General features: G+C 37.7%; 1 protein-coding gene across 1 annotated transcript; it reads right to left on the reverse strand.

The window, feature by feature from the left end:
• Nucleotides 1-522: 522 nt before the first annotated feature.
• LOC108985280 (regulatory-associated protein of TOR 1-like) lies at nt 523-34599 on the reverse strand. The gene is made up of 23 exons (XM_018957513.2): nt 34297-34599; nt 31485-31587; nt 25279-25361; nt 25043-25201; nt 24833-24949; nt 24568-24716; nt 23021-23175; nt 22769-22913; nt 22609-22687; nt 22336-22437; nt 21766-21849; nt 21561-21671; nt 13356-13709; nt 13086-13272; nt 11609-12226; nt 11120-11449; nt 10871-11000; nt 10109-10233; nt 9853-9998; nt 9627-9728; nt 3239-3324; nt 1385-1469; nt 523-1220 (listed from the first exon to the last, which is right to left on the reverse strand). The coding sequence occupies exons 1-23, from the start codon at nt 34597-34599 to the stop codon at nt 879-881; spliced, it is 4095 nt and encodes a 1364-aa protein (XP_018813058.1). The 3' UTR covers nt 523-878.
• Nucleotides 34600-58738: the final 24139 nt, after the last annotated feature.

Consider the following 58738-nt stretch of genomic DNA (forward strand, 5'->3'; position numbering starts at 1 on the left):
TAAGCGCACACAATTAAAAATAAATGAAAAAATCCAGAGGATGAGGGTTTGGAGGATGTAGCTCGAGGATGGGTCCCGAGAAGGTCAAATCCTTTTCTTTCTTTTTTTCATAGACTTTTTTAACTCCTTCAAAACATTTAAAAAAAAAAATTCATAACATCTTTAAAACACATCCTTAATTACTAAGTGAAAAAAAAAAAAAAGTGTTGGGACCCATGTCGGGGGGACCCAACTCTCAGCAGCTCTATCATTTTCCAATAGCAAAACCCAAGAAATAGGACACGAGCTCAAAACAATCCAATAAATTAATTACAAGTTAAATGATCGTTAGTGAAAGAACCAAAGTGGCCACTGGCCATCATAAAGTCAATGAGAATGGGTGAGTTGAAAGCCCCAGCGTTTCAGGAGTCAAAACCACCCACAGCACTATCCATCCGGAACACAGAATTATGACAGAAAAGGATGCTGCATTTACGCATTTACAAATTTAAACAGACGGAAGAAACAATAAACACACCAAAATGGGGAACACGCGTGTACATATATATATATATATATAAAGAAGAAATTATTTACACGCATTTACCTATGTAACAGATTATTTGCCAAAGCCCCCAATAAGAATGCAGCATTTTCTTCCCCAAAGCCGCGACTCTACACCGGGGGCTAACAAATGTATGACACACACCATTGGTAGAAAGCACCTTACCAATATTCCAAGATACATCGACAGCAATGAGAAACTAGTGCAGCGGGGATGTGTGGCATGTGATAGGACAAATGCAACAGAATCTGCAGCCGTGACTCCAATGGAAGTCATGCACTTATGTTCCTCTGATCAGAAGACTATGAAACAGACATCAAGAAACAATTCGCATTCATCTTGCTTGAGCGTTGTCATCAGCATAGATTGTGACAGAACCATCTACAGCACCAGCAGCAAGCAATACTTGGTAGGGATGGAACGTAAGGCAACTCACAGAACTAATCTTCTGGCCCATGAATGTATGATGCAGGTTTCGAATGCTGCCTAGTGGTTTTCCCTCAAGGCTGAAGACTTTGATAAGCTGTTTGGCTGAACCACTGGCAATAACTGGGGCATGTCTATGAACAGCTAGAGCTGTAAGAGAGCCCCTATGAGCATTGATTGTGAGGTAAGGATCCCTGCGGCTTCTGATATCAAGGAATTGAATGTAACCAGCTTGAGATGCGCTGACAATCTGAAAGAAGATTTGCGGTTAAGCACACTTCACCTTCCCACAAGTGTCAAAATTAAAACCATCAAGATGAACTAGGGTTTCTAAGTTGAATACAATAAAAAACGTGAAGCAACCTAAGCCAGTTGTGGCCTATAGGCATGTAACATAACAAGTGCTCTATTTACCTTTGCTGGATCAAGTCCAGGTTGAAAGCCAATCCCCACAACTCTTTCGACTTTTTGTGAGTGCGGCCGTGTTTCACAGACAAGCCTAAGAATTAGAAGACACAACAAGTTAAGGTACCGAGGGCATTTTGCAGATGTCAAACATGGAAACAATATCAGGAACAGATAACATGCAAAGCAAAATCCTCTGTATTTGGGATTCGCCTAGATTGCTATTAATAAAAATTTCTCCTTAAAAAAATGGAAAACAATCTTTTTTTTTTTTTTTTTTTGGGGGGGGGGGGGGGGAACTAACTTTAACATCAAGCAATGGTTACACCATGACCTCCAACTCATATGTTCAATGTGTCAATGTCACCATGGCATCATGATCTTTCAGATACACATAATAAATTAAATTTCCACAAATTGACAAATGCATTGACCTACACTTAAAATCTGCATTTCGAACAATATATGGATAGAAGTTTTTAGAAGTCACATGTACATTGCCCTCACACATGGAAATATTAAAAACTAAAAAAAATAAAAATTTACAGGAAAATAATATAGCATCATGCTTGCAAGTTTTCTTTTTGTATTCGGTAGTGGTTGAACATGTTGGTCAATAGGAAATGAATCTTCTAAGGCAGAAAATGGCTTACACTTCTAAGGAGTTGTAAGCCATTTTCCTGAACCAATATAGAAATATTATGATAGGAAGAAAATCTAAATAAATGTAGAGCTAAATACGGAAGAGATTGTGGAAAAAATACAATGGAAGTAAATTGAATTCCTAACACAAAAATGGAGACAAAATTCAATAAGTAGCTATTTTGTGTTAAAAAAAAAGGATGATGATTTGTGTGACATAACGGACGGTTGGAAGAATATAATGTTCGCCGAAGGAAGATTTTCCACGTCATTTTCTCGGACCACCAATTAATGGAAAATAATTGTTTTGCCTGAATATTTTTTGACTTTTTCCCCCATTTTACACTGAAACATAGGCAACCTAAATTAAAATTTTGTACAACTAAACACATTGAGCCATCTAATTTTACAATGTTTAAACAGCAACAATGTTTTAGGAAAATGTAGGACATCTAAAATCTGGTATTTAGTGTGTGGGCTAGGTAATCATCAGTATAAAAGATGGTCAAAACAGCTAATCATGCAACTATAGGATATGAAACAAAACTGAGCGGGAACTCTTGTAGTCCTACACCATGACAACTGCGATCGCTAACAAAATTTTGAAACAATTGGAAACTCAGGACAGACTTTACTGCCACCACAACACTGGAGAACTAACCTAGATCTTGTCTCACAATAGATGAAAATCTCCAAATTGCACGCATTTTAAAGGGGCAAAATAGACCTAATGAGATTATGAGCTTCGTGAAATGCCTGAGATCAAGTGAAGGACATGGGTGTGAAGTAATTACAATGACATGTACTGCCCAAGTGTATTTTAAGAAGAGTGTTATGCTTGTTTCGTTTCATTAAAATGTAAATCTCTTTGCAAACTTTCAGATATTGTGTTAAAGTAATTGACACAAGAAAATAATAATTTTAGTAGAACACCAATTAAGAAAAAATTAGTATGTTTGGGTGCCTATGTGCTGATGTGTTGGCGCTAATAGATGTGTCACATGCTTATCAGAAATGTAAATGTCACTTTTTCTTCCCAAATTTTGCACTTCTTCCAAAAATGGAAAAAACACATCAGTGCAAAACTTCATCCCAAAATGCTAGGAAAATTACGATCTTGCTTATTAGTTTTACCCTGAACAGTGGAAAGTATGCCCAATAGCACAATGCCACAGCTAACTACTAGGTAAATATTTTCATTGAGCCAGAGCAAAAGCTTACATTTCAGGCATCCGAACATCGTAGAGTCTGACAGAACCATCCACAAAACCAGCTGCAAATTGACCCCCGTGAACTTGGGAAGCAGCCTAGACACATGGCATGCATTTAAAATTTAAAATATATAAAATCATAAAAGTTCAAATGTTTACGACAACATAAAGAGGCAAAATATGAAAATGAAAGGGAAACTGTCCCCCCCCCCCCCAAAAAAAAAAAAAAAAGCAGGGAAAAAAATAATAAAGATTCACTCTATTTTCCATGACACCTATAAACTACCAATTTGACACTTTGCACTCCAATTTAAAACATTCATGTCAATTTGCACCCACTATTCAAATTCTAGCCACATGACTTGCACATGCCAATTTGTTAACTGTCTGTTTGCTGCGGCGATTTCAGAACTTTGGTAACTGCATTGTGGGTTGGTGGCTTCTCTCAATTATGGTTTGTAGTTCTATTGCTGTGATTTGAGAGTCTGATTTCTTGTCTTCTCGTACAAGGTTAATACCTTCCTTGGGGTTGATTTGAGGATTATTTCATTTATGATGGAAGACGATTTGGCTGAGAAATGGCAGAGATTCTGTCAGAGGTTGAGAAGTCTGACGTTCTTTTACAAGATTCTTCACTGGACTCTATGGCGAATTATACAGATTATGGCCTCATTTTCGGTTTATTCACGCGCAAATTCTACAAGGATGCTTTTAAGTCCGTTAAAGGTGTAAAATTCTTTGACTTGGGTGACAATTTATTCTTGGCTCAATTTACTGAACGGGGTGATGAGGAGAAGGTTTTTCTCTGTAGTCCATGGTCTTTTGATAAGCATTTAGTGCTTTTAACGGATTATGTTGGTGATTTACAACCATCACGGATTACACTTAACTTTGCATCCTTTTGGATTAGATTGAACGATTTGCCTAAAGGGGATAAAAATTGATACAGTACATAGCATTGGAGAGACGATTGGTATTGTGGAAGATATTGACTTGTCTGAGCAATTCCCTGGTTGGGGAGTGTTCTTGAGGGTGCGAGTACGTCTTGATATTCGGAAACCATTGCCCCGTGTTAAGAGACTTTGCATGGAGAAAGGAGACGTGATTTGGGTTCGTTTGAAATATGAACTTCATAATTTCTGTTATTGTTGTGGGAAACTGGGGCATTCTGATCGAGATTGTGATTTGTGGGTGAATAAGAGGACGTTGTTTGAAAAGGAAGGTTTTCCCTATGGAGCATGGATGCGTGTGGAAGGTAGAAATAATTTATCTCGTCGGCGTAAAACTGTTTCAGGGGAGGAGTCACGTTCAGTTCCTAAGATGCCATCAGTGTTGGTGATGTTGATCTATTGCAGAAGAATATTGTTGAAGGGCCTAGAGTCATGGAGTCAACTGGACGAGATTTGACGCTGATGTTGAAGGAAGATGCAGTTATGGCTGAGGGTAACTGTTCGGAAAGGTTGAAGATGACTGATGGGGGCTTTTTTCATTGTGGATCTAGTGATATGGGCCTTAATGGGATTGGATCTATTACTAAATCTGATGCTGCTATTGAGCCATCGGGGTATTCAAGCTTGCTGGAACTTAATACTAAAGATGAAGCTGTTATGAAGACATTAGGGGCGTCGGGTTTGATTGGGCCATCTGAAGGCCCACATACTCTTATTCGGCCATATGTTATGAAGGAGCAGGCTTTGGGTTCTAAGCTGTTGGCTGGACTATCTGAAGGCCCACTTCCAGTCATTAGGCCACAAAACACAATCAGTATGGTACCGAAGCCTAGGGCTTCGTTGCGAAGAGGAAGGGAAAGGCACGATGGGGGGGCAGCAGTGGATCTCCTGCGAATTCAGGTATGTGCTCAACCATATTGCCTCATCAACGTAATGTTGATTCTGGGTTTAAAAATGGAAAATCAAATACTTGTGATCTCAAGAGGATTAAATCCTCGGTCGTGGACTGTGGGGGAAAGTTCTGAGGAATCGGCGGAGGCTGAAGTTCAGCCCCACCGACAACCATGAAGATACTCAGTTGGAACTCCCATGGGCTTGGGAACCAACAGGGAGTTTGCGTCCTTCATGAATTGGTCCGAAGGGAAGATCCCAATTTGGTTTTCATTATGGAGACCAAATCTGTTGCATGTTCAATGGAATGTTTACAATTTTCATTGGGTTTTTCTGGTGTGTTGACAGTGGATTGTGCTAGACATAGTGGAGAGTTGGTGTTATTCTGGAAGGGGGATATGGATTTGACTCTGTTATCTTACTCTAAGCATCATTTTGATGCTTGGGTAATGGAATGGGATACGGGATCAAAAAGTAGAATTACTGCAGTGTATGGTCACCCTGATGTTAGTCAAAGAAGCTCAGTGTGAAATTTAATGAAGATGCTGTCGGGTTGGGCTCATGGTCCTTGGTTGTGTTTCACTGACTTCAATGAGATCATTGCTAATTCTGAAAAAAGAGGGGGCAGGGTACATATGGGAAGTCAGATGCGTGGTTTTTGGGATGCAATAGATTTTTGCGGGCTGAAAGGGATTGATTCTGAGGGTCCTTTGTTTACTTCATCAAATTTCCAGGAGGGTGATGCACTGATTGAAGAACGTTTAGATCGTTTTCTTGCTACTCCAGATTGGCTTTCTATGTTCCCGCATGCTACAGTAGATAATTTTATTACATCGCATTCTGATCACCATTGCTTGATATTAAACACTGTTGGCTCTTTGGAAAGTACTCGAAGAGGGCGAAGACCATTTAGATTCGAGGCAATGTGGGTTGGAAGTAAGGGGTGTGCAGAAACTATTGCTTGTGCATGGCAGGAGGTTAATAGTGTAGACACTGTCAATGGTTTGCGTAATGCCATTTCATCGTGTCGACGGGATTTGAAAGTGTGGAATTCTGTTCAGTTTGGTGAGATTAAGACTCAGTTGAAAAATAAAAGATTGGAGTTATCTCGTGCTACTTGTGGTTCTCCATCAGGTTCTTCCATTTCTCTTATCAAGTCATTACGTTATGATATTAACATGTTACTGGAAAGGGAAGAATTAATGTGGAAGCAGAGATCTCGTGTATTATTGTTGGCTTCGGGTGATCAGAATTCAAAAAATTTTCATAGGAAAGCATCACAAATAAAGGCCAGAAATTTTATAAATAAGTTACGAGATGAGGAGGGTGTTTGGCATGAGGGGCAAGCTATGGAAAATGTTGTCAAAAATTATTTTGAGGTGCTGTTTGCTAGTTCTAATCCTTGTAATATGGCAGCTATTCTTGATGCTATACCATTGAAAGTAACTGATGCTATGAAAGAGGAGGTTATTGAAGTCATATACTGAAGATGAGGTAAAATTTGCATTATTTCAGATGCAACCTTTGAAAGCTCCGGGACCCGATGGTATGTCTCCTTTGTTTTTCCAGAAATATTGGTCTACAGTGGGGAGTTTGGTGACAAAATCTGTTTTATTTTGCTTGTGTCAGGGTATGTTCCTGTGGACCTTAATGAGACTTTTGAGGTGCTTCTTCCAAAAAAGAAGAAATCTGAAATTATGAAGGATTTTAGGCCTATTAGCTTATGTAATGTGGTCAATAAGATCATTGCCAAAGTCATAGTTAATAGGCTTAAATTTATATTACCACAAGTGGTTTCAGATTGTCAAAGTGCTTTTGTGTTGGTGGCTTATGAATCTGTCCATGCTATTAAAAATAGGAAAAGAGGTCACAGGGGTGTGATGTCTGTGAAACTTGACATGAGTAAGGCCTACGAGAGAGTAAAGTGGTGCTTTTTAGAGCAAGTTATGCTGAAACTTGGATTTCATCATCATTGGGTGGGGTTAGTTTTATCATGTATCAGTTCAGTTTCATACAGGGTTTTGTTGATTGGGGTGCCCACCTCTTCTTTTGTTCCATCCTGTGGTTTGCAACAAGGTGACCCTTTATCACCTTATTTATTTATTTTATGCACTTAAGGTTTATCATCTCTGCTGAGGTATGCTGAAAGTTGTCGGTTGATTAATGGTGTTAAGGTATGTTCTCGGGCTCCTGCTGTAAGTCATTTATTTTTCGCGGATGATAGCTTATTATTTTGTCAAGCCACTCGTTCTGAAAATGAAGTGTAGAGACAGCTTTTGGCTACTTATGAATCTGCTTTGGGACAACAGCGGAATTTAGATAAGACTGAGTTGCTTATCAGTCCTAATGTGAGAGAGGAAGAGATTAATGCTATAATGTCTATTGGGAATGTTTCTTCTCTACAGCATCATTCTCGGCATTTGGGTCTTCCCTCATTTGTTGGGAGGTCTAAAAGTTCTACTTTTCAAGATCTGAAGGAGAGGGTGTGGGGTAAACTTCAGGGGTGGAAGGAACAACTACTTCCTCAAGCTGGAAGGGAGATATTGATCAAAGCAGTTGTCCAAGCCTTACCAACCTATACAATGAGCTGTTTTTTGTATCCAAAGCGAGTATGTGGGGAGATAGAAGCACTGTTTGCTCGATTTTGGTGGGGCCAAAAAAATTCAGAACACAAGATGCATTAGATGAGTTGGAAGGAAATGTGTGTTTCTAAGTTTCGAGGAGGGAAGGGTTTTAAAAATCTGAAATTGTTTAATTTGGCGTTACTTGCTAAACAGGGGTGGAGGTTGTTAACAGAACCTCAATCTTTGTTATCTCGGGTCTTTAAAGCCAAGTATTTTCCTAATGAGGATTTTCTGCATGCACGTTTATCTCGTAAGCCATCATATGTTTGGAGGAGCATTTTTGCTTCTAAGGAGATTTTGTGTTCTGGTTGTATTTGGAAGATTGGGAAGGGTGATAAAGTTCGTATAATGCAAGATCGGTGGCTTCCTGTTGATTGTCAGTTACAATCTCTGACTCCTCAACATTTTATTCAATTTTCTTCAACTGCTGATTGTTTATTACTGCAGAATTTATCTTTGTGGAATAGGGAGTTGGTGTTTTCCATTTTTCCTCCACATATGGCTACTACTATTTGTTCTCTTCCTTTGCTATCCAGACAGGTGGATGATAGAGTAGCATGGCTGGGCAATAAGTATGGTTATTACTCTGTGAAGTCACGTTATCATACAGCTTTGATATTGTTTTCTCCAACTGATGTAGCTGAAAGTTCTCATGCAGATGATTCTAAGTGGTTTTGGAGAAATTTCTGGAATTTAAAGTTGCCTAATAAAGTCAAGAATTTTGGATGGAGGGCGTGCAAAGATAGCCTCCCTACAAGACATAATTTGTTGAGGAGAGGGATTATTCCATCAGCTTTATGTGATCATTGTAAGTTGTTTGACGAAGATGGTTTTCACTCTCTTTGCGGCTGTCCAGTAGTACAAGAGGCTTGGACAGTCCGTTGTCCACAGATTCTTGCTTATTTACGGCAGGTTGGGAGTTTTTCCGAGTTGGTATGGGTATTGCTGAAATCTGATCCTAAGTTAGTTCCTATGTTCCTTACCATTTCATGGGGTGTTTGGAAATATAGGAATCTTAAGATGTTCCAGAATTCTGATTGTTGTCTTCTAGAGTTAATTGATAACTGTATTGGGTATGTTGAGAGTTATCTTCATGTGAATAATCATCATGTGGTGGTGTATAAAAAAATTTGCTTTCTTGAAAAGCTCCTCCTCAAGGTAAGGTGAAGCTTAATTTTAATGGTACCTTGTTTCATTCTTCTGTGTCAGCTGGTATCGGTGTTATTCTACTAGATGATCATGGAGCTGTTTTGATGGCTGCAAGCCGTAAAGAGTATGGTATTTTTGAAGTTGACGATATAGAAGCTTTAGCAACTTTGAGGGGTTTACAGTTAATATTGCATATGGGTGTGTCTCATCTGATTTTGGAAGGAGATTCATTCACTATTGTTGAAGCTATTCGTTCAAGAGACATTAATCTATCTAACCAAGGGCCTGTGATAGCTGAAATTCAAAGTCCTCTTCGTTGTTTTAACTCATATGATGTACTTCACATTGGTCGACAAGGGAATGAAGTTGCTCATCTTCTTGCTAGACATGCTTATTTTATTGATGATACGTTACAATGGTGGTATTCATGTCCAGAATTTATTCATTCTATAGTCTCTATAGATGCAGCCATGTAATTGTCCTGTGATACTTTTTTTTTTTTTTTGATAAGTTGTCCTGTGATACTTATAAAAAAAAAAAAAAGTAATTGTCCTGTGATGGATTATGTACTTCTCTTCTTTATGAATGAAGGTCTACTGTTATATTCAAAAAAAAAAAATCACTACAACAGATCTCATAACAAATTCACTTATTTGTTACGTTATTTGGTGATCTAAAAAAATATTGGAGATAAATTGACTTACAAAACAAACCAGCATAAGTTTCTTTAGGCCAACTACAGCATAATTTAACTAAACAAGAATGATGAACAGGAAAAACTCACCAATGCAGAGATGCTGCAATCCGATGTTGAAGGGATTGAATTGACAAGCTGCTCTCTATCTAGATCCCAAAGCATAATGGATGATATCTCGCCAGAAGCATACTAATGATACAACGGTGGGAAATTCGATCAACACATATCCATAGAACATAAGCACCAAAAATTAGCAGCAGCAGAAGAATAAGGTTCTAAAGTCTGGATTTCAGAACTTAAACAAGGCATTTACCAGATATCCAGACTGCTGTTGCCAATCAACAACAGCATTCAAACTTCTCACACCAGGTTTATGACCTTGAATTGAAGAAAATGCAGTTACAAGCTTTTGTTTATTCTTCAGATCATAGTCTTTCCAAATTCGAATATTTCCATTACCTACAACATATGCATTCAGAAATTAGATTGACTCCAAATTTCAGATATTTCAACATAAAAGTCTCTGTAACCCTCGTGATACTAATTAGGACAGCAGTAAAGAGCATTACATGAAGCAGTGAGAAGCAAGCTATCATCAAGCTCATTTACAAGGCAGAGCTTCGCAATTCCTTTGTCAAAAAAATCATGATTATCAAAAGAGTTGAGCAGGATACCTTCCTCATAATTCCATATCCTGAAAAGAAACAAAAATCGTTAATAACTAGGCAATATAAAGATTTAGATACAACAAGACAACAAAGGACTCATGAAAATTTATTCACTAAAGCGACCGAAATTAAATGAATTGAAAACCATGTAATCATACAGTATAAGATGCAAAATAAAACTCAATAGAGAAAAAAAGGTGAAACAATTCAAGGTTATTTGACTAAAAACCAATGATAAAGATCCTTGCCTGTCACATGGAATTTATGAAAGATACAAAATAACCAATTTCCAGGATTGCCCCAAATATTGAAGTATTTTTTTTCCCTTTCCATGTTTCCTAGTTTTTGGAATATCTTTTTTTTTTAAAAAAAAAACAAGAGTTTCATTAAGTGATCATGGAAAGAAACAAAGGCATTATCAACTCTAATGGGATGCGTAATTGATAATCTAAAAGACATTATCAAATCCAGAGCACAGATGAGAGAGAGAGAAAGAAAGAGAGAGAGAGAGTCCTGAATTCCTGTAAATATTAACTCCTACTCAGATATGAACCTTCTGTAATTTTCAAATCATCCAAACATGCAACTTAGTATAATCAGGCCATCCAAGCAAGTCCACAGCATAGCTCAAATAAAAAGTATGATAAATGAAAGGCTGCATACCTGATCCGTTCATTCTCATCTGCAGCAATAACAATAGGAGAGAAAGGTTGCAGCAGTATTGTTTTTGTACCAGTTTCAAACTTTGTATCCCAGCTAGCAATTTGATTATTACTATAAAGCTTGCTAGCAGCTGACCAAGAAATAAAAAACCACAAAGGTTCCAAATCAAAGACTATAACACTTTCTTCTAAGCCTATCACAGAAGCATATAATAAGGAACAGAAAACTAATCAAAAAAAAAAAACCCACATGAGTGTTGGCATTTCACTATGTGCTCCAATGCAAATTTCTCCCTCTCTTCTCTTCTAGCTGGTATTTCTTCGCTATCGTCCGACAAAGCAAGAAGTGGCTTGGAGAAATACCCACAACTCCAATTGTAGATTGTTGATTGTGGCAGCAAACTGCGTTCTGAAGCCCCAGATGATCCGCCAGAACCAAGAAGTGGGTCAGCTAATCCTGAGTCTGGAGAATTTATTAAATGAGGTCTGAACTCCAAAGAATAAACTCTTCGCATTCCAGTTAAAAAATTAGATCGAGGGGGGCTGACAGGAGGAGTAAGGAAGGATAGAGGCAAATGACCTGCCGATAACAGCACAAGTAAATTAAGATTTAAAGCATAAATAGAAGGGAATATTATGATGGGAATAAAAGTAATATATAGAAGATTCCAATAACAAATAACCTATATCAGATTTTATAGTAAAAGAGACACCACATTATTCACAGGCAAACATTTACCTCCATTCATGTCAAGCCACGAAGATGAACGAGCTAACCCAGAAAAATTATGACTTGGATATGATGTTGAAGGTTCCCCAGGCCGAACACCGCTACCGGTCTTTAAAGGTTTTGCCACCACTTGCTCTATCCCTACAATGGACAGTATCCGCCTTCCAAGACTTGCTATGCGTGGAGATGGATCCTTGGCAAATGTACACATAGCCAATACACTTTGTGAATACATTGCATTGTCCATTGGTTTTGAGCTGGAATGGTTAACAACCCCATTGCTGACACCACCATTCAATATTCCAGAATCAGAATGTTGAGATGAATCATCAGACAAAGGAGAACCATGCATAATTCCAGAGTTAGCAAGTGGACTGCTGGTGGAGACACTTCCATCTTGAACCACTGATGGATTGTCATTTCCAACTCTCAACAGAGAACCAATCTGGGATGTAACAATATTTCCATGCGGCATGTACTGATTTGAGCTGCTAAATCCACTACCAGTACCTTTAATATTAGCCAAAGAAGGTAAGGAATTCAGCAGAGAATTAGACTGAGGTTTCCAATATGCAGCAGCAATTGACTTGAGATGCTTGTTGTGGCCAAAGGCAAAGCGTCCCAGTGCTGCCAAGAAACGAGGAAAACCAGACCTAGTTACTTTCGAAGTTGATATCAACGGAAGTTATAATCCAAGGCCATTATAATAATGATAACATAAGAAGCAGGACAAAACAGGCAAATAGGAACTTCCCAAAATAAAATGTACAATGGTTAAGAGAATAGTGAGAGAGGAGTGGGGTGCAAGCATGGCCAAATCTAATTTCATGCTTGTGAAAGGAAAGAGGATAGGTAAAGTTCTAAGAGATTACTGGTCAAACATCTGGCTTTTGATGGTATCCAAAAACTATCAATTGAAGGTTTTCGGAACTCAATGTATCTTCAACTAATTTGACTAACACAATATAACAGTGTGAAAATTGATACAGTTAAAATATTAGGGAAGTAACATCATTTTGTCAATTTATCAGCAAATCCAACCAGGCATACTTGAGCGTCTGAAAATAAATCCTTTCAAAATCAATGGGGAAGTAGCTTTAGCAACCTCAATAATAACACTTTTTCATGTTCCACCCCAAACAACCACCTCTTGGCAATAGGCACCATCAATTTAGATTTGGCTGATGATAGTGATAAAAAAAGTAGGACATGTGGCACAATCTTGATGGTCAGATCATGAGTGAGGGTGTAAATTGTCAAAAAGTGATAGTTTGGAGTGCAAATTGACAGTTTTGGTAGCTTGAGCCTTTGAGCTGCAAGTAGAAAAATAGTAAATTTATAGGTGAAAATTATACTTTCCTCAAAGTCAGTTTGAAGTGTACAAACCAATAACTTTTATCTAAACAAAATAATAGATATATAGCTAAAAGATACAGACACAGAAAACAACACAACTGGATGAATAGGGAAAATTAGATTCACATACCCACAGCAACCTCGGCCCTGACCAGTGGGCTGCCATCTGAAACAACACTTAAAAGGCTACTAACAATACTAATCTCAGCCCTAATCTTTTCATCATCATCACATTCATCATCTCCTCCAACACCATCTCTAGAGCCAGCCCCCATGTCAAGTAGGGTACCAAGTGCAAAAACGGCACAAGCTCTGACCTGGAAAGAATTAGAAACTCTGCAACATTAAAATCATCATTCAATTAAAGGAAAAACACAGTACACAAGGTGTGATGGAAAACCTCTGGTTGGGGCTCAGACAGTAGGGGAACATATATTGCAGGGGCATCTGCCTGCAAACCAATTATTTGGGCCTCTGGGAAATCCTCCCACAGCTTTCCCATACAGAGGCAAAGCCACTGAAGTAATAAGGCATCAACTTGTAAATCATTTGGTGTTGAACCCTGAAGATGCTTCAAGCACACATGAATTAAACCAGCTTTAATACAAACTTCCTGGCCCCTTCTGTGCCCATCCACAATTACTGCCAAAACGAATGCAGCCATTGCCCGTTGCTCTGGATATGCTTCCATGCTATCAAGAAATCTAATGAAATATGTATGCCCCCCATCCTTTACTAGATCAACCTGACATGACTATCATCCCACAAGATGGAACAACACAATCAATATTGATTGATGTATGCTAAAAAGTGTAAACTGGTAGTGAAAAGAAAGAAGAAAAAAAAAAACAGAAAGAACAGGAATAAAGAATCAATGGCACACAGAATTTATCTAACTGCGGTGGATCTTTATCCTAAAATAGTGTCAAAAGTTTGAACAAGAATCACATACATAACCAGAACTTAAAGTATAACATCCAGACAGTTGCCAGAATCTTGTGACCTGATAGTCTTGGGGTAGAGAGATCAATTGGACAGGGAACAGATTGGAAATCTGGCTTCTTCATTTTCCTTATCTGTTAATCATGCTTTTCGGGAGGTGAGTCAAGTGGCAACTTGGTTGGCGAAACAAGGGGCATGAGGCCAGAAGGAAACATTTTATGATTTAAATAACATCCCTAAGGAGGTGAAAGGATGATGAGGTTAGACAATCAGGTTTACCAGTTATATGTTGTAAATGAGTTTGCTTTCCTTTAGATTGAACATACAATTATGTAAGGGCTCATATAATTTGTTTGCACCTAGGTATTCACCGAGGTGTTTTAATCAATGTGAGGTGGCAAGGGCAATTTGGGATGAGATTTCAATAGATTGGGAATTGCATGGGCGATGCCTCACAGGGTGGTGGATCTCCTTGCATGTTGAAATGGTCTTCAAGGTAGTCCCTGGGTGACTGGTTTGGAGAATCATTCCTTTCTACCTTATGTGGTGTATCTGGCTGGAAAGGAACGACAGACGCTTTGATGACAAGGAGCACACTTTGGAGGAACTTCAAATTCTTTTTATGCACACTATATTGCTTTGGTTTTCAGCTATTGTACCTAATGGGAACTAGCGCTCACGATTTCCTTGTTTCTTTTTCAGGTTCCTAGAATGTATCTAGGTGTTTTCTTTTGTATACTCATTGTGTACTTGGGCAATGCCTATTTCATTCACATTAATAAAGATCTTTGTACCTGTACTTCTCATGTATACATCCTATGTACTTTGGCTATGCCTCCTTTTCCTATGAATAAAATTTCTTGATTACCTATAAAAAAAAATTAAAAGATATTTCTACCTATTAAAAAAAACTACGGTATTCATCCGCCACAAATGTGGGTTATTAATCAAATTATTGGTCCTAATGTTTGCTTTATCTCGGCTTGAAATGAACCTGCAAATTCAAGTAATTTAAAGCCATATAACTGAATTTCAATCCAAGTTGTACTAAATAAATAGCAAACACGTTGCACTATTTGCTCACTGAACTGAATTTCACTTCACCATAACCAATTAGGAAATTATTTGAATTATGTTAATGGCTGTAATTTCAGATTTCATCATATATTTCTTTTGATCGGTAAAGAAGAATTTTATAGATGAGAGAAGTATGCAGAGCCCAAGTACACGGGACATGTACAAGAGCAACACCTTTTTTTATAAGTACTAAGAAGTTTTATTTAGGCAAGTAAATAGGTATAGCCCAAGTACACAAGGAGTATACAAGCGGAAACACCTAAATACAAGCTAGGAACTAAGAGCTAGGAAAAGCTAAAAGAAAATCATGTAGATTATCCCCATTTAATACAAGAACATTCGCCCAAAGACAGTTCAAAAGGAAAACTCTCTAAATTCTCCTGATGAACGTTCTCTATCAGCAAAACACTGTCCATTCCTTTTCAGCCATAGGCACCACATCAAACATAAAGGAATCATCTTCCAAAGAGCAGCAATGCGGTAACAACCAATAAATCCTTTCCAACAAGCCAAGAGATCCACCACCCTCTTAGGCATCACCAAAGCAATACTCGACCTGCTGAAAATCTTGTCCCAAAAAATCTTGGCCACCTCACAATGCAGAAGCAAATGATCAATTGATTCACCATCTTTCTTACACAACTAGCACCAGTCTAAACAAATTATACCATGCTTTCTCAAATATCCGTTGTCAAAATCTTCTCAAGAGTGACACCTATGCATGATTGTCCGGAGATACAAGAAAGTTAGGAATATTTATGCCATTAAAATCTATTACAATCAACCAATGGAATACAGTACTAAAAAAAAAATCCCAAGCTCGTCCATTGTTTGTTCCCGATCCTCAAAGCTCCATCTATTCTTCTCCCTCCATATACACCATCATAAGCGCACCATCTTCCATATTGTCGCAATGTGACAATCACCTTGGAGGCCTCTCCAACTTGCTAGTAAATCAACCAACCTTCTCGGCAATACCCAAGCTAACCCCACACTAGCAAAGATATCATTCCATACGGTCGTGGAAACGTCACAATGAAGTAATAAGTGGTCAAAGGACTCCCCACTCTTTTTGCACATACAACACTTATCTATCACAACTATTCAGTGTTCCTTAAGATTGTCTAAGGTGAGGATTTTACTTGAAGGAGGCCATCCATACGAAAAAAGTTTTTAGGGGAGCCTTCCATATGTTCTTCCATGGGAATGGGCTTGTGTATTGCATAATGCGGGACTTGTAGAATAAAAGGATGGTGAGTTTTCCCTTCTTAGATGGATGCCAAAGGATTTTGTCCACCTCACCCCCATTCACTCTGCTAGTATATACAAGATTGTAGACCTCCATGAATGCATCAGCTTCCCAATCTTGTGCGGGCTTGGAGAAGGTGACATTCCACTGAGGGAAGCCACTAAAGAAATCCGAAAGGTCTGCAATTGAGGCCTCCTGTCTCCAAGCGATTTCATATATCCCAAGGTAGGCTTTCTTTAGGATTCTATCACCACACCATAAATCATGCCAAAATTTACTTCCTCTAGGGATCTATCAACACAACATAAATCATGCAACAATTTAATTATGGACCCATCACCCACTGGAAAGGTATGTCTAGAGATAGTTGCCCATCCTCATATGCTTTTAGAGCCCCACCACATGTGGCCCATTCACCTCGTTCAAGCATCATCCTTCCCAATTCCCACCATATTTTGATTCTAAGGCCTTATTGGTATCTCCGCAAAGCCTCCCCTCTCTTTTTGGTATCTCCGTTCCCCACAACCACTTACCTAATAAGGCCTTATTGAAAACCAAAAAATTATGAATTCCCAACCCTCCCACATATGTCAATGTACAAACCATGGACCATTTCATCAAGTGAAATTTGAACTCCTCGCCCATCCCTTGCCATAAGAAGTCTCGTAATTTCTTTGTGGTGGGCCACCTTGTTGGAAAGTAAAAATAATGATAAGAAATAGGTGGGCAGGCTGGAAAAAGTGCTTTTTTTATCAACGTGACTCTATCACCTTTGGACAAGTACATCTTCCAGCTAGCCAATTGTAGCTCCATTTTTTTCTAATACCTCATCCCAAATAGACTTTGACTTGAATGAAACCCCCAAGGGAAGACCGAGATATTTCATTGGCAAGGTTGATACTTTGCACCCCAAAATGAAGGCCAAGCTCTCCACATTTGGAACATTTCCCATAGGAACTAGTTTTAACTTGGCTAAATTCACTTTCAATCCAGATGCCACTTCAAAACAAAGTAAGAGTGCTCTCAAAGCTCGAATGTGATCTTCGTTGGCTCCACAGAATGAGTATCATCTACAAATAGGAGATGGGGCATCTCGAGTGTGCCGATTCTTGCTCCCCCAACTACAAATCGAGATAGAAATCAAACCTACATGAGACTTGAGATCATTTTGTTAAGAGCTTCCATTATGGAAACAAAAAGTAATGGAGATAGAGGTTCACCTTGTCACAAACTCCCTAGAGCTTTTGAAGAAGCCCACTCGAGTGCATTCACCAAAATAGAGGAGTTTTTTTTTTTATAAGTAATCAATAAGTTTTATTCATAGTAATAAACAAAGCCCAAGTACACAGGAAGTATACATGTGAAATACCTCTATAATGTACAACAGAAAGAAGAAAGTCATGAACATTGAGTCCATACCAAAATAGAGAAGAGTACAGTGGAGATACAAAATTTAATCCAAGAGCACCATCTCTTACCGAGACCACATATTGCGAGCATGTATAGCAAGAATTTCCAATTGACTCAATCATAGGGCTTCTACACATCAACTTTGCATAGCAGCCCCAGCTCACCCAACATAATTCTACTATCCAAGTTGACACAATAATCTTTTACCTCCACCACTCCTTTTTTGGTACGAGGTAATGAAAGTTGCATTGCGACCTTTTCCAGAGCTTCCCCTTTCATGGAACTCATGAAAGAATCTCATAATGTCGTCTTTAACAACTTCCCAGCAAACCTGAACGAAAAGCATAGTGAACCCATCTAAACATGAAGCTTTGTCACCCACAATCCTTTTCACTATCTTCCATATCTCCAAACTCTTCAAAAGGCCTCTCTCGCCAACTTGTTTCTTGATAATCTAGTGACTCAAAAACAAGTCCATCAAGACTCAATCTCCAAGTGTATTGTTTTGAAAGTAGCTGCTTGTAATACTTTATAATGTGGTCCGTGATCACAGGAAGATTTGAAGTGGACCTCCCATCCATCATCAACCTCCCAATAACATTGAATCTCCTATGCAAGTTAGCTACACAATGAAAGAAATTTGAGCATTTGTCCCCCTCCCTTAACCATAAGGCCCTTGATTTTTGTCTCCAAGAAACTTCTTCCATTAAGGACACCCATTCAAGATCCGCAATCACTCAATTTCTACAAGCCCTTTCTTCTTTTGAAAGATCCCTATCCTTCTCCATACCATCTAGACCTTGAGTTCATCCAAGAGTGAATTCTATCAACATTCCAAATTGCCAAACACCTGCTCATTCCAAGTCTTCGAGTCTTTCGCCAATGCCTTCAACTTGCATGCCAACACATAGCTAGGATTTCAAGGAATATGTAGGAAGACGACTATTGTCTAACTTTGTCAATGAAGCCTTCCAATTTCAACAACATATTTTCAAACTTAAATCTTTGCCCCCCATGACTACATCCAGGATCAATGATTTTTGGAAAGTGATCTAAACACAACTTTGGAAGCCGTTTTAGGATTAGTTCTCGATAATGTGCTTCCCACTTAGGGGATATTAGCAATCTATCAATCCTTGACCAAGATGGATGCTCTCAGATGATAGACCATGTGAAGGTGGTCACCAACTGGAGGAATGTCACGAAGATCTTCCTCATAAATGAAATCAGAAAAACCCACCATTGCAAAGCTAGAACTAGAGCCTCTTGATCATCCACTCGGGAACTGAGTGACACTGATATCTCCCCCAATGCACCAAGATAAACTCAATAGACTACAAAGTCCTACCTATTCCTCTCACAATAGCCTTCTCACAATATCTAAATTAGGACCACTTGAAGACAACTCCCCAATCTCCTTATTCAGCTTGGGGAATGAACACCAACTTCATCTCTTGTGATTTCTAACTTAGGTGCACTTCTCTAGTTCCTTCACCCCCATTACATTGCACGTGACGATTTTGAGCTTCATAAAACCACCAACATTGCCTTTCGCTTTGTTCTTCCACGACTTGCAATCCCTCCATAATTCACCAACTAAGTAAGGTCTAGTTTGGTTACACAAACTAAACCATCTCATCTCATCTCATATAATCATTACAACTTTCCCAAACTCTCACACAAAATATAATAAACAATTCAACTTGTTCAAAATCTCAAAACAAAAAATTATATTAAAAAATTATATTCTAAAAATATTTTATTCAACTTTCAACTTTTATCTCATCTCATCTGTATAACCAACGAGGCCTAAGTCTCTTTAGATCCCTTTCTCTTTCCTTGGCTGAATTACACTTTGAAGTCAAGTTTGAGTTGGTCTGTTCAGCTTCAAAAGCAGTAAGTAGGGCCATGAATAGGTCTTCGAAACTGGCACAAGAGTCCTACACAAAGTTGGATGTCCTTAGCTTTGAGTAAAACCCAATCTGACACATGCATCTTGTCATTCATGTTCAGATAAAATGATTTCAAAGGAGGAGGCTCGTCCCAAGGTTCATCATTGTTTAACAAAGCATTTGCCACCTCCAAAGCCTCAACCACCACCAACAAGAGATCCCTTATAATCAGAGGTAAAAATCATCATAGCACTAGTAGTTGCTTGAACACCCCCTGCACCCAAGACTTCATTGTTGCAACTATAGTGCGTCCATTTGTCACAAGAGAGCTCTTGCTCTCTCTCTTTCTAGTTCAGCTGCCCGAGAGTCGATCCCTCCTTCAAAAGACTTTTTCCACTTCTTTCTCCATCAATGGTGTCCACTTCAAAAACCCATCAACCAGAACCCCCCCCCCCCCAACCCCAAGCCGCTTTCCGCCGGTGAAGGTTTCTATGCAGCTACAAGTAGGTGAATTGATGATACAAGATGCAAAAACCCATTTCAAACAAAGATCCCGATATCGCAATTACGAGGACAAGTGAAAGGTTGATTCGGATCACAGAGTAGGAAGATCACAAAGACCTTGGGGGCTTCCACTATAAACTAGCTAGGAAAAACCTTGGAAGAGAGTACCATTGGTGACTAGAAAGACTTCTTGGCAACATCCCATGACGGAAGCAAAGCCTACATTGCCAAAAATGCTTGAATACTCACAAAAGATATATGGCTCTAGTGGAGTATGGAGGTGGTGGGGGACGAGGATTCATCTTTGTACCTAAAGAAGTGGAGGGGATGGGATGGGATGGAAGAAAATCATGCACTCTGAGAAGGTTACAGCAGCTCAGAGAATTGCATAAAAGTTGGCTCACATGTGACTCAAATTTCCAAGCAGCAGTTGCCGGTATTGAAAAACTGAACTTCTTAGTAACATGCAGAGGCAGTCCGTGCATCGTGTCTCCATTCCAGCACTAACAGAGGAGATGAGTCGCTGAAGGAGAGCTTAGGACGTGCAGAAACATCGGCGCTACGGAAGAGGGCAATACCTGAAATTCAAACGAGTAGGAAGTAGCCGTTGCAGAGACAGGCTAATTCAAGGAGAATTGCCACCGAGTAGGATGTGCGCTGCCTGCTCAAACCTGCAAGGTTACGTAGAAAAGGGAAGGGGCTCACTTTTCAAGGAGAAAATTGCAGAGAAGGCAAACAGTGCCTTAGTATCTATTAAAAAGGAATTGATGAGTTTGAGGCAGTCAGTCAATGACTTAATAATGAAGGTAGAAGTGGATTTGGGCTCGGGTATGTCTTCAAGCATGGGCAAAAGTGGATTGAGTCAATTAGTGGGGTGAAATGGAAGGTCAACCCAAGAGAGGAGATTCACTTGGGTCAAGATAGAGGCCCAGACCAATGTAATTCTATTTGAATAAATAGCAAGTTAAATTTCCGCAAAAAACTTCTTCTGGCTAGCTGGTTGTTTCCTTTGGTATGCTTCCAACATATTTGAGTTGCGCCCCTCTACAATGAAATTGCATTATCAAAAATTCTGTAACAGAATGAATTTTCTAAATCACCTTCTATTTTATAAGTAATCTTTTTTTATAAGAGGTCAATTTTATTGATACGAATGAAATAGGCATAGCCCATGTACACATGAGGTATTCTTTTTTATAAGTAATTAAAGGTTTTATTAAAAAAACCAGAAGGCATAACTAGGTAGGTACATAGGAAGCATACAAGAGAAGAACACCTAACTAGAAATAGGAAAAGAGACAAAAAACAATGAAAATTCAGTCCATCGAAGTCCATAAAGTTGCCCACCGAAATGAAGTACTTATAACAATAAAAGAAAGTTTTCAAGTCCTTTACTGCTGCTGGCAATTCTCAAAACTTCTATCATTTATTTCTCTCCAAACACGTACACCATACAAGACAAATAGGGACCATCTTGCACACTGCTGCAATTTGTGGGCTAAATAACATTATAATGCAGATTTAAGAATACCTTGTCAAGTGCAAGAATCTTCGTCCATATGAATACAAGAATTTGCCGAAGTTCTGGTGTGATCGTTTGCAACAGCTTCAGAACATATGGAAATATCCCAACAGACAGAGCCTGCAAAAACAAAAAAGTAACTCACTGAAGCAATTGTTGTATTAATCACTAAAAGATGGAAGAGAGAAGCAACAACAAAGCTACCAGTAAGTACCAGATCTACTGCCCAGGGTCCCATATCAAGGAATCTCCCAAGAAGAAACAGTGCCCGAAATCGATGACTTTGACTAAGTAAAACCTGAAACCAAGATAGTTTGTAGACGTTTTATTATAAGCAAAGATGAGCAAAACAGCCAAGACTCTGATCCTTTAAAAGAACAAAAATCTATTTCGCGTGGAGGGCAAAAAAGGAAAGAACAAATACCAGAAGGCTTTACAGTATTACCATCTCCACTTAAAGAAACAGTATACCAAGAGTAATGAAGCCCAAGGTCACTGTTCTTAGTTACTTCTAGAATCAACATTGGTAAAACAGTTTGTTCACAACTCTTAATACAATTATACTGTAAAGGCTAAGCCACGAAAAAATAAATATAGTTAAGTCAGATGCGCATCAGAGCAATATTTTCGACCAAACATACCCACTACTAAAGAAAACAAGACTTGGGAAATTTGGGCAAAAAGTCATGCAAGTGTCCTACATCCCAGAAAACCAATCCACCATGATATGGGAAGGATGACCAACTGATGGCCCCAAAACTAAAGAGCAAGTAAAGTGCTGCACCTGAAGAACAATAGGCAACTGCTCTGGCGGTTTCTTATGTTCGGATCCATGGTCAAGCCATACCTCAAAAGCAGTCAATTGCTCGGTGAAAAATGGACTAGCCTGAAACAACATAAACACGTGCTATTTAGAGGACAAAAATAAAAGGAATATAATTCAAGTAAACAAAAGCAACATTCTTCTTAATTCATTTAACATTGAAGCTGAATTCTAAAATCATGCAAGCCCAGAGTAAGAGATACAAATAGGTATGGTAAAACCCAATGAACATACCACAAACTCTGCATTCGGGTCCTCAATCAATGATGGAAGCTGAGCAAGGCAGATCTCAGCAGCCATGTCCCATGCATCCCTGCATTGTGCAAACATGACAGTGACACACTGGAATCTCATAAACACAACCAAATAAAATTTACAAGTATCGCCTGCGTACCACATGTGATGCTGATGGGTTGGTGGCAACATTGGGTGAGAGATGGGGGAACAATTAGCAGAACGCATAATTCGCTCCGCAAGTAAAAAATTTCGAAATAAACTGGCAACTAACAAATCTTGTCTGAACAGTCTCTGAAAAAGATCTGAAGTGCAAAACTAAGTATTGGCTGTGTGTACCACTAACAACAAGCATGAATGAAAAGGGCAATATCATGCTATGAAGCATTAAATCAGTAAAATGATAATTTACCATGAGGAAGAACATTCCAGGCAATCGTGTCGGTAACAGCTGTAAAAATCCAGTTCAATTCACCCAGAAGTGTTTTACGGTCATTCTGGCGGCCCGGAATTTTATCTATGAGGGAATCATCAAGGGACTCACGAAGCAAGGAACGCTTGCAGAACCTATGACAAATATGACTCAATTAATGCAAGGATATAACCAGTCAATCTCTTAAGTTCAAATATTGCCAAAAATATGCAGGTCCAAAGAATACAAGGAAAACTACTAAACAGATACCTTATACAAGCAAAAATTAAGGTCACCAAGCAAGCATTTGTCACTTGCAAATGGTTTACACATACAGCACAGACAGTTCACAATCAACCCAACTAAAAAAACCACTAAACAGCTGAACCAGCAACAAATTTGTTTTTCTCTTTGAAATAAGAGAGATGAATATTGCATTATGGCTTTTTACAAATCTGCCCTTCACATCGAAATATGGGGAAAAAACCCATCATCATGTCTTCCCTCACGACGGCCAATTTAAGGACAAGACATGTAGTCATATTCAGTTGGTGTTGCATATGTAAGAGAAATGGGGAGTCCGTTGATCATCTCTTTCATTGTAATATTGCAAGCCCAATGTGGCATGACTTCTTCGGGCAGGTTGGATTGGTTTGGGTCACACCTAGAAGAATTGAGCAGGTTTTTAATTTTTTTAGAAGATGGGCATCTCGCATATTGCAGCAATTTGAAAGATGGTTCCAATTTGCCTCATTTGGTGTATTTGGAATGAGAGATTTAATAAAGCCTTAGAGGACCATGAGCAAATGATGGAAGTACTCAAGAACTTTTTGTTTTGTGATAAGTAAAAAAAAAAAAAGTTCTTGACTATCAGCAGTCTTTTCCCCTTGGACTGTATCTGTAGGCTTTAATGGTCTCCACTTGCATGAATTTTTAGCACTCTTCCCCGGCTGTACCTATAGAACTCTTTTCCCTGTATACTCCTTGTATGCTTGAGTTGTGCCTTTTGCGCTTATGAATAAAAATTTATTACTTATAAAAAAGGAACTGCCAGTAGTAAGTCATTTAGTGCACTAATTTAAAATGTGAGAAAGCATTTAATGCACTATCCTTAATATTGTGCCTTCTTAAAGAAATATATATTAAGGATGGCAGGAGTAAATCCTATCGGAGTTAACCAACTAACAAGTAATAGCCATCTATAGCAGATTTTATGCAAACTCTTTCAAGATCTTGCAAGAGAAAATACTACAATGACATGCTTAATATCTTTAATGCACCAATTCTTTTTTAGCCTAAAAATGAGTACAAACAGATCAAACCAAAACATAAAAGTTTGTTAAATTTAATAAGGAAAATAATATAAATTTTTCTTATCAGCAAACAGACAAATAATATTTCAAATCCGGTATTCAGAAGGCAATATTATTTACAATGAAACATGACATTGATGGGTAGCATCCATACAAAAAGTTGGTTTTTCCAAAAGGAGAACAAAGTTTCAACTAGTAGTAAAATTGAACAAACAACAGGGAGATATATTTTACCATCTTAATGCCATCTTTATGGGAGTTGTAAGGCAAGAAGTAAACACATCAGCAGGAAATTCAGCACTTTGTGGAAGAGTCTCATGTGCTTCACAGGCTGCAAGCAGAATGCAATCCCTTGAGGATCCAGAAGCACCCCAATCATTAAGCTATCAAAAACAACCAAAAGTTACCTTAACAGTCTAAATAACAATAATATATTCCTACATCATGGCTACCAAATCAGCATGTAAAATAAACTATAGCAAAGACACTTTTTAAATACCTCATGGAAGGCATTGACAATCAACCCAGCAGCAGAGCAGTCAAAAACATATATCGATGGTGTCTTCAACCAGGAATCAAGGTCACTGATTGGCAAGGGTATATATTGTGTATAGCTCTGCTACAATAACATGAATCAGATCGCAATAACAAGGTATTTAATAGTGAAAATAAAACAGTACAAACATAAGTTTAGAAAGTAGTCACAAACCATATTAAAGAGCCAAATTTCACCATTAGCAGTTGGTTTTGGCACACCATGTCCATTATAATGGAACAAAACCCTCTCAGACTTGGCATATTTACGACATGTATTACAAAGTTTCTTCACTTCCTCCACAGGAGGATCAAGTTGATATCTACAACGAGCCTGCTAAAGTGTCAGCAAATTAAAAACGAACTGGATACCCTAACGTGTCACAGGAATACGTGATAAAATGTTCATACCTTTGGTTGCCACCTTTCATACTGACTACTCAAGGTTTTCCCAATTGTTTCCATTGCTTTACGAGATGCCATAGAAAAAGGATCTGCACAAATGCGAGCATATATAAAGAGTCAAAAACAAAAAGATTTACTTTTTTAAAGGTAAAAACAAAAACAATTCTAGCCATGAAAAATTTTGAAACAAAAATTCCACCAATTATAGACCATGTTTCATTTGATAGCCAAAAAAATAAATAAATGAAAATGAAGACTAAAACTTGTTTGGATTGCTATTCTGATGTTAACTTACGAGTCCCAAATCTAGCATTTTTTTCACTTTCATGGAAATCAAACAATACACCATGCTAGAACATAAGTAAATAAAACACATAAATAGTAACAACAATATAGATAAGTACAGAATAAGATTAAAAAATCAAAGAATAAGTCAATAATTTAAACTTGAAACATAATGAATAAAATTAGAATCAAAAGATACGGCAACTGAGCAAGGACACTGAATCCCTTTTAACACATTTTACAAATTACTTTCACAAGCATGTGCACAAAAAGTTCCTTCTAAACACTCTTGAGAATTAGTTACTTTAAAGACACTTGCTTCACCTAAAATTATAGAATTTTTTTATAACTAAAAAGTAAGTTTCATTGATATGAATGAAAAATAGACATAACCCATGTATACAGGGAGTATACAGAAGAAAACGCCTAAATACATTCTAAAGGCGCTAATTTAAAGATAAAAAATCATGCACATTGTTTCCATTAAGGACAATGGCTGAAAACCAAAAGAGTAAAGTGTGTAGAAAAAAATTCTGAAGCTCCGCCATTGTTCGCTCCCTATCTTCAAAGCACCACGCATTCCTTTCCGTCCAAATACACCACATAATGAACAGTGATATCATCTTCCATGCTGCTGCCACCTGGGGACAGCCTTGTATACCCTTCCAACAAGCAAGCAAGTCAGCTACCTTTGATGACATAACCCAAGCAACATCCACTCTACTAAATATCCCATTCCACAACTCTCTTGTCACCTCGCAATGCAGTAATAGATGGTCTACTGATTCTCCATTTTTTTGCACATATAACACAAATCCATCACAATGAGACCTCTCTTCCTTAAGTTGTCCATGGTTAGAATATTCCCAAGAGCACTAGTCCACACAAATAAAGCCACTTTGAAAGGTACGCGAGACCTCCAAATGCTTTTCCATGGGAAAGATACATTACCTTGTGAAGCCAATGTTTTATAATATGCCTTAACTGTGAACTTCTTGCTGCCACTGGACCTCCATTGTATCCTATCACCCTGTGTCGTTGTACTTCCTGAGGAGTATATCAAGCTGAAAAATTTTGAAACGGTAGACAATTCCCAATCATGGTTATCCCGAGTGAATAGGATATTCCACTGATGGGAACCATGGGCAAACACAAGCAAATCCGCCAACACAGCCTCCCTATTGGCTGCAATACTATAGAGAGCTGGGAAGGCTCTCTCCAAAAAGCGCTCTCCACACCAAACATCCTGGCAAAACCCGATTCTAGTACCCTATCCAACCACAAAACGGATGTTGTTTTCGAAACACTGCCAGCCCCCCTAATATATCTCCACAAACCCACACTATACCCCCCTCACTACATTGGTACACCAACCACCCCAAGCACCTCCGTGTCTAGAGTCAACAACTTCCTTCCACAATGACTCCCCCTCCAAGTGATACCTCCATAGCCATTTCCCCATTAACGTTTTATTGAAGGTCCTCAAATTGCACACATCCAAACCTCCACTCGAGATTGGGGAGTAAACTTTATTCCAATTAACAAGATGGAATTTGTTTTCCTCCCCTAGACCACCCCACAGGAAAGCCCAAAATAACTTCTCGATCCTATTCACTACCCCAGCAGGCAATGGAAATTGAGATAAGAAATAGGTCGGGAGATTAGATAAAGTGCTTCAGTGTGCCCCCCCCCCCCCCAACCCCTTCCCAAATAGCTCTAGTTTTAAAAGTTGCCCCCAAAGGGAGGCCCAAATATTTCATAGGCAGAGAAAACACTTTACACCCCAAGAGATCTGCTAGGCTACTGTTTCAAGGCACCACACCCACCACCATCTCAAATTTACCAAGGTTTACCTTAAGCCCTGACACGGCTTCGAAGCACAACAAAAGTGGTTGTAAAGCTTGAATTCGGCCCATCTCCGCTTCACAAAAGAGGAGTGTATCATCTGCAAATAAAATATGTGAGATCATGATATAGAGCCATTAGTACCATTACCCACCGAAAATCCAGCTACAAAACCACCCTCAACAATTGCCTTCACCATCTGGCCAAGTGCCTCCATGACAATAACGAAAAGAAAAGGAGACAACGGATCCCCTTGCAGCAATCCGCAAGAATTGTTAAAGAAAGCCGCAGGGGTACCATTAACTAACATTGAGAAGCGAGCAGTAGTAACACAATGTCAAATACATGAAATCCACTTATCACCAAAGCCACACCTCCCAAGTAAGTAAAGGAGGAAATCCCAATTTACAAGATCATATGTTTTTTCCATATCAAGCTTGCATAGAATGCCTGGTGTGCCCTCCTTCAACCTATGATCCAAGCACTCATTGGCAATAAGAACTAAATCAAGTATTTGCCTCCCCCAAACAAAAGGCATTTTGGGGTTTTGAAATAATTTTGTAAACCCGAGTCAGCAGGCTTATAGGGCGGAAATCCTCAACTTCCATCGCCCCATGTTTCTTCGGTATGAGGGCTATGAACATCGTATTGAGGTATTTCTCAAACTTTTTGAAGGCATGGAATTCAAGAAAGACCTACATTACATCACATTTCACAATCTCCCAACAATGTTGGAAAAACCCCATTGAAAACTCATCCGGCCCAGGTGCTTTGTCTTTAGCAATACTGCTAATGACCTTATGCACCTCATCTTCTTCAAAAGGTATTTCCAGTTAGTTCGCACTCTACATAACAATAGACTCAAAAGGCAAATCATCAAGCTTCAGCCTCCAATAGGTCAGCTCCGTGAGCAAGTTCTCATAATAATTCACAATATGATCCTCTAGTTCAAGGGGGAAGTGAGAACTTGATTACCTGTCTTGAGTGTCTCAATAGTGTTGTTGCGCCTATATGAATTAGTCACTCTATGGAAAAACTTCATGAATTTATCCTCTTCTTTTAACCAAAGAGCCTTGGATTTTTGTCGCCACGAGGTCTCCTACATCAACAATACCCTCTCCAGTTCAGTCACCACCACACTCTTCCTCAACAATACCTCTTCGGAAGTGTCTCCCATCAATACCTGCCCATCCAACTCCTGTAAAGTCTTCTTGTTATCAATACTACCAAAAACTTCCAAGTTCCACCTCTTTAAATCTTGCTTTAAAGCTTTAAGCTTACCTGCAAGAATGAAGCTAGGGGTACTCGTGAGCTGATAAGAAGACCACCAAGAACAAACTTTCTCAGCAAAACCGTCCACTGCTAACCACATTTTCAAACTTGAATAACTGGCAACCCCTCTGCATGCAACCACAATCTAACAAAATAGGAAAATGATCCGACTAAACCCGAGTCAGCCTCTTCAAACACAGATCCGGAAAGTGGGCTTCCCAAGAAGGAGAAACAAGAAACCTATCCAATCTCGATCAACTCTTGCTATTGGACCATGTGAACTCGCCCCCAACAAGAGGAAGATCCATAAGGTCCAAATCAAACATAAACTCAGAGAACTCCATAGTTGTAGAGGTGCGAAAGTTCCCTGATCGCTCGCTAGGAAAGCGAATGACGTTGAAATCGCCACCCACACACCACGACACGTCCCATAAACAATATAAGCTCGCCAACTCCTCCCAAAGCCTTCTCCTCTCGCTATCCAAATTAGGAGGCCCATAAATGCCTACATAAGCCCACTCCCACCCATCTACTACATTTTTAAAAAGATTAGCAACCGAAAAAAGTCCCAACACACTCCTCAACCTCCTCCACCACTCTTTTATCCCACATTAAGAGGACACCCCCAGACGCTCCTATCAAAGCCAAGTAAGACCAACCTACATACGAACACCCCCACAAACTGCAAATAAGTCTTCTATCAACGACCCCCAATTTTGTTTCTTGAAAACACACCACATCAACCTTCCACATTTGCAATAAAGATTTTATGCAAAGGCGCTTATTGCGATCATAAGTCCCCACACGTTCCAAGAGAGGATTTTAGGTTTCATGGACAATGGTAACTCCCTTCCCTTTCATTCTATCCCTTCAATCGACCATCTTCAATGGCCACAAGAAGAGCCTTGAACTGTTCCTCAAAGCCTATACAAGACACACCAACACAGGCTTACATCTCCTCTACTTTCTTGAACACTTAATCCGAAATAAGCCGCTCTGAGTTAGGACTAGGAGGGAGCATGCATATGGGTTCAGCATATCCCCCATCAATGCACTCCCCTTCACAGATAACCAACTGCATATCCACCCCTTCTGACCCCATCTCAGGAAGCTCCAATATTTTCTTGTCATGGCTTGCTTCTCCAAATCCCATTAAAGTTAATGGTGCTAAAACACCACTGTTTGGAGCAAAGAGTTCTCAAGATGCCGACTGCGTCTGCCTAGCCGAGAGTTATCTGTCGACTGTCGTCTGCATCTGCCCAACAAATACTTCTCCAGACACGATTGTCGTCGGAGAAACAGCAACAGCCACCGTCGACCTGTTCTGTGAAGGTCCCGAGGCAATGGGGACTAAAGAGGCGACAGAGCTGCTCAACTCCACACCTCTAAGCTCCGATACGACTTCTGCCAATAGTTGCCCGTGTCCACACGCCGATGGGCCTCCTACATGTTGCGGCTTTTTCCTCTAGGAAAGGCATGTCTGAGACATAGACCTCCCCGTGGGCTGAAGCCCATTTCCCCAACCCATAATTTTTTCCTTACCTTTGGACTAGCCCATATCTTGAGCTCTACCTTCAAGCCCACTCAGCTAGCACTTACCCATACCCTTTGTTTGTTCTACACACGGGTCACAACCCGAGCCCATGCCCAGTTCCCCTTCCACTTTTCCTTCAACGCACCGTATCCAGTTGTGTATTTTATCAGACATATCCCTCAACTTCCACTACATTTCGTGCAACTCCCTCAGCACCATTTCCTCTTTCTGCCACCCCACGCTCTGCCATCTCCCTCACGGTACTGAGCACTTGCCGAAAGTGGTTCGCCACCTAACCTTAGTAGATCTGTCGTCTCTTATCTTCGCAAGTCTCGAAGTGCCTCCAAGGCCTCCCTGTACGATTGAGGCAGCGGTGGAAGAAAGTTTTAACTGACTTCTCCACCAGCATCCTGTAGCGCCGCCCGCAAGCTTTCTCCACCCCACTCCATCCCTATCCGCAGGGATAAAAATGAAACTACAACGACCTCCCCCACCATACTCCACCAGAGCCATGTAAAAGCCACAAAAGTTTGAACACCGTTGTGCGATAAAGCCTCTGCCTCCTTCACAGTGAGCAATGTAGAACTCCTTACGTCCAGTCTTCAAACTTCCCTCCAAAGCTCTAGAAAACCATCGGGCAATGTCTAAACCCAAACTCAAGCTTTTCACAACCTTCCAACATCTCTGTGATGAGCACTTCACGCCCACCTCTTCTCACTTTGAATACCTTCGATTCAATGGCTACACGTTTCATGGGAGGCATTTGCCTTCCAATGATACTCCACCAGGGAACGCCGTCAAGTGGCCACAACCACCATTTTGGACGTGGGATTACTATCAGGGATTTTCACATACAAAGAGAAAAAAAGGACAAATAATATTATCTTTAGTACGTATATTAGGTAACTAAATAAGTGCCTGGAAGGAGTGCAACGACCTAAAGATTATAGATGAATCAATAAAGATTTTAATCTTCTCAAAAAATACCCAAGATTATTTTACTCTGTTGGAAACCTACGTACAATCTCTGCAGAACATCCAACCAAAAGAAGTTTCATGAAAGAAAAATATTTGCCACATTATAAGTACTCACTAATAACATAAAAAATTGATAGCAAATAGCATCAAGTATTTGAGGTCTATCGTTGATCTCTCGGACTTGAAAGATTCCTTAAAATGTCAACCAAAGAAAAGAAAAAGCAACAAATGGCAATACATTTAACAAACAAATCATAAAACCAAAAGGAATATAAGGGAATTGGCAACTTATATGAACCTATCCAGCACTCCATTCTAGCACAAGGAGATATCTTGATTACATCAGGTGGATCCACACCAATGTTTAAACATAAAACTAGAGCAACGCATCCTGTCTTCATCTGCATAAAAAATGAGAGTTAATAAAACAAAGAATTTTCTCAAGATCCATTTATCAGAATAGACTAAAACAAAGAAGCAATTAGAGAGAGAGACTCACTACTATATATTAAACAAAGGCTAGATTGTCAAAACAAAAATCTCCTAAGCATGAGAAGAATCAAAAAAAGATTCAAGCAATTAGAGGCAGCTTAGCGCATAAAGACAATTGAAGGCCGGTTTTTCCCCTAGAGAAAACCTCATCCTTACTCCCCAATATACTCTTTTCCATTTAAGTAACAAAGGGAAAAGCTTTATTTCCTCATGGCAAATCAACAGCATTGTATAGTTAGAGATTGGGATAGATTCCCATTAAAAAATAACCGACTCGTCCTAAACGAGCAAACCTCAACCAGCCTAGACAGTGTCTTCAAAGCTAGGGCTTACTTTAAAAGGTTGACCCAAGCAATAGAAGTAGAAGTTGCAATGTAGTTTTTGTGAGTAAGATTGTGCCCTATTCAGCCCCTATGGATGAATTATAAATTTGGATGTCATTTTGAAAACTCAGTAATTCTTCGAAAAATTGTAGCCTCGCCACTCAGTTAAGTACACCCAAAACTCTAGCCGTCATGATGCCTAGGCAACCAATAAGGGGCTTTCAGTGGGGGAAACAAGGATTTACATTTTCCTATGATAGTGTTATTGGCGGGAGAGAAACGATAGAAGCTTTGAAGATCGCAAGCGATCGATGGACGAGTTTAAATTTGTCTTATTTAACACTTTACTCCATTGGTTGATTGTACTACACTTTACGATCTGAATATCCATGAGTTCCTTGTATCCCTAGTCAACCATGCCTAAGTGTTGCTCTTCCATATGTCCCACGTACCTGAGCTATGCCTAGTTCTCATCAATAAAATTTTTATTTATTGATTAAAAAATAATAGTCACATACAAACCATACAAGCCATGACGAGGACCAGATTAAACCACGACCTGCAATGAATGGACATATCACGATTTGATCAAGCATACACTTTCTACTTTTCCTATGTATTTCATGTCCTTATTTCCACTTCCAACTAGTGTAGTTAATCTCACCTGGTAAGCTGGCCAATGTATGTTCTCCTGTTATTGAGGGTGAGTAAGATAGGACTTGCTATTCTATAATCGTGCACTCTTGAGGAAGTGGCTTTGGCATTATCGAAATGAAAGAGAGAGAGGCATTATGCAGAATAATTGTAGACGCTGAGTAAGGATGCTTGTGGGATGGGTGCTATTCTAATGAGCCTATGGGCCCTTGTTAGGTGGGACCATGGAAGAACATAAAGGTGGGGAAAGTTCACTAAGCATATTAGATTTGAAGTGGGGATGGTGCTAAGATCATGTTCTAACACAATTGGTGTTGTGCTAATAGGGCTATCAAAGAAGCTTGCCCAAAGCAATATAGTGAGATACGTGCTAAAGATGCTTCGATGGCCAACCTTTTGGAGATAAATAGTGAACTCCCTAGAGGAATTTTATCTTTATCAAAGTGGCTCATGATTGAGAGGTTGAGGCCTCTACTGCATTTTTTAATCTTTAGTACTCCACTAGTTTGAGAAGAAGATGTGAAGAATAAGCTATCTTGGTCTCCCTCCAAGAAAGGGAGATTCAGGCCCGGTTTGGATTCAAAAATCACTTCATCTCATCTCATCTCATTTTATCATTACAACTTTCTCAAATTTCCACACAAAATATAATAAAAAATTCAATTTTTTCAAATACCAAAACAATAATAATATTAAAAAATAATATTCTAACAATATTTTATTCAACTTTTAACTTTCATCTAAAACTATCTCATCTCATCTCATCTCAATATCCAAACCCCACCTCAATGTTCATTCTTTCTACAACGTCCTTATTTCACATAATAACAACCCTTTCCTTGGAAGAGAATACGGCAAACTAAGGTACCTCCAAGAACTATGCTTTTTGTTTGGTCAGCAACCCTAGAGAAGATTGTTACCATGGATAACCTGAGCAAAGGACGCATTGATGTCTTTGAGTAGTATTTCATGTGTAAGAGGAGAGGGAAGTCTGTGGATTAAATTAGATGGATTGCCAGGTGGATAGTGCGTTGTAAAATGATTTCTCTAGCAGCATTGGTTTGGCATGGGTCACGCCCAAAAGCATGGCAAACCTTTTTAATTCATGGAGAGGATTAGTTGGTACCCCAGGTAGCCCACACATCTCAGCAGCTTCAAAATGATTCCTAATTCTTCATATGGTGTATTTGGAGGAAAAGAAATGATAGAAACTCTTTCTCAACGCTCTCTTCTTTTGAACAGCTTATAGACTTTCATGGTCTTAATCTCGATGACTTTGCATTTTTTATCGATATTCTTATTACTTCGTCATCAAAATGATATTCCTATTGCCTTCTTAAAAAAAATTGCTTAACCAACGAACGTTAACACTGAAACAGGCAAAATTAGAAAGGCAAAATTCAGCTTCCGTAATCAAGAAATGCCACGCCTATCCTCAATTAATAGATTCAAACTAAAACTAGCCCATAGTTTACGGCATTAGGTACTTCAGATAAGGTTTTCATTGAGATCTTATAGTTGTGACAGAGATGAACAATAAGATCAATTTCTGCCAAATTATCGAACAAAAGTTGCCATGAGAGCAACTTCAGCATCCACGAAAACAAAAGTAGTAGTAGCAAGAGAGACTTGGGGGCTTACTCGGTCCTTAGGCCGCCATTTCGAGACCAACCCGTTATCAGAAGGGCCGGTGGGCACACACCCTTCGAAGGCCTCGTGACGAAGCTCATACAACACCTTGTTCTGTGGCAAGTATGCCATGCTGGTCGTGGTGGAAGCCGAGGCATTGCCATGACTACTGCTGGCAGTCTCCGAATCCTGTCTATGCGAGCCGAAATCCGCGTCGTCGTGGCTCGAAGCGCACTCGTCGAAGTGGTTCGAGACCACTGCCGTCATAACCGAAGATTGCGAATACCTAGACGCCATCAAATCACCCAATGCCATTCAAATCCCCAAACCCCCTCAAAGCGCAAACCAAACCAAATGCCCTAACCGGAAAACCATACTAGTTAGATATGGACCAACCAAACCCAGGGCTTTTGGGGAGGAGCGAATTAGGATCGGGAGGATTGAGAGAGATGGATATGGATAGAAGGAGAGAAAAAGAAACTAAGCCAATCTAATCAACGAAGCCGCTGAACCAGCGGCGCATGGAGATTCGTCTGAGAAAAGCGAGAGAATCCAGCTCGGAAGACCCTAGGAAAAGAAATAAAGGTTTCTGAAAGCTCCAGAAACCCTAAGCCCCGAAGAGGATGATGGAAGCGCATACGGCAGTGGCGGCGACCAAAAACAAGAAATATCTCTCAAAATTAGGACTTTTCAGAAAGAAAACTGATGAGACTGTCTCTGCGTGTTTATGTGCGCGCTCGTGTTGGTGTATAGTGTGGTGTCTTTCCCCTTTTTCCCCCAAATGATTTTTATACCTTCAAGTTTCAACCTCATTAGTTTTTTCCTTTTTTTTTTTTTTCTTCTTTTAAAGTCACAATCCCCCGTCTCATTTTCCTTTTTCAAAATTAGATGGTGTTTATTAGGGGTGTGGAAAATTCTAAAAATTCCGACTCCGTCCGACTTCCGCTCCGACTCCGACTTCGATTTCGTCAGAGTCATCGGAATTCGGAGTCGGAATTCGGAATCGCTCCGAATATCTATTCGAAGTCGGAGTCGGAGCTTCAAGAAGCTCCGATTCCGACTCCGAAATTTTTTTTACTGAACACTTGCGCTCGAGCGAGGTGTCGAGCGCAAGTCGAGCACACGTTGTATTGAACATTGGCTCGAGCGACATGTCGAGCGGAAGTCGAGCGAACCTCTCTGGAAGAGTTCTGCTCGAGCGACAGGTCGAGCGGAAGTCGAGCGAACCTCTCTGAAAGAGTTCCGCTCGAGCGCTACGTCGAGCGCACGTCGAGCTCCGATCTTATGTCGGAGCTCCTATAGGAGGTCGGAGTCGGAGCTCCAATTTGGCTCCGACTCTTGTCGGAGTCGGAGGTCGGAAACGAGCACTCCGACTCTGTCGGAGTCAGAGCCCAGCCCTAGTGTTTATATATTAAATTTAGTTAAATTGAATTGAGATAAAAGTTAAAAATTAAATAAAATATTATTATTTTAAAATTTAAAAAATTAAATTATTTATTATATTTTATATTAAAATTTAAAAAAATTATAATGATTAGATAAGATGAGTTTGGAATCCAAACGTACTTATCTCTCTATTTTAAATAAATAAATAAAACTCTTACGTTAGGTTTGTATAGCGAATTGAGATGAAATGAATTGAAATTAAAGTTAAAAATTGAATAAAATATTGTTAAAATATTTTTTTTAATATTATTATTATTTTAAAATTTGAAAAAATTAAATTGTTTATTATATTTTATGTGAAAATTTATAAAAATTGTAATGACAAATTGAGAGTATTTCTCAAACCAAACTGAGCCTCAGCTGCTGCTCATTGCCCCTGGCCCTGTAATTTTTCAAATAGATTATTCTTTCTTTCCTCTCATGTGAAGAAGAGGATTTCGTTTGGATAGTAAGATGGTATCATCTCATTTTATCTTATTACATCTTATCTCAACATTAAAATATCACAAATATAAATATTTTTTAATTTTTAATTTTTTTATCTAATCATTACAATTTTTCAAACTTCTAAACAAAATACAAAAAAAAATTAATTTTTTTAAATTTCAAAACAAAATTTATATTATAACTTTATAATGTGTTTATTCAATTTTTTCTCTCTTTTTTTTTTTTCAAAATCTCATAAAATATTTTAATTCAAATCATTTCACTATTATTTATAAATTTTTTTATTATTATTTATAAAAAATTTTATCTTATTTTATTTCATCTCAATATTCAAACCAGCACTACCCAAAGGACTCTAGCCGGTTCAAAACCCCCAACTACTAAGATTGTTGTCCTTTAAGATTTGTCACGCCATCCAAAGTAAGGCATCCATCACATGCAACGCCTATCATTGGAGTTCTGAGCGCCATATGTCGGTCGCATGGATCCAGCACATCGATATTTTTGGGCCTTAGATTTTTAAAATGTAATCATCTACGCCCCCTCCACGGCCGGCGCATGGATCCCGCGCGCACATTGATACAAACATGCATGTTTCTCAGACGCTTGTGAAACTGCATTTCTCTAAAATCTAGAGTTGACATACTCTTCTATCCAAATTTGTCGAGAGAATAGGAAGACCTTCTTCAATCACAACAACTAATTCATATTTTTTAACACCTTTTCTGCCACAAAGTCACTTGTTGGATTCATGGCATGACCAGAAAAGATTTATAATGAAAATACATTTTGGCTTGAAATAAAAGTAATAATATTATATTATATTATATTATAGGTAGAAGCCACTGATACATCATTGTCGTTTTGGTAATAAACAGCTCAGCAATGGTACATTTGTACATGCGTACGATGGAGGTGTCAATAAAGTTGCTTACATTTGAAGGGGAATGATGTTGGAGCCAGCTGCCTTCTTTATTTTTTTGGCTAAGGGGACACAACCATCACGATAAAATGAATAATCTCTCTCCTTCTCACTTATTTGCAAAAGTTTTTGCTTGTTCCATCAAAGAAGTCTATATTTTTTTTTTAAGCAAGTAAATTTTATTGAAATAAAAAAAAATGATATATGAGTAAAAAGTGAGGTTTTCAAAAAACACTCTAGTACAATAATCACAATATAAAAGTAATGAAAAGAAAAAAAGAAAATTAAACAGATATTGGGACCAATTTCTTGGTTCTCACCATGCCTTACAAAGAGAGTATCATCTTAAAAGATGATTTTTAAGTAAGCCATCACTGGAAGAGGTGTAAGTTGAGAGTGCACTGCAATTTGTTATCTTGAGATATTTTTTTAAGAGATTTATAGTCCATTTTTCAAGTTTATCAGTTAGGAAAAGCGATAACATAGTAGAAAGACTAGTATCAAATGGACAAATCTGTGGCAAATCATCTGTCTTTCCATACCTCTGTGATGGTGCGTGGTGGCCACGCGCCGATAGTTGGAAGGTGAGGTGAGGCAGATCTAAAAGATCATGAAGTGGGGAATCTGTTGGTATGGCGTGTGTAGCCGGCAGAGTCGTCGGGGCGCGGCGGTGCATGAAGTCCACGCGCAGAATCAAGCCCAACGTGAGGGTCACGCGCCAAGATTTTTGGTGCTATTCTGTGTCGTCCCAATAGATCAGCAGCAGAATCAAGCCTCGCGTGGGAGGTGAGTTACTCCCAACTTGCCTTTTGTATTCCCAGCACTTTCTCTTACTAGTGGGAGCAAGGTTTCGATCCCTTCTCCTCCCTTTAGTATTTCTCTTAGGGGAGAGGGCGAGCCATCCCTGATTGTTCTTGAGGAGGACCTTCAAGTTAATCAGGCACCACCTCATTGGGATGAAGCTGAAGTGTGTTCGGGTCCTCGTGTTGATGCACTTGCTGACATTCCTTCTATCATTCATCATGGATAGGTCGAGGGAGCTCCTCCTCGGAGACTTTTTGCCAACACTTCTTTTCAAGCCTTTAATCTGAGAGGATATTCTAGTCCTCATCTTTGGGGCTCTTCGTCGTCCTCACATGCTCGCCGTGAATAGGCTTTTAACGCCGCCGTTCAATATCTCCAAAATATTGTTGCACCGATAATCTTTTGTACCCATTTTTCTTTCCTGTATACTTTTTTATCAGTTCTGAAAAAAGATTTTTTTTAGGGGGTTGATCACCTTGCTGCCGAATTGGTAGAAGATAGGTTACGTCTAGAGGAGGAAATGGATCAAATGGCCAATGCGTTGACACAACTGGAAACTCGTTCCCGCACGTCTGATGACGAATTGGCTGCTCTCCATGCACAAGTTGATTCACTTTAAGAAACGTTAGCAAGTTCTGCTACGAACGTTGATTACTATAATCAAGAAGTGACTATACTTGGGAGGGAGCGATATGATCTTGCTACTTGCCTAAACTGAGCGAAGACGGCTGAGCAGGAGTGAGATGACTTTGCTACTCGTCTTCGAAAGATAGAAAAGGCTGTGCGAGAATGGGATGATTTGGTTGTTCACCTTCATCAAGTAGAAGTGGTCGTGCAGGAGTAGGATGACTTGGCCGCGCAGGTGGAGGGCTTTAAAAAAGAACAAGATGAACTGATCATTCGAGTGGAGCTCGCTTTGAAAGAGCGAGATGACTTGGCTGCCAACTATGATTTGGAAAAAGCAGAGCATGAAGAAGTAAAGGTGGCCAAGTCTGACTACGCTTCTCACCTGGTTTCTCTCGAAAATGAGCGGCGAGAACTAACCATAAAGTTGGGTGTAAGGGAAGGCGTGAAAGCTGAGGCTGAGAAGACTCTGACTGAGGTGAAGAAACATCTTAAAAATAGTGACCATGAGTATCTTCAACTTAGTGCAGTTGTTGATTCTGCCAAAAAGAAAATCTCCATTTTAGAGAAAAATGTGTCTAAGCTGACTCTTGCTTTGGAGAATTCCTAACAAGACCTCAATTGGGTTCTTCCCCAACTGGCAACCACTCCCAAAGTTTGGTCGCGAACCTGGGGTATAGGTTTCAAACTTGGAGTAAAATAGCTTCGTGAGCTTCTCCTTTGCAAACCAGAGACAAACCTGCACACTTTGGACTTGAAATCTATTTGTGCCAGTGAGGTTGCTCTTCATGTTTGTGACTCATTTGGTCAAGTTGAGATGCTAGATGCTTTCTCTCACTCATCCTAAGACTTTTGTATTTTGAAGGCTTTGCGTGAAATGACATTGTGTTGTTATTTTTAAAGCTTTGTAACCCGTAAAGGAACAACTAAACTTTTCTGATGCCTTGTACATCCTGAAATTTTGTTTATTGGATATTAACCATCATTCTCAACCACGTCGCTACTAGGTGAGAAGGTTTTTAACGGAAGATTCATCGACCGTTTTACCTTTAAGTATTAGGCTAGTAGGAGAGTCATTTGACCATGTCACCTTTTGGCGAGAAGGTGTTAACGGGAGATCTTTCGACCGTTTTACCTTTAAGTATTAGGCTAGTGGGAAAGTCCCTCGACCACGTTACCTTTTAGCAAGAAGGTGCTAACGGGAGATTCTTCGACCATTTTACTTTTAAGTATTAGGATAGTGGGAGATTCCCTCTGCATCACCTTTTAGGGAGAATGTGTTAATGTGAAATCTATCAACTGTTTTACCTTTAAGTATTAGGCTAGTGGGAGAGTCCCTCAACCACGTCACCTTTTGGGGAGAAGGTATTAACGGGAGATCTCTCAACCATTTTACCTTTAAGTATTAGGCTAGTGGGAGAGTCCCTCGACCACGTCACCTTTTGGCGAGAAGGTGTTAACGGGAGATCCCTCCACTGTTTTACCTTTAAGTATTAGGCTAGTGGGAGAGTCTCTCGACCACGTCACCTTTTGGAAAAAATATGTTAACGGAAAATCCCTCGACCATTTTACCTTTAAGTATTAGGCTAGTGGGAGAGTCCCTCGACCACATCACCTTTCGGCAAGAATGTGTTAACGGAAGATCCATCAACCATTTTACCTTTAACCTTTAGGTCTTGACCACGTTATTTGAATTTGTTAAAAAGTCGAGAAAAATTTGGGAAACATGTGCAAGTATTTATTATTGAAAATGATATCAATAAGTAAATCAACAAATGAAAATTTTACATATCTTTCCCTTAGACGTGGTACTTTCGTAAATGTTTTGCATTCCATGAGTGGGGTAGCTCACGACTCGCAGCATCTTTGAGATGGCAAGCTCCCGATCTGTGGCTTGCTACTACAACATAAGGGCATTCCCATCGTGGGCCTAATTTTCCTTCTTCTCCCGTGGTGACATAATTTCCTTTAGCACTAAATAGCCAATTTTGAAAGATTTAGGCCTCACTCGCTTGTTGAAGTATTGCTCTGTTTTCTTTTTAGAAGCTGCAACTTTGGCCTCTGCATCCGTCCTTATCTCTTCCGACAAATTTAGGTTTTCTTCCAACCTTGCCATGTTCGTTTACAGATCAAAGCTTTTTCTTCTGTAGCTTGTTAACTCAACCTCCACTGGTATCATAGCCTCACTTCCATATGTTAGGGCGAATGGTGTTTCGCCCATTGAGGCATTTGGTATTGTTCTGTAAGCCCATAAAGTCTTCGGGAGCTCATCGGCCCACAACCCATTTTTGTTGTCCATCTTCTTTTTCAATATCCCCATGATGGATTTATTGGTTGCTTGAACTTGCTCGTTCGCCTAAGGGTGGCCTGGGGAAGAATACTTGACTTTGATTTCTAGATCTGCACACCATTGGCGATAATGTTCGGAATCGAATTGTCATCCATTATAAAAAATGATACACTGAGGTATTCTGAATCTACACACTACTACCTTCCACAGGAACTTCATCACACTTTAGACTGTTATTGTTGCCATTGCCTCAGCCTCTACCCTCTTCGTAAAGTAGTCGACGGCTACGATTATGAACTTGGTTGCTCCTTTGTTGTGGGGCATAGGGCCTACTAGGTCTACTCCCCCATTGGGCGAACGACCACGGTGAAGTTATAGATCGTAACTCCTTGAGGGCTGCGTTTGGAATTGGTGCATGAATCTGGCACTGGACACACTTTTTCACGAACTCCTTTGCATCTTTGAGTGTGTTTGGCCAATAATATACTGCATTTACAATCTTTGCCGCGAGTGATTGTCCTCCCAAATGGCTCTCGCATATCCCCTCGTGTATTTCCTTCATCACGTATTCTACCTTCTCATTTGTTACACATCTTAATAATGAGTTTGAAAAATCCCGTCTATAAAGCACCCCGCCTACCATAATAAACTGGGTCGCCCTGTTTTTTAACTTCCTTGCATTTTCTAGAGATAGGGGAAGATCATCCGTCTCCAAATACTTTCTTATATCATCAGTCCATCCCAGTGTATTCTCTCCAATCTTCAAACTTTCCTATCCTGCCGCCAGACTGGCTACAGTTCTTAGATCAACCTTCCATGACAACACCTCTTCATGTTTTGCTGAGGCTGCTCGTGCTAACCAATCAGCTTTGAAATTATCTCCTCAAGGTATTTTCTCAATTCGAAAGTATTTGAGGCATTTGCATTGGTCCTGAACTTGGTAGAGATCTCTTATGAGTTTGACCCCCCTCATCAAATATTCCCAAGTGATTTACTCGACTACTACCTGCGAATTGACTTTCATTTCAATCTCCTCGCCCCCTAACACCCCTATTATTGCTAAACCGACGAGCATTGCTTCGAATTCAGCTTCGTTGCTTGTCACCACATATACACCAATTCCTCCCTCTGCTCGGCAGGATGACCAATCCACATATACTTGTCATGGCTACTTCACGAGGGATTTAAGGATTTCTTCTCGAAAATTTGAAAACTCTGCCACAAAGTCCGCCAAGTTCTGCCCTTTAACAGCGCTTTTAGGCATGTAACTGATGTCGTACTCGCTTAGCTCGATAGACCACTTGACCAATCATCCTGAAGTATCTGGCTTCTGTGATACCTTTTGTAAAGATGATGAGGTAATTGCTTTTATCGGACGAGCTTGGAAATAAGGTCGTAATTGCCTTGCTGCTACTACCACGACGAAGGCGACTAACTCAACCTTCGGATGCCTAGCCTCGGCTCCTCTCAGGACCCTGCTTAGTAATATACTGGCTTCTGTTCCTTCCCCTCTTCTCGTACCAATACTGCTAATATAGCGTCTGGGGTTATTACCGGGTACAACGACAATGGCTTTTCTTACTTGGTGTAGCTGAGCAATGGCGGGTTAGCCAAATATTCTTTCAGCTATGTAAACGCCTCCTCGCACCTGACATCCCAATCTTTTACTTTTTTAAGTACCTGAAAGAAAGGAAGACATTTATCTGTTGATCAGGATACAAACCTGTTAAGAGCTGCTATCTTTCCCACTAGCTTCTGTACTTCATTCAGATTCGTTGGCGACTTCATCTCTATTGTTGCTCTGAGTTTCTCAGGATTTGCTTCGATTCCTCTTTCTGGAACCATAAATCTGAGGAATTTTCTCGATTGCACTCCAAATGCACACTTGGTTTGGGTTGAACTTCATCCGATATCGTCGCAAAACCTGGAAAGCCTCCTCAAGGTCCTCTACATGCTGGGCAAACTCCATACTTTCTACTAGCAGTTCATCAACATATACTTCCATGTTTCTCCCGATCTGGTCTTTCCTCTGACCTCCTTTCGGTTCCCTCTCGCTCCTTCTTTCAAGTAGGGCAGTTAAGGCGATAAGTGTGTTTTCGGCATTAACAAAATCATTAGAATTGTCCATGAATTCTCGCAACATGGAAAGGGTTTTCCTAGCCAGTTTGGCCATGAAAAGGGCTCCTTGGCCAATACCTCCAAGCAATGTTGCCAGCATAATTTTCTCATTCTGATCGTCGGCTGTCATCTTCTCCTTGTTAAAGCGTGTTAAATATGCTTTCAAACTTTCATCATCTCTGTTTGACAGTTAACAAATATGCGGCTGGCCTCTGCTCATTCTACTCGCTATGAATTGGGTTAAGAATTGCCGGCCCAGTTCCTCGAGACTTTCTATGGGACCTGGTTGTAGTGCTCCGAACCATCCTCTCACCAGTCCCTTTAAAGTCAAAGGGAACGCTCTATACGCAATTTCTCCCGGGAATCCGTGAAACATCATATGGGCTTTGAAAGTTTCAAGATGCTCCACAGGATCCTTAAAGTCGTCATACAGATCTACCGACGGGATCTTGAATTTTGGAGGTAGAGGCATCGCCATAATTTCTGCGGAGAACGACAGATTTATGTTGGATAGCAACTGGTCAACTGAAGAGGACGTTCCTATCTTTTTTGCTATCTCCTCATACTTATCCATCAAGATGCGCACATTGTGGTGCAGCTTCTTCGTCTCATCGTCCTCCTGGTGGCCCTTACTAACACCCGCACTGTTTGCTTCCACCTCCACCCTGTCAACTTGACTGGGTGTCGCATCTTCTCCTGACGACTCATTCCGTGATTTGGCGAGTCAATCTCCGTAGTAAGCTTCTTTATTATCTCCTCTATTTTCGCAAGTCTTCTCTCCATGTTTTGTAAAGTTTCTCCCTGATCTCTAGTTGCTTGAGACCTAGTGGTGGTGGGCATGTGAAAAACACGCTGATTGGGAGACGTAGAATCCCACAGACGGCGTCAAATACTATGGACGTGTTTCACCGCCGCCACCTCACAGTCACTTGAACCAAATAGTAGATGGCTTGAGGGTTTGATGAAACACCTCCGATGCCTAAGTCAATCACTGAAAGTAATAATGTAATTCTCAAGAATCAGACCCCTTTCACATACCTGGGTTCCTCCCTTATATAGAGCTTTTTGAACCGTCCTCGTTCTTTTGGTGATAAAGATTATCCATTATTCAAATTTAAATCTGGATATGAAGGTTCATTCCTTAGTGAATTTGAATGATAACCGTTTTTATTTTCTACCGCCGATGGGTGGTTACTCGGTATTGGCAATGGGCTGGGCCCTCTTGGTATTGATTGGGTGTTTCGGTAATGGGGCAAAACTCAGGCATAAGCAAAGGCCTAGGCCCATGTGGCGCTAATCGGTCGGGATGTCCTCTCCAGGTAATATAGCATTCGACATCATATCATGCATGTCTAAATTAAAGCGAGTTTGATATTGAGGACACACCCAACCCTAACAAAAGCAATTTAATGACTTAATTCTTTATAATAGGTGAAATTGCTAGACCGCCAAGTGGTTGTCAAGATTTAGGCTCCGTTCGGATACAGAAATATTCTCAATTCATCTCATCTTATCTCATAATTATAAATTTTTTAAATTTTCATACAAAATATAATAAATAATTTAATTTTTTCAAGTTTTAAAACAATAATAATATTAAAAAAATAATATTTTATTCATCTCATTTAAAATTATATATTTTTATCTCGTTTCATTTCACTATTCAAACTTAATTTTAGAATCCATTCTTATGAGCAGAATATAATATTGCATAGTTATCTAGATTAGTAATTCGTGAACTGATAAGTTAGATGTCAGTATATGCCTTTTAACTTGTGTGTGTGTATATATATATAAGAATTCTTTAATGGTTCAAAACAAACTACAAGAAGTAGAACATCAAAGGACTACTCTTAATTACGATGATTAAGACTCGTCCGAACTTACCAAGAAATATGCATCCTGATGATAAGATCCTAAACAAAAGCATATGCCATGACGTTGGTTCTGTGACCTCATGATGATTTAGGGTACTAATTAATCAGAAGCACACACTAAAGTTAAGCCTCAATTATTAAACCAATTGATCTAAAGAGCTAAACTCCAAAAGCATACAACATTGGCGCATGCACAGGCAGGCCAGCCGTCCATGTGCTTGTCACCGTCTTCCCTTGTCCACCCATCCCCGTCATGTTTCGAGGATGTTCAAATCATCTCCCCTATATAACCTCTCTTATTAATTTGATTGTAACTCATGCTAAACACGACAATAATGTAATCATCGGCAATTGAATCGGTTACTTATTTTTATTTAATTAAAATTTTAAAATAAGTAATGATTTTATTTGACATTAAAGTAGAGTTCAAAACCTAACTTCACATTAATATTTTAATAGAACCTTGCTAAGTACAAGCGGTTTGACGCACCAAACTATGTACCGGCACTGACATGATTTTTTTTTATTAAAAAGAAAAATAAAGAATAAAAATTTTGAGAGAAGAAGAAGGTCTCTTGTTATTAAACGGATGCCTTGTATATCAACATCAGTATACGATTTAGTGCGCGAACTCGCTTGTAAGAAAAATTTTCCATTTTTTTAATATCTCACTAATATCTTAACCCATTCGAGACTACTTACAAAATAGCGTATAAACATATTAGTTGTTCACTTGTTGTGGAGAGCCATTACAGTTATAAAAAAATGGTCAAAACACTAATATTTTTTATAATAGTTGACGTAAAGGTCTGTCATATCGATAATGTATTTGATCTGTCAATAAATATACTTGCGTTAGATATTTTTAATAACATTTAAAGCCCTACAAAACCATTTGGTTGGCCATGAGTCTATATCCAAAGGTATGCATTGAAGGGAAACGCTGTCTTTAGCTGTGTAATTTATGGTACTCAAAACATGTGTATATATATATATATATATATATTTTTTTTTTATAAATCAAAACATGTAATTAATTGCATGAATACGGCCATCAGCAAGCATGGAGCATTCTTATCAATATGTCTCTGACCATACAATATTTGAATAAACAAAGAAAAAAAAAAGGAGTAAAATACGAAGGCGTGTCATGCATATCTACAACCATCGAGATTTTATTTATTTTTTGGTTTTATTGTAAAAGAAAAAAAAAAAAAAAGGCATTTTGGGAATCAACGCGTAAAGTGTCCCCTCCTCCCACGTTCATTCCAAGACCTCAATTTCCATCACAATTCAGAGTCCTAAAGAAGACAAAGCATGTACATTTCAATATGTTCCAAGGGACAAGAGGTTGACCTAGCAGTCACAATATTCTATGAAAGAAAGCATTAATAATTTCACCTTCCCCCCACCTTTTTCCACGTCCAGCTTTTCTTCATTGCTTTTTGTGCACCGTTGATCCCTACACAACAAAGAAAAGACCCCAAAAGAGTATCACCAGGCATACATAATCACTTCCATGTGTGTCCCAACAAGGTAGAGTTCTTCAAGCCCACCGCGCCATCAGAGGACATTTACCCCTCACTTTTAAATATAATTATGTAAATTGTTCTAAAAATTTTCACTTTTGTTACAATTCAAGTGTGTAATGAATCAATTTTGAGATATTTATAAGAAGAAATTTGTATAAACCCATTCGAAATCCACGGCTACAAGGAATCAAACTTAAAGGTTTGAAGCCGCTTGCATAACATGAAGACTCCAAGTAATAATGTTATAGACAGATCCTTAGAAAATCAATGAGGATTCTACTATTTTCACATGCTAAGTTCGGTGATTTTCAAAAGGGAAATGTTCTAATCACAAAGAAATTATATAAAAATAATTTTATAAATTAATGTGACTTTATATTATTCGTTAAATTATAAAGTTACTTTTATTATAAAGTAGATCTAACAAATTAGATACAGAGATATCAGTTTATAAGATTATTTTTATATAATTCGTTTATAGATATAATAGTACAGACATTTATGATTCATTTAGCACTATGCTTAATCATTAATGCCATAAGACATTTGATTAACAAAGTAAAGAAAAGAGAATAGTCAATACCCACTACTCAATCTTGGGTGATAATTTTTGAATTTGATCCTAATATAGACACCAACTCTTGCTTGTCATTGGCATTGGTCCATAATCCACAAACACGAGCAATTATTGAGAATACGAGGAGTTTGAATGGAACATGACACTGCCATATTTTTCCACGCCACGTGGATGCAATGGCAAGTGGTACATGTCAGCAGTGACGTCTTCATGCATTGCCACAGTCGAGGACGACTTGGTTAAAACCTTTAGGACCATTGACTTGCGTGATTTTTGGGAGTAACAAGTTGACGATGTTGAGACGGTATCAATCCATTTTATTTTATTTTATTTTAATATTTAAACATTATTTAAATATAAATCTTATTTAATTTTAATTTTTTTAAATTTTAAATTTTTTCATTTAATTATTATCTAATTATTACAATTTTTTTAAACTTTTAAATAAAATATAAAAAATAATTCAACTTTTTTTAAATTCTAAAAATTAAATAATATTAAAAAATTAAATTCTAGTGATATTTTAATTTTATAATAATTTTATTAAATTTTTTTCTTTTATTTTTCAAAATCTCGTAAAATATTTTAACTCAAATCATTTTATTACTATTTACAAATTATTTTATTATCGTTCGCAAATTTTTATATCATTTTATCTTAACATTTAAACAAAATTTAAGTTGCTTTTAATGCTTAGCATCTCTATGATCTTGGAAATTGGGCAGGGAGAAAACAGTGTTATATGACTTTCGACTTCCATTTATTCTGACAAGTGAGATTGTGCATCAATTCGTATATTAATATTAACATATAAAATATCTATTTAACAAAACAATGTGAATTGAAAACGAAAATAATTTTCATGAGATAATTGATATTTTTCTTCTCTCAAAAAAATTTTTTATTTTTATTTTTAATAAAAAAAATTATGTAAGTATCAATACACGATTTAGTATGTAAACTTACTTCTACCTAACAAGACTCTATATATAATTACATAGAAAATCTGATTTATATTAAAAAATTTCTCTCTTTTCTTAAAAAAAAAACTATTTTTGCCATTCCTTTTTCTTGCCGATATCTATTTTCTGATCAGGATATCATACCATTTAACGTTTTGTTTTTTCAGATGGCTGGACTAATTGAACAGATGCCAGCCCATATAATGAAAAGGATTCGGCCTATGTTTCAGAAGTGATGGATCACTTTGGGCCCATCAAAGTCCACGTGCATTAAGATTCACGCTTCATATAATATGGACACGGGGCTTTGATTTGAAGAGTTTCTGGTTGGATTGTATAAATTCTACTTGATTTAAATTCATTGTTTATGAATATTAAACGAGTCAAATTCACAAAAGTTCAACTTGATTCGACATGATTTAAGCTCATAAATAATGCTCATTTAAGCTTCTCATTTGAACTTGATGAAGCCTTCATATTTATCTATTAATATTGAAACACCCCGCTCTCCATGATTAATAATGGAGTCACTTATAAAAAATTATCGAGAACTGCAGTGCTACTACTGACGTGACTTAAAAATTTTCTTCTTGGATAAACGCCAGATACAAAGATTCCATATAATAAATAAAATCATTCTTTAATAAAAATACTGAAATCGTAAATGAGAGTGCGTGGAAATATTTATTAAAATTTCTCAAAATCCGTGTCATAAAAATCATAACTTAAAATATTTATACATGATCTAGGCCACTGTCATGCCTTCCTGGACTAAGTCCCGTCCTGCAACTCTCTACCTTCATAAATATTCTGACCTGGGGTGGTTTAAAAATAAAAAAAACTAAAATGAGTCAATGACTCAGTAACAAAACTCATCATAATATAAATATATTTAATATAAGGTTTTTCATAAAATATTTCATATTGAGAATTTAAAATCATGATTGTTCATACGTATGCTATGACATGCATGACTTATCTTGACTTTTATGACTTATCTTACTTATCATACTGGCCCACACACATAATCATGTGTGCAAGGTTGTACACCGGCCCCATATCAGGAGACCGCAAGGAAAGCCACTAATAATATTCTAGCATACTCTGGTGGACTACGCTTAGCTTCGTGTCTTGCAGATCTTCCCATAAATCGCATTGGTACCATGCATTTGAATAACCATCTGATTAACTGTTCTAAACTTATCTTATACTTGATCTTATGAAAGCTAGCTTCCATGTCTTATGCAATGTGAGATGCATGAGATGTATAATACATACATAACTATAATATGAAGAATGAAACATGATGAATGATGTGTTTGCAAATATCATGACATGCGTGGTATATAAATACTAGCTTTCAAAGAACTGGCTTTAATAATAATATATATAACTAACTAACGTATACTAATCCTAATTTATAATCATGCTACTTACTTTGTAGTGTTGTTTCTTAAAATTTTCGACACAAAATGATCACAGTGCGATGGAGGGACGACGATGGTTGTGATTAGGAGGGAGGAAGAGACGATGGTGACCTTGCCGTGTTTTATAGTGGGTAAAAAGAGATGAGGCTACGGCATGCTGAAGGTAAAAAGAGAACTAAAAACTAAAAACCTTGGTTTGAAGAGGTAGGTACACATACAGCGCATGAGACTCTATTTATATGATGATATGGGTTGAGTTTAGGAATTTTAAGGTGAAGAGGATTCTAGAATTGTAATCATAGTGTATTTGAAATTAAAAACATACTCTTGTAGTTCATTTAATGTAGGATTGAGAGTGATTGAGACTGTGTAGGGAATTTCAATCAGTAATAATTTTAAATTGAAATAAATTTCTAGTGACCGATCTTTAAATTTTGAAATGAGTCTAACTCGTTCAATAAATAATAAATGAGATTTAACCTAATTTTTTAGTCTAATTAAAACTTCCAATCAACCTCAATAATTTATCATTTTCGGGCTTATCCAATATGGCCAATTAAATATAATTTAGGTTCAATAAAAATTATCAATATTCCAACCCTAGAATTATTGGGTCGGGTCGTTACAAATATTTAATACATTTTCAAATGAGAAATTATATTTATAGTCTTAGGATACCATACAAATTCCATGCATTATCTTTAAAAAATGTGGATAAATCTAAGATTCACATGAAAAATTATTTTTTTAATAGTGGGCTGGAGTGCGTGGGACCTACAAAGTGTCTAGCATTGCTGTTTCCAAATGTTGTGATACTCTCCCATCTGTCACATTAACACACTTTAAAGAAATCATTTTGACCATGCTCCTTTGCTTATTGAGAGTATAGAAATCAAGCTTCCTAATTTGGTCCATCATTGTTCTAGGTTGAGGCTTTTGAGATTTTGTAGCTTTTAAATTGGAATCAACCATGTTTCATTTATGGTATGATAAGATCATCTTTCAAGTTAAAATGTTTGAAGCCTGAAACTGATCAATTGCTTGCCTCTCATTCATGGAAGGTCAAGAAATGTTCTTCTTGGTGGACATTTTTTTTTATCAATGCTAGTCAATTTCATTTCATTGCCCAGTTACTCTGTGAGAAACCAAAAATTTGGGTGTTTTAATCTATTTAGTAGTATTATTACTATTTATTTTAAACTCTATCTCTTATGTTTATATTTTTTTCCAGTGCCGCACCCCCTTTCCCTTTCCTTCTAGTTCTTTCTTTTCCTTCTTCTTTCTTTTCCTACTTCCCAGCCCGTGCGAGCTCCTCCTCCCCTATTTCTCACTGTGCATTTCAGTTCTCTCCACCCAGTGCCGTCGTGCTCCACCACCGGACCTCTCTGCCCAGCCCACCAGCTCCACCACCCTCTGGTGACCTCACCCACCCCACCCACCCCCCCACGCTTTCTCTTTCTCTCTCCTGGCCGTGTATAGCCATAGCGGGCTCAACACTCACTGCGCCACCGTGTGTTGCCCAACGACGCCACCACCACCACAACAGCTTTCCCTCTTGCCGGCCATCATCTCCCACCAAGCTCATCCCCTAACTCGCCGCCGTCCGCTGTCACCTAGCCACCGCACCACCACCAACAGCTTCCCCACCCATAGGTGACCCCTCTATCCAATCTCATGCCCCATCGTGACCCATAGCCACCACACTCTCTCTCACTCTCCCACAGCCTCTTTTCCTCAAAGTTGGCCCATCTCTTCCGTGCATCGCCACCCACGACCACCAGCCACCACCATCAACTTTGCTGACCTCCATGACCAACCCAAGCCTCCCGTAGCTCCCCTTCAAAATTCCCACTTTGAGACCCACGATCGTTGCTTGGAAACCGCCGCCCGCCGCTGCTCGGCCAGATTTGGCGTCACTCTTGATCTTCCAGAGTTGCCTTTTGTCTTTATAAGTATTTTCCCAAAGAACTTTTGTGATTTAAATATATTTTTGCACTAACTCATATTTACTGTGAAATGGTTGGTTGTGGCGGACTGAGTTCAATGAGTAAGAGGGTTGGTTGGATTGGATGATGGATGTTTGTATGATTTGATCATGCTAGGATTTATTGGCTGTTTTGGGTTTGACGTTGGTTATGGTGGATGTTTAAGTTACTATTGGAATTGATAAATGGTCGTGTTGGGTTGGGTTGCGACGATTGTGGGTTGTCAATGTCGTAACGAGTTGCGAAAGTGAGCTGATTGGTTGGACATGGCGTGTTGGGTTGAAATTTTGGAGGTTGTGTGTGAATATGCTTATACCATGTATTGAAACCAAAGCAAAATGATGTCATGTGTGGGCTGAATAGAATCACATAATTTAGTTAGTTTTATAGAATTCATATTTATATAAAGTATTAACATGTTAGTGAATAATTTTTTGTTTAGGACGTGACATTGATAGAGCTCAAGTCCAAGGCTCTAGTAACTCTCCGCAAGAGTCAGGTAAGCGGAGTTCCTATGCTAGATTTTATATAAAATAAAATGAACTGAGGTCAATTTTGAAAATGTGCATGTTGTGTTAGGAAAAGAAATGTGAAACGACTTCGATTATTTGTTCTGCATTATTCATGAGATTCTGTATAAGAATAAAGTATTTTCTGGCATGATTGATGTAAACATGAGTTTATTTTTGACATTCTGTTAATGAACTGAGAAAAATATGAGCGAATATGAAAATTGATAATTTTTGCATGGACGGGGAGATATTCTGAATCTATTTTGGAAAATGTGAAGTGATCTGAATTTGCTCAGTACTCTATTTTGGAATGATTTGGCATCTGAAAAACTTTTGGCATGACGTTCTGATTCGATTCTGTTCTGGCTCTGACTCTAACTCTGATTCTGATGTGAGTCTGATTTTGTTTTATTCGGATATGTGGCCCTGTCACGGAATATAATATTGATCTATAGCCCTGTCATGAGATATAACAGTGACATCTGGCCCATCATGGGATATAATAGTGGTATTCTATTCTGAGTGCAATCGCTTTGATATTTATACTGATTTATGTTTTGTTTGGCTTTCCGCAGAATGTACAATCCTACCACGGGGGTTAAATATGATCTTTGTTATGATATGATAAGATAAGATGAATATATTCAGTCTAGGGGTGGGCAGCGAGGCCCCGCGCCCGCCCCTGCTACCTCATCCCGCTTCTACTCCGCAGCGGGGGTGGGTGACGGGGAGGGCCCAACCCCGCCCCGGCCTCGCCCCCATTTATATATATATATATATATTATATACATATATATAAACATAAATATATTTTTATATTTTACAAATTGTGTATATATAAATATATATTACAATTTGTTAGACTTGTTCACATAATATGTATTGGCAAATTTAAAAACTACATACTTTAAAAATTAATACACTACAATTTATACAAAATATGTACTAGCAAATTTAAAAATTACATAATTTTTAAATTATAGTCATATTTACAAAATTTAAATTTACAAGTTGGATTTAAAAATATATTTTTAATTACTTTTGCACTTATAAATAATTTTTAAATAAAATAAATGTAGTATTTTTTTAAGTGTAAAGAGGCGGGGCGGATTCTCAATCCACCCCGCACCCCGCCCCTGCATCTCGGGGGCGGGGGACGGGGGTGAAAACCCCACCCCCCGCCCCATGCGGGGCGGGGTGCTGGGAAGGAGTGCCCCCACCTCATAGGGGGCGGGTAGCACCCCTAATTCAGTCATGTTGTGCCAAAGAGGTCTTTGAATATGATTTCGGAATATGAAATGTTTGAAATGTCTTTCTGATTTTCTAATAATATGTATTTTTGAGATTTGCATATTGAAACTGAAATGTTTTGTTTCTGCATTCTGAACTCTGTGAAAATTCTCATGTTTACATACTATTATACATTCTCTGCTTACTGAGTTGTTGATAACTCACCCCCTTTATCTTCACAATATTTTTAGATGATTTTGGATATTTCAGCTGAGAATCAAAACTATGAAGCATTGTGTGAGATGATTGAAGAATAATGAATTAATAATAGAAAGTTTTCGATGAGGATGAGTCTTGGCAATTTTTTGTTAAGAAACTTCATTGTGTTATGATGACTTGGCCTTTTGAAAAATTGATTATATTGAGAAAGTTAATTTGAATCAAAATTTTTCATAATATTGGGAATTCAGAGTCTATAATCATATTGTTGAAATGTGAGTTTAAGTGACATGTAGAGAAATTGATAAATTTTGGGTTACTGTATCGAAGATTTGATATATGAGTTTTGTGTGGTTAATTAAATTTGAAGTGTTTATGTTTGATTTGGAGCTTTTGAAAATATATTAGCAGTGTTGGAATTGATTATTAGGTAATAGACCCTTAGGGACGGGGCGTTACATACTCTCAACTTTAATTATTTGCAAACTATGGCTAGCTCGGAACTCAACCATCCAGGTATGATTATACAAGCACAAGTGCTTCTTACATTTGCAGAAAGCTGGTCGTATCCTTACGACTAAGAGACTTAGCATAATGTTAAAACCCTCCAAAGTGCAATCAAAGTAAGTGGCATGTTGATATTCTACAGTCTAATTTATATATTCAACCTATTTGTCTAGAGATTAAAAAAAAAAAAAAAATTTAGTTAATCATTCGGCAAATGGCTTGGCAAACTACGAGGCAATTGGGCTCCATGCTATTTTTTTCCTCAATAGCTGAGCTTTTTCATTAGAGAAAAACTTGATTTTATAAAAATAAATCCATAATTTAACGTGTCTTGATGTAATATGTTACATTTATGTAAAGTTATTTTTTTATAAAATAGATCTAACATATCATATAAGTCATGTCTGTTTGTAAATTTACTTTTGTGGTATCTATTTGTGGCTCAATGCTCTTTTTGTTAATCCATGGTGTCACATATGCCTTCAATATGACAAGGTTCCCCCGATTTTCGACGGTAACTTCACCTAGCTTTTCATATCTACTTGACAATATTGGCATAGAAATGACAATTTTACAAAGTTCTATATTGTATAGTTCTATGCATGTATACGATAATCATCAATCAAAATTGAACTAGCGTAAATAAATAAAATAGGAGTACCATCTTCTTTATTAAGAAAAAAAGGTCAATACATTTAGGAGTGACTGCTGGGTGTGCCCCTAGGCAAAATTTTCTTTTTTATTTTTTAAAATTTTTCTTATTCATATTTCTTAATATTTTTAAACATTTTTAAAAAATATAAAAAAAATACCAATATACTAATAGTCACTTCTTTAATCAGGAAATACAAGAAAAAAATGTAAAAAAAATAAATTAAATGCATGAGCGGTCAAAATGAGGGAACAAAATGAGACATCATAGTAGTATTATTCATACATTTAGTTATGGTACAATATTATTGGTGTTTATGTGTTTACTTATATTATATGTAGGTTAATGTATATAATAGTAACACAGATCAATTACAGTTTAGGCTCATGAGCTGGAGCTCAATTGATATATACTCATATATATATATATATATATATATATATATTTATGTGAGTGAGGGGCGGAAGTAAGATAAAGAAAGGGGGACCACAAATGACTGGGGTTGAAGTAGGGATCAGATAACCGGAATGATAGTGCAGGTGAATTAAGAGAAATGAAAGCAAAACTAGATAACTGGAATTAATAATATAGTGAAAGTAAGGCCAGATGATTGGAGATCTAGATAATTGGAAGTAGTGAAAATGAAAGTAGAGTAATGCAGGTCCAGATAACTGTGACCTCCCAGATTTTGCTTGTGATCGGACGAACATCTAAAGCATTGGGACATGAAATACAAGGTTACCTGCCCCCGTTTATGACAATTAAAGATGCAATGTTCTTAACATGCAGTTAGTATTATGCAATATTCACAGCAGATAATAACTTTTTCTTTTAGCAATATTATGCACCAAATTGAAAATATCCCCAATACTTAAAACATACTTCATACATAATGACATATTAAACAACTGAGATCACAACGCTAGTCCAAAATGGTTGTGATCAAAAGAGTACTGAAAATTCAACTCCATAAGTACCAGTAGTAATTTAAGTTAACTATTATACTAAGAGACGAAATAGATCCTCTTGATCATTATCATTATCATTGAATAGTTTTGAAAACCTTTTTTTCTTGTAAAAATTATCAATTTTTTTTTTTATAAAATTCATCACGGTTATGACTTCTTTTCTTGGCGTGAGGTTTAGCAAATTTAGCAGTGTTTGTGCTTCACAGAAATTTCTCATTTTATATTTGGCTTTCTTACTATTTTTCATTTGTTGACGAAACGATTTTTGATCATTACACATATTAATACCAAACTTCTTAATTGTACTAAAATATCACCATAAGTGTAATTATCATAATTAAGGGGTCCCAAGATATCATAAGTTCATCTTTAACTTTATGAGCAAATAAATGAGGCAATCCATCGATAAATTTTTCTTTCCACTAAGGCTTATAACTATCATCCCTAAGCATGACTCTAGAGATAAAAACATCTTGAAACTATCTATAATTAGACATTTGACGGCATCTCAAATTATTTAAATAATTGCTAATACGATTAGTAATGTTAGAGGAAGTTCTAACAAATTGTTTAACAATAGTATAAATCAAAATATTAATACCATCAGTGATGCCTCTTCTTATGGTTGTATCAAAAATAGGTAAACCTTCATCATCTTGCTTAACATCATTTCAAATGGTTTCTTTTGCTTCATTTGGTAGGTGCTTATCCCACCAATGTCAAAGCATACCAGAAAATTCTGTAGTTAATAAATCAACTGTCTTAGTTTGACTAAGACTATTGTTATTAACATAAGCATTTGCAACTATGAACATTTTATTCATGGTATTGAGATTTTCTTGTTTAGATAATCTATCAACATTCCATTCATAAAGTTTGTCAGAAGAAACAAAAAACTATGTTTGGAAAAATCTTTCTTCAAATTGTAAATCAGGTGGAGTTTGTCTGGGATACCAATTCTTCGTTAGATTCATTGGGTTGATCCTTTTTGAAGAAAATCTTTTAATTCCAGGTTTCTCCAAATCAATATCTTGAAAATTCTTTTCAAGTAAAATAAGATCTCTATCAGAAGAATCAGTATTAGATGATTCTTCTGTAAAAAAACTAGAAATAATTTTCTTTCCATTACTATTTAAAGCACTGATAGATAGTTGTTCTTTCTTTAAATCAGCGAGCATTTGATTAATTTTATCAAGAGTGTTGGCTTATTTGGTCTTCAGACCTTGCCTACTCTCAGGTAAAATAATCAAAAGTTTTTCAATAGTTTCTCCATTTTGGGAGTCGAAGCAGAAACATGACTTTCGACCTTCTCTTTAATACGGTCCAATTGTTGATCTATAACACGAAGAGTTTGATTAACAAAATTATTTTGTTCAATAATCTTTTTGTTTCAGTAAATTTGGGATCAAGATTGGATACTTTAAAGGGAGAAGCATTTAGTTTCTTATGAGAAATAACAATTGTCTCTAAAGTATGGTGGCTAGATTTAACAACTATCTTTCATTCTTCCTTAACAAAATTGGTTTTAAAAACATAATAAGTTTAGAAACATAATAATTTTCAAGAAAATCAAAGAAAATTATATTTCTTTGTAAGACATGCATTTTTTCTTTCTATTTCATTTTAACACTTGATTTTTCAGAATTAGAAAAGGTAGTATGATAATATTTTCTCTTATCACTATTTTTAACATAACTATATTCATTATATAAATCAATTAAATCAATTTCAAAAGTTAGATTACTCTCAGTAAGCTGTCTGTGATGAGTATGAGTAAACATATCTGAAACTGTTAGGGATAAAGATAAAGCATATTCTACTTCTTTATCAGCTTCTTCCTTTATGGCTTTACCTTTAGATACGTTAATATCCTTAGTAGTATAATAAGCGGAAGTAACCTGAGAGGCGGTAGATGCGCCTTTCAATTTTAAATCAGGTTTAACAGTTTTTATTAAATCTTTCAGAAATTTTCTGAGATTTTGATATCTTCTTTCTGGGTTATCGACAATAGATTTGGCAAATGAACTTTTGGTTCTAGCAAAAGAATTTCTCATTTCTTTGTTAACCAAAGGTTGATCAAAACAAATTTTAACAGTATTGTTCAAATATTGCTGAATATAATCAAGGTTAAGTTCATTAGAAATAACTTTGGCAGGAGAAACTTCATGTTCCAAAGTCCATTCATCAGGGAGAGTAATATCTTTCACTAAATCATTTTTAGAACCTGAATATTAGCATCAGGAGTAGAACTTTGAATGAACAAAGTTTTATTTTCTGAAATTTTTAAAATAACTTTAGGATTTAAATTAGTTTTTAATGTACGATAATAAATATGGTAATCTATGGCAAGAGATTTGCTACCTTCTTCCATATCATACCTAGATGTTAAAATATTTAAAATCAAAGTTTTAAAAATGTTAGGATCATCCAAAGCAAGAGTTAAATCATGTGAGCAATCAAAGTGGACAAGACCACTATACAAAGAAGATTGAATCATACCAAAAATGCTAATTTCAAATTTCTTTAACCTAGCATCACGCAAACAAAGAAGTATTGAAGCATTGATATTTTTTGTGAGAGGTTTAATAGCAACTTGAACAGAGCCAATATGTAGATGTGTTTAGATGTTAAAATACTTTTAAATTTATGTATGGAAAGTTGAAAAAGGTTGTGGATCCCAATTGTAAAAAGTGTTGAGTTGAAAAAGATCGTGAGTCTCACATGTAAAGACGTTTTAAATTGAGATGAATTTAATGATTTAAAAGTTGAGTATTTGAATGTTAAATTTAACTTAAAATTTGACCGAATTGAGTTGAGTTCGGTTTAAATTTCAAACGGGACCTAAATGTTTAGTTGTTTTTTTTTAAAAAAATGGATAGAATTTTTTCCATTTTTCTGTTTGAATTAGAACTTAATTACATCCCGATTCAAAAATAAAAAGACAAAAAGAGAAAGATATTACATCCATTAATTTAAGCAAAATACTTGACTCCTTCAATGGGATTGTAAAGTAGCTGGAAAATGAGATGATACGTTAAATATTCATTTAAACAATGAATAATGTTAGAGTCATTGCTGGGCTCCCACTGAGAGCTTTTGCTGTGCTTTAGCATATATTTTTTTTATGTATTATTTTTAGTTTCTTTTTATATAGATTTTTTTAATAATTTTTAATATTTTTAAAAAGTAAAAAAATTCATAATATCATTAAAAAATATTTTTTTAATCACGAAGTAAAATAAAAAATCATAAAAAAATATTTTTTATTTTATTTCGTGATTAAAGAAATATTTTTTAATGATTTTTTTTTTTTTACTTTTTGATTAAAGAAGTATTTTTTAATAATATTTTAAAT

The sequence above is a fragment of the Juglans regia genome, chromosome 3 (genome assembly GCF_001411555.2).
Source record: "Juglans regia cultivar Chandler chromosome 3, Walnut 2.0, whole genome shotgun sequence".
Taxonomy (NCBI): Eukaryota; Viridiplantae; Streptophyta; class Magnoliopsida; order Fagales; family Juglandaceae; genus Juglans; species Juglans regia.

Coding starts and splice junctions, on each gene's coding strand:
- LOC108985280 (XM_018957513.2), bottom strand. CDS start 34,599: ATGGCATTGGGTGATTTGATGGCGTCTAGGTATTCGCAATCTTCGGTT. Junction 23,176..24,567: donor ATAAAGATGGCATTAAGATG/GTAAAATATATC, acceptor TATTTGTCATAG/GTTCTGCAAGCGTTCCTTGC. Junction 11,001..11,119: donor AGTGAAATGCCAACACTCAT/GTGGGTTTTTTT, acceptor TTTCTTGGTCAG/CTGCTAGCAAGCTTTATAGT.